The following is a 72,089-nucleotide window of genomic DNA, read 5'->3' on the forward strand; positions in this document are numbered from 1 at the left end:
TGGCAGTTGAATAGAACAAGAGGGCTCACCCACAGCCGCTTTAGGTATGCATTTTTATGTATTTTTTTATTTAAATTATCTGAGGCTGGCCAGACATTAAATCTGCCTGTAGACCAGGCCTAAAAAACTAGACTACAGGAGCTAAAGAAACATGGGCCTTTGTCACTTGACAGCCCTGGGTTTAGTTGGTTCTCTTAACACGTGTTAAGAGAGCCAACTAATGAGAGTGACCACAGAGCCTGCCAATGGTAAGCAATGGGTGAGCTGTAGGTCCACTTTAAGCTAACAATTATTCTTTTCACCAACAGCTTTCACTGTCTGATGGGTGGAAACTAAAAATGGTTAGGCCACCAACAATGGGCTATGTGAAGTGTGTGTATGTGCAATACTCTCTGCCAGGGTCGGATTGGGATCACAATTTGGCCCAGGCACTGACGAAAAAAGTGGCCCATATTCGCGGGCGTGCCCTTTCATGAAACACACAAGGAATGTAAGTTGGAGGATATTGTTCTTGGGAAGGACACAGGGCCAAGGTGAAAATGTCCTACAAGCTGAGCACCTGAAAAACAGCCAGGCCTCTTTCTATTACCAAATTATTCCCAGCCCTCCAGTGCAGGAGCATCTGAAAACAACGAGGCCCCTTTCTATTACAAAATTATTCCCCAGCGCTCTAGTGCAGGAGCACCTGAACACAACGAGGCCCCTTTCCCCTAAAAAAATTATTCCCCACCCCTCCAGCGCAGGAGCACCTGAAAAACAGCGAGGCCCCTTTCTATTTAAAAATGATTCCCCAGCCCTCCCGCGCAGAAGCACCTGAAAAACAGCGAGGCCCCTTTCTATTAAAAAATTATTCCCCAGTCCTCCCGCGCTGGAGCATCTGAAAACAGCTAGGCCCCTTTCTATTAAAAAATTATTCCCCAACCTTCCTGCACAGAAGCACCTGAAAAACAGCTAGGCCCCAGCTATTTGTAAATTACTCAGCCCTTCAGTGCCTCAGGGCAATGGCGTGGCAGGAGAGGGGCTAAAGCAAAAACACAGCTTCTGGGCCATCCATGGGGGTGGGGGGGAGGCTAAGGTGAAGATAGTGCGAGTTCCCCACATCACCTGGCCCCCATAGAGACCCATTCTTCCTCGCCCATTATGCCCTGAATGAAAAGGGCTGTGGGCGAGGACCAATGCAAGCACTGTTTCTGGGCTGCGTGGGGCCGAGGTGAAAATGGCTCATAGGCCTGAGCAACACCTGGCCCCCTGGGAGGCCGTTTCTGGCACACTTATTTATTTTATACAACTAACAACCATTGACAAAGCCAATAGTCTTGGCTTGTTGTAGGTATAATGTTACTTGTTGTATCATGTATCTGGATTCTGTGACAGAAACAGCAAAATACCAGTTGAGCGGCACACTATGCTAAGCCCAGATTTTTAGCTTACGTGTTTTTAAGCCACGCTCATAATTTTCTTCGGCCGGCAGCCCTTTGAAGGACCCCTCAGTTTTTTCATCCCACTTAAAGCTCTGTTCTGTGGTAATTGAGGTTGGCCTCCCACGCACAGACCTATGCAATGTGTCTGAGAGGGCTACAGTTGCAGGGCAATCGATTGGTAGCTTGGGCCAGGATATTGCTACTCTTAAGAATCAGGTTGGGCACCTCACAGCCTCTGCTAAGTTATTGGAGGATAGGGCAGAGGATGCTGAGGGCAGGTCTCCCCGTAATAACTTCCACCTGGTGGGTTCCCTGAACATGCGGAAGGGGGATCGACCAAGAACTTCTTGGAGGACTGGATTCTCAACACCCTTAAGTCAAAGGGTCTGTCCCATATGTTTGCAGTAGAGAGTGCGCATCAAGCTCTGCTGATGCATCCCCCACTGGGAGCCCCAATGCATGCTCTCACTGCAGGGATTTTTAATGACAGAAACTGAATACTCAGGACTGCCTGTGAGACAGGGACTTTGAAATATGAGAACCACAGTATTGTCATTTTCCCAGATTATGCCCGCACGGTGCTATCCATGTGAAACTCTTTTGTAAGAGTGAAACAAAAGCTTGAGAATATAGGACTGTCCAACATGCTGATGTTTTCTGCTAGACTGCGAGTGATAGCACTGGGCAAGACTAACTTCTTTGAGCGTCCTGAGGATGTTTGGGCCTGGCTTTAGCAATGGGACAAGGTACCACACAGAGAATGGGGCACGTTGAGAACTAACCGTTGGAGATGGACAGGAAGACCGGGGAATGCATGGTGTGTTGAACGCCATGAACTGTCATCCATTGGGAGCCGCACTGTCTCACAAATTGTTGTACAGGAGGATGGTACGCTAGCGGGTGCACAGAAGGACTATGCTGGCCTTCCCTGCCATCTGAGTGGACAGTAGGAGGTAACTGTTCCAACTCCATTGGGGACTGCTGGAACTCATTCAGAGTGAAACTGCAAGTTGATGTTTGTGCAGTGTGTTTGGCCATGGACCTGGTGCGTAAGTATGTCATGCGATTTGACAGAAGGTACCGTTGCGGTAATATATGTGCCCCAGAGGCCTATAGTAACAGGGTACTAGTAATGGAGAACACACTGTAGGGACTCCGTATTGCATTGCCATCTTTGTACTCTATGGGGGGAACTTCAGGGCTTTTTAGAACAGCTGGAGTGAGACCTGGTGTGGGTCTCTGCCCTGAGTTGGGTGGAGGTAGCACCTTGACTCGCTCCTGCGAATTGGGGGGATTAGTATAATTTGTTTGTGTGAAGGGTGGGGCTGTAGTTTTCTAGGCACAGCACCAGATAGTTTGATCACTGAGGTGGGGATAGGGTGTCTGTGTAGTTTTAGCACAGGATGGTGAGCAACCACAAGTTGAATGTATTTTACTGTCAAGTGATCGCCCGGGGTTGGTGGTGTTAGGGTCTTTTTTCCAGAGGTCTTTCGTTCTTGTTTTGGTTCAAGTTCTGTTATGGAAATTTCAGATGGTACACACATTGTCACACAGAAAGAGAGGTTCAGTATGAGCCCTGTAAGCAGGTCAGGCTCGAGGGGTAGATGACAGCCGGGTGCTTCTAGACTGTGTGATGCGGATCTATAAGATAGTCACATGGAACATCAGAAGCCTGGGTAGTTATGTGAAAAGGCAAAGGGCGCTCTCCTACTTGTGGCGCACTGAAGTGAGTATAGCCTGCCTACAGGACACGCACCTTAAGGAGGAGGAGGTGGGTACATTTTAAAAAAATGGAGGGGTCAATTGATATCCTCCACATATTCCTCCTATGCTTGAGGAGTGATAGTCTGGAAGCCCCCTGGGGTCAAATTTAGGTTTTAGATTTACTCTGAGGCAAACCCGACTGGGCGGTATGTCCTGGTGCAGGGGGCATTGGATGGTGTGGATATGACTATTTTGGATGTTTATGCCCCCAATGTGGATGATAGGGAGCTCTTTTCACGCCAGCACACGCTAATGCCGAATAATATGGCCGGGCAAGTGGGTTGGGGACTTCAATTGAGTTCTTGATGCAGATATGGACGGACAGCCCCCACCCCGCACCCTCACCAAACCTGGTATGACTAAAATGATGGCGACGGTCATGCTTAACCTAGATTGTGAGGACATTTGAAGGGAATTGCCTAGCCAAAATGGAGTATTCCTGTTATTTCGCCATCCATGGCACATATAGTCAGTTGGAGCTGGCCCTTGGCACAGGTGACATACAGGTTGACATACTGGTGGCCACCTACTTGGTCTAATATTTACCAGATCACTTCCCTCTTCTGTTGGATTAAAAAGGTTTACTGTTCCGGGAGGGGCGGAGATACTGGCGACTGCAGACAGATGCCCTATTAGATGCACCTTTCAGGCAGATGCTAGGAGAGAAGATCACAAAGTATCTAGTGGGTAACTGGGGTTCCATCGGTAGTAGAGGTACCGAATTGGAGACGCTGAAAGCATTTATTAGGGTGTAGTGTCTTGGAAGAGTGTGTGGAATCAGGCGGCAATTGCAGAGTGATACTCGGATCATAGAGAGCAGGTTGGAGGCCCAGCAAGGGAAGATGGAGGTCCCGGTTCCGGGGGAGTCAGTTGTGGCCCTTCCGAGACATTTGGGGTACACGTGGTATAGGCTTGACAGGTTTACGTTTCTGGAATATAGACAGCAGTAGTATCGAGAGGAGGATAAACCTAGTAAGTTGCTGGCTTGGTTGCACAAGCATGAACTGGATAGATCCCCTATTGTGGCTCACTGGGGATGGGATGGGTCATTGGCCACTTCCCAATGAGTCATTAATGACAATCTGCGGGGCAATTGTTCGAATTGTATGATGGTGGCATGAAGGCTGACCCTGCAACGGTGAACAGATATGTAGACAGTGTGGAGTTGCCCGTGTTGACTTCTTTGCAGAGGGAGGTATTGGAGGCTGATATTACCTTGGAAGAGTTGAAGGAAGCGATGGGCAAAATGAATAGGGGGAAAGTACCAGGTGGTGATGGCTTCCAGATGGAATTTTATCAGGCGTATGCGGCACAGTTGTCGCAACTGCTGTTTGAGGTGTTTCAAGAGGCTCGGGATGAGGGGATTTTGCTGCCCTCCCTCCGAGAGGGTGTGATTTGTATGGTCCCAACGACTGGATGTGATGAGCTGCATCTGTTCTCCTAAAGACCTTTTATCATTCTCAGTGTGGATACCAAGGTGCTGTGCAAGGTCCTGGCGGAACGGTTGAGTGGTGTGGTGCGTTTCCTGGTTCATGAGGATCAGTGTGGCTGTGTGCCTGGTCATAGCACAGACCTCAGTATGCCACAGCTTGCACATGTGATGCATTCGGTGTGCATGAGTGTAAGTGGGTGCGACTCCTAAACACAGCTCCTTGGGCCAGGGTGCAGTGTGGTGGAATGGATTCTGACAAGTGGAATGTGAGGAGGAGTACGCAACAGGGTTCTCACCTATCTCCGCTCCTTTTCGCATTCGCACTGGGGACTTTGGCGTTTCAATTTAGACGCAAAATGGGGGGCTTCGGTATAGCGGTGGGGGGCTCCACACACCTTATATCTCTGTATGACAATGATGTTTTCTTTTACTTCCAACATCCCTCTATGGTGGAGTCGCTTTTGCTGGCACACTTGGAGGATTTCGGAGTGGTGGCAGGCCTGCATATTAACAGGCATAAGTTGTTGCATTTCCCTTTGGAAGGGGGATCTAGGCCATATGGTTCTGCGGTGAGAGACTAAAATTTTCCAATATATCTGCATATGGTGGGACCCGCGCTGGATAGTTAGTGTCAATATAGTATTGACCCACTCGTGAGAGGATTGACCACATCTGTTCACTTCTGGAACATGCTGCCGCTTTCTATGGCGGGGAGAATCGCAGTAACAAAAATGGTCTCCCTCCCTCAGTGTCTATATTATTCAAAACGCAATCCATACCTTGCTGTGTAGTCTGTTTAAGACCCTTGACCGCCTCATGAAATCCTTGGTGTGGGCTGGGAAGAGGAGTCAGGTGGCGCTTAAGCAGGACCTGCTATAGGGCGGCATGGGCCTCACGCATCTGTAACTTTATTAATATGCTTCTATATTGCAGCATGAGTTATACTGGGCTGCTGAGGAGGCCAATTGGGAGAGTAGACTATTGCGAGGCACATGTGTCAAGCATTCGTTATTAACACTACTTATGCGTGGCTCACATATGCCGCACGACGTGCCCTATCTGATCAGGCAGGTGATAGAGGTGTGGTAGCAAATGGTAACCAGGGTTCTGAAGTGGCCGCCCTTTGCTAGGGATCTTGTTATAGGGACCCTGTTGCCCTTTATACGTTTCGGTGAGGATATGTGAATAATGAGATGGAGGGAAGGGGGTAGGTGAGACACTAGGTGATTTCTACCCGAGTGTGAAATCCCTCACTTTCATGTAGGCATGGGGGAAGGCCAGTTCTTGCAATATGGAAATCTGGACGGATTTTTCGAACAAGCTCCAACAGACGGAAACTCTACACTTGATAATGATAGCAGGGGCGGCGAGACACATGGTAACGCATCTTTAAACATCCTTCATGGTGGATAGGATCAGGACTACACCCGCAGCCCGCCGAGCATGAAGGGAGGGAGTTGGCATTACCCCAGACTGATTCAGAATGGAGTGGGACCTGTGAATTGGTGAAGCAGCCTTCATATAATGTTCAATTTAAGGTGTCGAACTTCAATTATGTGCATTGCATGAACTTTGCACCAGTTGAGCTTAGTCGAATGTACAGTGACAGGAGTGTGGATTGTCCCAGATGTGGGGGAGAGAGGGCTTCCGTCCTGCAAATGGCATGGACATGCCCAAGGATGCATGCCTATTGGGAAACAGTGATTACACAGTTATGGGTCGGATGCCTGCTCGGTATTGTTAAACAAACTAAAGGGAATAAAATGCACTGGAAGTTCCTACAGTTGGTGTTGGTACTGGCTAAGAGAAGAGTGGCCATAGAGTGGGTGAGCATGAGGGCCCCTTCCCTTCCTTTATGGCATAAAGACATAGTTGAGTGAGCGTTGGCGAAGGAGTCACACATTAAACGTAATCAACGGGATGAAAAATTGCAGGAGGATTTGGACATCTGTGCCAAGCTGTTGGAGGGCATGCACACAGGGTTGGATGGAAGTAGTGAACAGGGCAACCAATCACAAGGGACAGAACATATCACACAGGAGCGCTGGTCGGAGGATGCTAGAGGAGACTTAGTTGCATCGGGGTGAGCTGTGGGCAGTCGGGGAAATGCACACTCTGTCATGTGTATGTAGGGTCTGATGGATTATTGGGAGCAATCACTGTGGAGGGAATTGAGGTCCAGACTGAGGGGTGGGGAATGACGTTTGGTTGCTTCAATACTTGTACTTAGAGCGAGTGTGTACACTCAACAAATGTACCTTTGGTTGTAATTTTCCTGTTATACCCTTAATTGGTTGTTCTGTAAGTGTGTCGTACAGATTTTACATTATATGGAGACCTGCCAATGGGCTTGTTCTCAACAATTAACCAGTAAAAAGAGTTTTCAAAAAATAAAATATCATGTTTGGTCACAAATTCATAAAAATTAAGAATTTAAGTGGCAGGTAGTTGTAATAGTGTCTGGTCTTAGGGTTACCATATTTTCCAAATCAAAACCGGGAAAGGACACATAGAGAGAAATGTGACAGCCAATTTGAGATCCACAACTGGCATAGAAAGGGGACTTCTCTCGACATTTAAAAGGGACTAAAAATAGCAAAGTTCGCACAAAATGGCAGCTATGTGAGGAACGATAAGCAGATGTTTGCATTTCATGTAAAACTGTGGGCTATGTATACATTATTTACAAATACGTACCATATTTATTCCATGGTATTCTGCTCTTTTTTGTGCTTTTCATGGATTTTCAACATATATCTGTAGAGTACAATGGATTTGGGGGCAGTAATGCAAAGTCTTCAGACTTACATTCTGGTATTTGTGGTTCATTGTCATTACAAATGCATGATTGCGAGTAGTGGAATACAGAGTAAAAAATATGCCTGGATAAACGACTCACACCTGACATGGGGTAACTTGAGAACACTGGCCATGAGAAAATCAATGATGGCCGACTGGTAGGTGGTGCTGTAGCCACCTGGGCTACAGGACTAGGCGCTGGGGTCTTCCACTTTCCAATTATACCTTATATTCCTTTTATTTGTGGCCTCTTTTCTCTCTTACACTAGTTTCCATCATTCATTGTACCCTCTCATTCATGTTCTTTCCATCGCAGTTATTCGCACTTGTCTCATACATCTGATTTCATTCCACGGCTTCCTTTAATCTCCGTTCCCTTCACGTTCCCTTCTAGTCTTTCTCTCTTATCATATTTACTTTAATTCTACTCTTTAATATGAGTACCTTGTCTGGCTCGTTCCCCATAGTCCACTGATGTGCTCTTCCACACTCTATCCTGTGTCTCGATGTGATGGAGCCCCTCAGTGACTGGCAGTCCAACGTCTGGGCCCATCCTACACTGGGCTCTCTATATCTCAGTATGGGGCCCTCCTGTACCTCTGTGTCCTGTGGCCCTAACTTACAACTAAAAGAGAAACTCACAAACTCTGACTATCTCAGAATACTTCCCATTGAGATGAGACTTCACCCCTCCTAAGACGTGCTTTATTTACCATGCTTTCAAATAATAAGGGGGTATGTATTAGGAGTCTGGCTGCAACTCCTGTCTCAAGCGCAATCAAGGAGTCGCTGTTTGCACTTGTATAGATCTCAATCTTAAGATTAGGGCCCAGATTTATCAAAGAATTGTATTGCAGTTGATGGAGCAGATTTCATCTGCATTCAGGTATTGTTTCATTTTTTGTGCTTCAGACAGACTGCATTTAAATTGCCACGCACATTTTGGTGCAAGTTAAAAACATGGCACATGAAAAACATGAAAGTGAGGCCTATTCAGTCTGAAATGCTTGTGCTGAATTAACATGTGTTTTTACAGTGTAGAGAAAAGTGGCCTTTTTAGCTTTGAAGATTAATAGAATGTGTTTTTCTCTTCCCAGCCCATCCCATGTATACTAAATTCACTATTTCTGTCTTAAAGGACTTTGACTTGTTGCATATTTTGATAAATATTTTCAGTTAAATAACACCTCTTTTTATAATGTGTGTGAATTAACAAATGCACCAAACACTACACAGGGGACTAAATGCCTTTTTGCATGAAAAGCTATCTAAAACACTAATGCATGTTGCTGTGTGCACTATATTAATTGTGTGTGCTTTTAAATTTTACACTAAATGCATGAAAATGCTATGTTGCACATTTCACATTTATTTTGCATGTTGTCATAAATAATAGAAAAGCAGCTTTTCACTAATAGCTTGGCTAGGTAAACATTTATAAGGGGTATTAGTATGAGGGAGGGAAACATAATGGGCTGCTTTACATGAAATTAATATTATCTTTGTGTTGTTTTATTTTTGGGGCCTACACAAAACATGGCTGCCTGTGAATCCATCAAGGCTATGGCTTGCAATTTAATGAGAAGGGAGCATGTGCAGACTGTGGCAGCTTTCCTCATGACAAGAAGTGAAGGACATCTTCAACTGTACATTCTTGTGATTCTGCCAATGTACCAGTGGTAGTTAAAAGTGTCCATCTGACTACGCTGTGGAAGGAAGGAAGGAGAATTAGAATGAAACATTTTTCCTAGTAAATGTTGCAAATGTTTATAAATGTAGTTATTCATGTATGCTTCTTTTGTTAAAGCTGGTAAAGTCCGGATTTTAGAATGAGTCAGGGTATTGAGAACTCATGCCATCATGACTGACCAATCACGTACAAGTTTTCCTTAAGATGCTACATCTTTGTGTAGACTGCCAAGGTTTATAGTATAAATACTGTCCTCTCTGGATGGGGGCTGGCTTTTTTCAGCTCAGCTGGCTTCTATGGGTTAGGTACGAGAAACGTCCCGGGAGATTTCTGAAGGGGAGGTGCGTCCGAGGAGATTCAGGGGGAGGTTTCTTGCTTCCACGTCATATATTGGCACATCAGGCCACATTTCTTTGAGGTCTGGTGAAGGGCGGGCTGTCTCCCTCCTTTTTGCTCTTTAGACACAGAGATGTACAGAGCAGCAACAGATAGAAAGGCTCTTTAGATTTAGATGCTAAACTTTAAGTTTATGTTTTGACTAATTAATTAGGTCTAAAAAGATTTATTTGTTTTATGCATTCATTTCTCTTAATGGGAGATTTTTGCCAACTATTTAATTATTGATTAGCTTTGCAAGACTATTTTTCTTAGAAACTCTTTAAGAATTTTGACTGATATTTTGCGCCACATTTTCATAACTACATGTAATGCTTATATGCAGACTGTAATGTGTTCTGTATATTGCTATTTTTCCTGTTTTCCAAATTATGTAACCTGATTGATATTTTACTAATGAATAAAGGGTCAGAGAAATATTAACTTTTGACTAGAAAATAAAACCCTTTAAAATACTCAACAACTCTCTTTATTGGCTTGAATAATAAATTGCATTTTTGACTGTTCAGGTTTATTTAAGTCTCCTGAAGGTAATACATGGTGTGAAGGGCCCAACACCTTTTGAGCGGTAAATTAGAGGTGGCATGAGGGTTTTGCATTGAGAAACTACCAGAAGAAATTACCGCCCCATCAGTTTTTGGTAATCAGAGGATGGTTATTATTGATTAGTTTGGTGATTAATGATTATTGATTTCACCATCAACTACTCAACTAATGGATCATTGACCTTAGAAGGGAAATAAAATAATTGCCCAAGTTAGATAAATGCCCAAGTCCTGATTCCTGACTCCAATGCTCAGAACCTGAAGACTGGCAAAGCAGTACTGGCAGGTGATGCAAGAAGTGGTGTGAGTATCAATAGGGTTGTGAAATGTTGTTAATGTGCTAGCATGTATTTTTGAAGTGTTGAAAATATTAAGGTTTTTTGTTTACTGTTGGTGACATTTTGCTCATTTTGAATTGATGGTGTTATTGATTATATTGGTAATTTCATAGGACATAATTTTTGGTTATTGATTCCATGTTTTAACTCTTCATGTTAAGTTAGTGTCTTGTTCTATGTTGTCTGGAACACGCAGGTATGCACGCCTGTGGAATCCCGGGAAGGAATAGCGGGTGGTAAATGGAAGCCACACTGCACTGAGGTTACTCGTCTGTTGGAATAACACTGAGAAGCTAGGTAGGGCTGGCAGTGTTAAATTAGGGACTATTTTCTGTGTGAGTGATTAATAGCAAAGAGTTCGCTGGTGAAACTTTGGTCTGATATCACCTAGAAAGGGTCACACCCAAGGAGTAGCAGGTTCTTCTGAGCTTGATTGACAGCAAAAAGGTTCGCTGGTGAAACTTTGGACTAAGGTATATCCTGAAGGATAAGTCCAAAGGAGTAGCAGGTTCTTCTGAGCTTGATTGACAGCAAAAGGGTTCACTGGTGAAATTTTGGACTAAGATATATCCTGAAGGATAAGTCCAAAGGAGTAGCAGGTTCTTCTGAGCTTGAGTGAAAGGTAAGCGGAAGGGATTTACCTGTAGTGTTTGAAGAGTAAACGGAAAGTCTTACTTTGTGAAGGGTAAGCGAAATGTGTTACTCGCAGTGAATATAAATCTATCCTTTATTTAGCACAACAGACAGAGTAGCGAATGTATTTATGTTGTAACTAACAGAGTTATTGATTAAGAGAAATATTGAAGTAAGATTTTGTGGAGGGTCAGTGGTAGGAGTAAAACTGACTAAAATTGAGACTGACAGCTTTGGAGAAAAGAAATTGCATTGAACTATTGCAAAAATGAAAATGTTTGAAGGTTTAAAGAAGCTGTTAGGAGGTAAAGTGAAACATTTGTTTTTTATTGGTGATTCTCCTGAAGGAACACCTGTGCATTTTATGTCTACCAATTTGGGACAAAACACATGTATGTGGGTTCACCAATGGTGCAAGATTACTGAAAAAGAGGGTGCTTTGAGGTTTCCAAAAGATGGTACTTTTGAATTGCAAATTATTGACAAATTAAGGGAAGTGTTATGTGAAATAAAGACACAATCTAAAGCTGCACAATTCGAGGCCTTAAGCCTGTGGGAAAAGACAGCAAGAGAGAAAGCAAGTGAGGATAAAAAGGTAAGGCACCAAATTCAGGAGAAGGGAATTAGTGATGATAAAGAGCTTCAAATAAATAATGATTCAGGTGATGAAATAATGGATGCATTGATAACTGAGTGTCCACCACTTTATGTGGTTCCCATGAAAAATACTGAAAATAGTGCACCAGTAAATACTACAGGGGCTACTGCTTCTGTTGAACAGAGAGAAATACAGATTGAGAAAACTGTGCAGACATTGTATATTGACCGATTACCTGTTGATTCAGTACTGACTGTGATACCTCCAGGTGTTACTGCTTCAAATATGACTGATTCAGTCCAAGAATTGTTAACTGCAGATGCACAGATAATGCCTAGAAACATTATGACTGTCCCAATGAATATGGTCCCTACTGAAAAGGTTCAAAGAGCTGCAAAATCAGTGATTTTGCCAGGGTTTATTTCAGAAACTCAGAATACACAGATTATTGAACAGAAATTACCCCAAGCACTAAAAGGTGAGGGACAAATGGCCTTTACAACTTCTGCAGCCCAGGATAAAATGAATGTAAATGAAAATGGGATTTTTCAAACCTGCTTAGAGGGAGCAGCAGTGATTAAAAAGATAGAGGACATGGGGGAACATATTAACACAGACCATGAAATAGAGAAACAGCTTAGTATTTTAAATTCAACATTTGAACATGAAGAAATTAACAGTCCTTGCTGTTTAAATAATGAAAATGTGAACCAGTGTCAGAAAAAATAATTAATTTCCCTGAGTATGGAAACAGCTGTATGTGCATTAACTACACATAATGGACTGACAGATTTGGCTCAAAAATATGAAACTGATGGTTCAGGAAGATTTCCATTTCAGAAAAGTTTTAGGGTACACATGGATGATGAAGCAAATGAGAAAATGTGTTCTTCAGGAATGCATTTGCACATTGCAGAAATAAAATAAATTTTCAAGTGCAATGGGTTTGAGCAATTAGGAGACAAGTGGGCAAGAAAACATGAGAAGAAAAAGAAACCACCAGACCTTGCAAGGAAACTGGCTAAGGAAAAGAAGCCACCAAATCTAGTTGAGAAAAATAATAAGCAGAATGAGGGAGAAGCTTTTGCTTACTCATTAAGAGAAAAGGTGGGAGAAATGTATGTGCATATGCCACAGAATAAAAATGAACTTGCAGCATTTCTGAACACATTCCCACAATTCAGAGACAAACCTATGCTGTGGTACCCACAAGTTGATGGATTTGATGACATTTTAAAAGAGTTGTGCATTAATTTGGAAATGTTCTTTTACATTGCCATGCAGACTAAATTATGGTTTGAATCTAAAGTTGTTGTTCAAGGGCCAGGTGAGGAGACAGTGAAAAGGGTTTGCATTAATGCACCATCATTTTCTGTTGTTATGGAGGAAAATATAGCAGTGATTTATTTCCTAAAGGGCAGAGTGCCAACAAAGGATGTTGATTGGGTACAGATTAAAAGAACACAGGATGGAAGTAAAGGTGTTTTGGTTTGTGCAAATTTATTTATGGATGTTGTACTGCTGGAAAATGTGTCCTTTTGCCATCTTTATAACAGATTTGAGCATTGGAAGAAGAAATATAAATTTAAACATGATGCACAAAAACATGGAGAATTGCAGATGCAAAATATGCCAGTTAAGCAAATGCAAATGTCAGTTCAGAAACAGGTACCTATGGCAGAAATGTTTCAACACAGATGGTCCCACAAAATATGGAAATTGCTAAAGTTAATTTAAATAAGGTGTCCAGAGCAAATGTGAATTATTTCCAGAGACAAAATGAGAACCCAGTCCAACAGGTTACTATGTTTGCAAATGAGTTTTAACACTCACAATTCTGAATCTACCAGGTCCATTGTGAAGGCAGTGGAAAGTCCAGATTTAGTTGCAGGAGTTTTAAAGAAAGAAATTACAAACCCAGTGTTAGAAGAATTTGAAGCAAAAATAGGCCCAATTGAGGAATATTGCAAAACTGTTGTCTGTGACTCTGGCCTAGCAAGAAAACAATTATTTTGCAAATTAAGCAGCACAGATTACTGCACACCAGATAATGTTATTTTTCAGATTCCTGATGAGGATGTACATTTTAAAATGGTCCAACAAGAGACAGCTGTAGCATTATTTTCAGAAAAGACAGTTGAAAAATTACCTTCTGCTTTGGAAAAAATAATAAACACAGAAATAAGAGAGTTCACAGAGAAGGATGCCAGATTAATAAAATGTGCAGAACATGTCTTATTAAAATTTGAACCAGATGACATGTATTCAGGAACACAATCAGTTGCATACATTTTACCAATAAAAGGATTTTTGATGGGGGCGTGGCCACGACGCTGCCGAGCATGGACGCCTGAGCCCTGAGCTCCGGGTCGGTCTCGGAGATTATCCTGTTGAGAGACCCCCCGCGGCGGCGCCGCCACCCGGGCTTGATTCCTGAGGGTCGCGGGACGCCCTAGAGCCGGTCGGGAGTACGCTGGGTCCCGTGGCTGCAGGGGACTGAACTCCTCGGCAGGGACTGCGGAGGCGGCTGCCGGCCATTTTGCCTGGGCCTGAGACTTGCGGCCGATCCCCGGCCTAGATTTTTGAGGAGCTACCGGAGATTGACCAGCTGCGGGAGGCTGGAGGACTGCGCTGGCGGGCGCCCTGACCTCGAGTGCGGGTGGTCGTCTCCTGGGAGCCCGACACCTAGGATCCGACGGGCCAGGCACCGGAGCGAGGAGTGCCGGGACGCTGGTGCTGTGAGGAGGTTTGGAGAAGGCACCGGGAGCGGAGGCGCCCGGCAACGGGGGGCGGCGCTGAGGACGACTGGCGCTCTGAACCTGTGGCGGCATCGGCGAGGCGCGGCCGGCCTGGTGCCCGGGGGTGCCGGTTCAGTGGTGGAGCTGTTGGGCAATGGCGGCATTGAGACTGCACTGGTAGCCGCGTGAACTGTGGGGGCCTGGGTTTGCCTGGAGGGGCCCCTCGTGACCCGCGCCGGTCCTTAGCGGCAACGACCCTGACATTGAGGATTCCTTGGGGCGGCCCTCTGGCCCTGGAGGAGGCTGGGACCACTCTGCTCCCATCCTGGACATTTGCATTGGGAACTGCCGGCAGGGACGGCCCGGGAGCGGCGTGGGGCTACGGGTGGCTTTGGCTGTTGGCTGCGGGGACCTGGAGCGGAGGGAGTCTCATTGGGGGTAGCGGGAGCCGAGATCTGGCTGTGCCGGCTGGCTGCAACCCCCTTCTTTCTATTCCCTTCGCCGTACTAGACCCTGCTCTCCTGTCAGGCTTGCCAGCGGGCTAACGACTTTGGCCCTCATTGAAGAGCAAGTTGGAGTGACCCTGCAGTATTTTGCATCGACGCGATCCCCGGCTGGCCTCCATGGGGAAGCCGCGGAAAGGGGCGGGCGCAGCGCCACCGGACCAAGTTGAGGACTCCCTTGACGCCCTTGACCAGCAGCAGACGGGCGATCGAGCGGCTGGGTTGCAGCAGCAGCAGATGGACCAAATTCTTAAGGCCATAGGGGACACGAGGGAGGCGCTGCGCCAGGACATCGCCCAGGTCTCCACGAGCCTTGGCCTTTTGAAGGCGGACCATGGCAAGCTCGCGGACCGTGTCAAGGCCACTGAACTGGCGATAGAGATGCTGGAACTGGCCCAGAAGGCGTCGGATGTCGCACTGGCGGACTTAACTCGTAGGGTGCAGCAGTTGGAGCGGAGAGCGGCTGACGCAGAAGGGCGCAACAGACGAAACAACATCCGCGTAGTGGGCCTGCCTGAAAATATTGAGGGGGACGACATGGTTGCGTACCTGGAGAACTGGCTGCGGAACGTGGTGGTCCCTGAGGGATTGACGCACTTCTACACCTTGGAAAGGGCTCACAGGGTCCCGGCTCGTCCCCTGGCCCCGGGTCGTCCTCCCCGGCCGGTGATAGCTCGGCTGCTCCACTTCAGGGACCGGGACCTTATACTGCGGCAGGCCAGACTGGCTGGTCCTTACAAGGTGGACAACGCATCTGTGTCGATCTTTCCAGTCTACTCCCAGGAGGTCCAGCGCAGCCGTTTTTCCTTTGTCGCCGTCAAGAGGGCTCTCCGAGATGAGGGGGTGCAATACTCCCTGCTGTTTCCAGCCCGCCTGAAGGTGCTGGTGGACGGAGTGGCGACGTTCTGTGATTCCCCGGACGACGCTTGGCAATGATTGGAGCGGTACCGAGCGGGCAGGGATGGTTCGGGTGCCTGGACGGAGAACGCTGAGGCCCGGCCGAGGCCGCGCAGGAGCAGGCGTAATCGGAGGAGAGAACAAGGCAGGAGATCCCCTTCGGCCTCACAGACTGCGCAGGAGAGGAGAGATGCCCTAAAGGCGGTGTTGGACATCTCCGGAGTGGTGCCTGAGACTCAGGTGGTGGACACGGGCTCCAGGTTGGGCTCGGATGAGGCGGAACCGGGAGGCTCGGATGAGGCTTCGGACAAGGAATCTGGGGGGTTGCCTCAGATCACACCGCAGACAGCTGATGGCCTACTAGATGAGTGACTACGGGACGCTGAGTAATGGACAGTAAGGGGGTCTGCTGGCCCGGTGGGGTGGACACATTATAGGCGGATGGGGTCCTGCTCTCTGGGTGGATAGGACTGTGGCTGTGCTCTGCCCCCTGTGGGGGGTGTTGGGTCCTGGGCCTTGTTGATGGGTGGTGGCGCTGCCGGGGAGGGGGTGGGGGAGGTCTACTCTTAGTCGGGATCGACCTCTTCTGGTGGGACGGGTTTTGGCTGTCCGGCCGGCTGGTGGGTGGTCACCTCCTCGATCTCACGTACTCTGTGAGTCTCCGGTATTTACCGGAGTTTCCCTCGTACTCGGGGGTTGGGTTTGGATGGGTGACAATTGTTTGATGCCTGTTCTGGGGGTGGGTGGGATGGGAGTTGGTTGGGGATGTTTTGGGATTGTTGAGTTTCTGGGTATTGTCAGTGTGCCGCTGAGAATGTGGGGGATTGGACTCTGCTATGTGCCCATTGATGGCGGCTAGACTGGAACTGAAGTGCATTACCTGGAATGTGCGGGGGCTCAACTCCATGAGGAAGAGGTATAAAGTACATGCATATTTAGTCCGGAGGGGGGTCCAGGTGGCTTTCCTACAGGAGACACATTTAACTTCGGCGGAAGGACAGGCGCTGCAGCGGCGTTGGAGAGGGCAACTCTTCTACACTACTTACTCTGCGCATGCTAGGGGGGTGCTAATTTGGGTGCGAGCGGGTGTCCCCTTTCAGCCATTGACCACTAGAGTGGATCTGGAAGGGAGATTTGTGGCAGTGTTGGGGAGGCTAGATGGCCGGGATGTGGCGTTTTGCTGTGTGTACGCCCCTAACTTTGATCAGGCTGCGTTTTTCTCTGTGTTGTCCAGCCGGCTGCCGGATGTGCTTGTGAGCACGGTGTATATGGGTGGGGATTTTAACTCGGTGGCAGATGTTGAGATGGACCGTTCCCATCCGCCGCTTGCTCTGTCGGTGGTGTGTAGAGTGGCCAAGGCTCGGAGGGACTGGCAGGACCGCTGGGGACTCCGGGACGCATGGCGGACGTGTCACCCCACGGATAGGGATTATTCGTTCTACTCGGTACCGCATGATTTGCATGTGCGTCTCGACACTTTCCTCTGCTCGAATGGGGCTCAGGAGCTTACGCATGATTGCGAGTATCTGGCGCGGACCATATCGGACCATAACCCTTGCCTGCTCACGGTCCTTTGGACTGGACAGCGGCAGCCGGTTCCCACATGGCGGCTGAACCCGCTGACGCTGGAGGACCCAGTCTTTCACGCTGAGATGCAGGACTGCATTGAGCGTTACTTCCTTGAGAACTCGGGAACTGCGTCTACTCGAGCAATTGAGTGGGACGCCTTCAAGGTGGTGGTGCGGGGCGCGTGCCTCTCGTCCTCGTCGGGGGTTCGCCGGACGTTGTTGGCTGATGTCACGCGAGAGGAAACCGCTCTGCGGCAGGCGGAGAGGAACAGCCGTGAGGCGGGCAGCAATAGAGAGGAAGTGCTGGAGGCTCGTGAGCGGGTGGCCGTCCAGGTGGAGAGGCTCCGCTGCCATGACTACCGGGAATATATGGTCAGAGCGCATGCGGAACGGGATCGGGTCGGCTCACTGCTGGCATGGTTGGCCAAACCTGACACTAGGGGCACGCCGATTTTGTCGCTAGCTACGTCGGCTGGGGGCATGGTCCATTCGCAGCTGGAGATTAACACTCAGTTCCGGGATTATTATGCGGAACTTTATCGGAGCCGGATGGCGGAGTGCCCTGCGGCACTGCATGCCTTCCTTGACGAGGCCCAGCTGCCGCGGCTGGATCCAGAGCAGGGAGCCTCGCTTGGGGCGGCTATTACACAGGGGGAGATTAGGGCGGCTATTAAGCATATGGCCAGGAAGAAAACGCCAGGGGGGGACGGCCTCCCCGTGGAGTTTTATGCGGCATATGTGGATCTCCTGGCGCCTCGCCTCCACCAGGTCTATGGGGAGGCCTGGGAGCAGGGTAAACTGCCGGCGTCGGCGCGTGAGGCGATTGTAATCCCGCTGTTGAAAAAGGGTGGCCTCCCCACAGCTAGAACGGCGTATCGTCCGCTATCGATGCTCACGGTGGACTACAAGGTGTTGAGCAGGATCTTAGCGACGAGGCTGACTGCCCATATGTGCTCGCTGGTACACCCGGACCAGTCGGGCTTTATCCCCACTAGGAACACCTCGACGTGCATACGGCGCCTGATCAGGGTCATGGATGTTGAAGGGGAGGGCCCCACGGGGGCGGCCGTGCTGTCGGTGGACATTGAAAAGGCATTCGACAGTGTAGAATGGCCTTATTTGTTCTGCGTTCTCCTTCGGTTCGGGTTGGGGGATGGCTTTGGCCGTTGGACGAGGTTGCTATATGAGTCGGCTACTGCTAGGGTCCGAACGGGCCGCTCCATATCCGCGGCATGCTTGGTCGGTCGGAGCACCAGACAGGGTTGCTCCTTATCCCCGCTCCTTTTCGCTTTGGCGATTGAGCCGCTGGCCGCGCGGCCCCGGCAGGGTAGGTCTTTTGACGGGGTACTGTCCCGCGGCGACTTGCATTATATCTCCTTGTATGCCGACGACCTCTTGTTATTCCTGGCAGACGTAGATGCGTCCGTGACGGGAGCGCGGGCATTGCTTCAGGCATTCGGGACCCTATCGGGCCTTCGGGTCAATTGGTCTAAGACCTGCCTCTTCCCCTTGACTTCCCGCTGCGCTCAGCCCGAGGTGCTGGATGGCCTGCACTGGGAACCGGATTGTCTGCAGTACCTCGGAGTCCATATATATCACACCCATTCGCTCCTTTACGAGGGGAATGTGGGAAGGGCCATGAGGGGCATTAGAGGTAGCATGAGGTTTTGGCGCGTCCTTCCGTTGTCTGTGGCAGGGCGGATAGCTTTGTTGAAAATGGTGGTCCTACCGCGATTACTTTATTTTTTCCGCACACTACCGGTGTGGGTCCCACCCTCTTTCTTCCGCACGTTGCGGTCTGTGGTGATAGGCTTTATTTGGGGTACTGGCAGGCGACGCATAGCCCTGAATTCTTTGCTTAGGTCTCGAGAGGAGGGCGGCCTAGCCGTGCCGGACTTCGAATGGTATTACTTGGCTGCTCAGCTTCAGTGGCTCACGCAAGCGGTGGCGCGGGAATTTAGAGGACCGGACGGCCCGCAGGGTCGGATTGTGCAGCGCCATGTCCTGTCCTTTATTGTGCTCCAACAGGAGCTTCGGTTAGAGCGGCTGACTCTTGAAGAGCGTACCCTTTGCAGGTGTTGGCTGCGTAGCCACAGACGGGTGGGGTGTCGTGCACCATATGCACCGGAGATACCCTTGGGTATGTGCACTGCCATCCCGCATGGCGGGGATTGGTCGGCGCTTGCCCGCTGGGAGGACCTCGGGGTTCACGTGCTAGGGGATTTATACCGGGACGGTGCCTTGATACCGTTTGGTGCCCTGCAGGAGGCCTTCGGTCTGCCGAGGGGTGACTTCCTGTTGCATGCGGCTTTGGTTGCTGGGATTCAGAGGCGCTGGAAGATGGGGCTGGTGGAACCTCCCACGTCACTGGGCTGCCAGTATGTTGTGATGGCGGCTGGCACCTATAAGGCCATCACATGCCTGTACAGGAAGCTGGCGCTGGCTGATCCTCCCCCCCTTGACGGACTGCGGGAGCGCTGGGAAGCTGACCTTGGTCGACAAATACCGGAGACGACCTGGCCTCAACTGGTGCGCAGGGCCTGGAAGGGCACCCGTAATGTTCGCTTTCAATTGGTCCAGTATTACACACTCCATAGGGCGTACTGGACTCCTGCCAGAATCCGACGGATCTTCGGAGGTACACAATCGTTGTGTCCGCGATGCGCCACGGAGGATACTGACTTTCGTCATATGTTTTGGTCGTGCATTGGGCTCGGCACATATTGGATTGATGTTTGCGCTTGCCTGAACGCGGTTACGGGCCGTCGGGTGGATGCAGACGCGGGAGCGTGCCTGCTACTCTGGTTTCCCCACACCCCTGCCACCAAAATTATTAGCAAATTCTATGATTTGGGGTTCATAATGGCTAAGAGGGAACTTACTTTACATTGGAAGTCTAGAGGGGGGCCTAACTTTCTGAGGTGGCGGAGGTGCTTCCTGCAATGGGCTGCGTGCGAAGGCTCTCTTAGGCTGCAATTAGCTAGGCGTACGGCCGCCGACAAGGCACTAGATGCTGCCAGGGCATGGAGCGCGCTTGTAACGGATTTGCAGTCACTTTTGGAGGCTGAGGAGGGCGGAGAGGCTGGCGAACCGGCGACTCCGGAAGGGGGCGCGGGGCGCGGGGAGGTGGAGGTAGGTGAGGTGGAGACAGGGAGTTAGACAGTGCGCCCGGAGGTGCAGAACGAACGGATTAAGTGGGTTCCATGAGCCCGGAGATGGAGTGGAGGTCTTAGGCAACAATAGCTCCTACCTGGCCATATCTGTGGACAAACGACCTGAGGGGAGCTCCTGCTACCGATTATTAGACGGTTTGACAACTGTGATGAGGGGAGGGAGGCACATTGACATGGGAGGGGTGGGGGTAGAGGGGGAGGCGGGATATCTTGGATAGGGACTGTTGCGGGGGATAGTAGGGAAGTGATATGATTATATGTGTTCCGTACGAACTGTTATGCGAACCAAGATTGTCTGTTGTGTGCACAAAATCAATAAAAAGTTTATACAAAAAAAAAAGGATTTTTGATGGAATTGATTGGAAGTTTATGTAACTTTCTGGTCACAGGTTCACAGAAAATAAATGAAAAGAACAGAATAGTGCAGGAGATTAAAAGCATATTTTTTTCATGTTGTCCTGTGGTACCGAATCCAGCCAATACATTTTGTCACATTCCATGTGCTGAAGAATGGCTTACTTTTATTGATTTTTGCCAAGTTCATGTTACAGTGCCATTGCATGAGAATAGGCAGGAGTACTGTCAAAAAGAAGATGAATATCTGGGACACAAAATTGGAAAGGGAGGTAGAAAGGTGTCACCAGAGAAGGTGGAAATAATTTCCAAGATGAATCCACCTCAAATTCAGAAAGAAGTCAGGACATTTTTGGGAATGGTTAGCTGCTGTAGAGAGTGGTTACTACACCTTTCCGTAGTGGCTAAGCCTTTACTGAGGCTGACACACTCAGGTGTGTCTGATCCGCTTCCATTGGACAACAACTGCACAAAAGCATTCCTAGAGTTGAAAGAGAAAAAATGTCACGCCCCAGCACTAGGAATGAAGGTTTATTTGAAAGAAAATACACTAATTTGCAGTGAGAGGGAGGGCTGCGCTCTCTCATTGCCTATTGAAAAAGATGACTGTGTTCAAAGGTCTGTGATGTATTGCCCAATGACCTTTGACCCTAACTTCACAGAAATGTCAGCAAATGAATTGGATTGTGATGAAACTGAATATGAGTGTCTAAATATCATGAAAATATGCATAAAGCGAAATTCAGACTTTAAGGATGAATGTCTGAGTCAGCCCAACAACGTCCATTTTGTAGATGGCCCATGTTTGAAAGGTGACACATTAAAAGCAGCACATGCTGTGCTCCTTATACATTATGTTGTCAAAGCTTCATGGCTTTCAGTAGTTACCCCAGCCCAAAATTCGAAATTGATTGCCCTTACCATAACATGCAGTATATCTGCTCAATTAGGAGTCACTGTTGTCATGGGAGAGAGAAATGCTAATTCAGTTGCACAAATTTGTGTTCTGTTAGCATATACATTCAATGGAATCTTCACAGTTGAATTAAGAGGCTAAAGAAAATGTTTTTGAAGCAGCACAACAGGGTTGTATCAGAACTGTTTTTGAGAAAAAGGACAACTGCAAAGTGGCAAAAGTGTTATTGCAAAAACTGATGCCCAGGTATAGATTGCCAGTTTCTCTGAAATCAGATCATAATGGGGTCTCAAAGATAATGAGTGCAGAACAACAGATTGGACAAGGAATGGATTGTAGCTATCTGCCTGAAGTGTCAAGCATAATAAAGCAACACAATGGCAGCACAGAGTTACCTTTTGCAAAAGACTGTGTTTCAGCATCACCAGAGTGGCTTGAAAATGCATATGCAAATGCACTTGTGGAAAACACTGATGAGAACACTAGCCATTGCTGTGTAGGCCTGGTTGATGTACAGTGTGCAGTTTCTCACCAGATTGCAGCTGCTACACAAGATCTGCATAATGGATGGTGCAACGGCTTTGATCTGAGAGATGCTGTGGTGAAACATCTGAATCTGATCAAAGCGAAAATAAGAGTGAAAGGCCTTGGTTGAAAAAGTGCAAAAGGATTGATGTGCTCTGTCAGAGTTTCTCAGCACCTAAGTAGTCCAATTTGCATGGAAAGTATGAGCCATACTGATGACAAGCTGATGACAAAGAGCAAAGAAATGCTGAAACTGTCCTGTTGAATTCTTTTTTATTATTTTAGTTACTTGTTTTAAAGAAGACTAACTGTTCCAAGAAGCTACTTACAGATCTCTGCACTAAAACATTTGAGCTTGGCTATATATGATCTGATTACAGACCAAACTTGTGTTTGCCTTAGAAATAGAAGTAACATTGTTGTATGCTCAGCTTTTGCAATAAGAAATGTCACTTGTGAAATGAAATATTTGTGATGAATTATAAATCATTTTATTATGATTTGAATCATCAGAAGGGTGGATTGATGGAGCAGATTTCATCTGCAGTCAGGCATTGTTTTATTTTTTGTGCTTCAGACAGACTGCATTTAAATTGCCACGCACATTTTGGTGCAAGTTAAAAACATGGCACATGAAAAACATGAAAGTGAGGCCTATTCAGTCTGAAATGCTTGTGCTGAATTAACATGTGTTTTTACAGTGTAGAGAAAAGTGGCCTTTTTAGCTTTGAAGATTAATAGAATGTGTTGTTCTCTTCCCAGCCCATCCCATGTATACTAAATTCACTATTTCTGTCTTAAAGGACTTTGACTTGTTGCATATTTTGATAAATATTTTCAGTTAAATAACACCTCTTTTTATAATGTGTGTGAATTAACAAATGCACCAAACACTACACAGGGGACTAAATGCTTTTTTGCATGAAAAGCTATCTAAAACACTAATGCATGTTGCTGTGTGCACTATATTAATTGTGTGTGCTTTTAAATTTTACACTAAATGCATGAAAATGCTATGTTGCACATTTCACATTTATTTTGCATGTTGTCATAAATAATAGAAAAGCTGCTTTTCACTAATAGCTTGGCTAGGTAAACATTTATAAGGGGTATTAGTATGAGGGAGGGAAACATAATGGGCTGCTTTACATGAAATTAATATTATCTTTGTGTTGTTTTATTTTTGGGACTACACAAAACATGGCTGCCTGTGAATCCATCAAGGCTATGGCTTGCAATTTAATGAGAAGGGAGCATGCGCAGACTGTGGCAGCTTTCCTCATGACAAGAAGTGAAGGACATCTTCAACTGTACATTCTTGTGATTCTGCCAATGTACCAGTGTTAGTTAAAAGTGTCCATCTGACTACGCTGTGGAAGGAAGGAAGGAGAATTAGAATGAAACATTTTTCCTAGTAAATGTTGCAAATGTTTATAAATGTAGTTATTCATGTATGCTTCTTTTGTTAAAACTTGTAAAGTCAGGATTTTAGAATGAGTCAGGGTATTGAGAACTCATGCCATCATGACTGACCAATCACGTACAAGTTTTCCTTAAGATGCTACATCTTTGTGTAGACTGCCAAGGTTTAGAGTATAAATACTGTCCTCTCTGGATGGGGGCTGGCTTTTTTCAGCTCAGCTGGCTTCTATGGGTTAGGTACGAGAAACGTCCCGGGAGATTTCTGAAGGGGAGGTGCGTCCGAGGAGATTCAGGGGGAGGTTTCTTGCTTCCACGTCATATATTGGCACATCAGGCCACATTTCTTTGAGGTCTGGTGAAGGGCGGGCTGTCTCCCTCCTTTTTGCTCTTTAGACACAGAGATGTACAGAGCAGCAACAGATAGAAAGGCTCTTTAGATTTAGATGCTAAACTTTAAGTTTATGTTTTGACTAATTAGGTCTAAAAAGATTTATTTGTTTTATGCATTTATTTCTCTTAATGGGAGATTTTTGCCAACTATTTAATTATTGATTAGCTTTGCAAGACTATTTTTCTTAGAAACTCTTTAAGAATTTTGACTGATATTTTGCGCCACATTTTCATAACTACATGTAATGCTTATATGCAGACTGTAATGTGTTCTGTATTATTGATATTTTTCCTGTTTTCCAAATTATGTAACCTGATTGATATTTTACTAATGAATAAAGGGTCAGAGAAAAATTAACTTTTGACTAGAAAATAAAACCCTTTAAAATACTCAACAACTTTCTTTATTGGCTTGAATAATAAATTGCATGTTTGACTGTTCAGGTTTATTTAAGTCTCCTGAAGGTAATACATGGTGTGAAGGGCCCAACACCTTTTGAGCGGTAAATTAGAGGTTGCATGAGGGTTTTGCATTGAGAAACTACCAGAAGAAATTACCGCCCCATCACAGTTGCGTCACGCAGGGTGTCGCAAGGGCAACACAATCCTAAAGTCAGGTTTAGGAAATCATGCATGGCCACCTTGTATTGACGTGCATTGCTTGGTAAATCTGGAGGGGAAACAACATTTACAACGCAACTTTTACAACGCACTACCATTACAACAAAACCTTTACAACGCAACATCCATTACTTAGCATGCCATTACAACGCAACCATTACAACGCATGACACTACAACGCATACCATTACAACGCATGTCATTACAACGCATACCATTACAACGCATACCATTACCATCCAACACTTACCCTACTGTTGCACCCCCTGGAGTTAGAATAGTAATGTTTACCCCTACACTATCCAATACTTACCATAAATGCAATGTAATGTTATGCGTTGTAATGGTATGCGTTGTAAAGGTGGTATGCGTTATAATGGAATGCGTTGTAAAGGTAGTTTTTAAAAATTCGTTGTAATGACATGCGTTGTAATGGAATGCGTTGTAATGGTTGTTGCATTGTAAAAAAATGCGTTGTAAAGGTGTGCGTGGTAAAAGTATGCGTTGTAACGTCATACAACCATCTGGAGTAATGCAAAGCAGCGTTAGTCGGGGTTACTCGCTGGGAGAAGGCATTACATGGGTGAAGCGTAGGTGTTCCCATGCATTCACCCATGTATTGTGATGCATTTCCAGATTTACCTAGACTGAGGATAAATATGTTTATTTGTCATCATTGTGTCCTCTTTCTAAGTGTGCCGCATTCTGCAACACACTTAGAAAGACAAAAACATCTCTAAGGATTGTTTTTGTGCAGGAAGGTGTCCCTTTCTGCACAAAAAACAATCCTGCCTGCAACACAGGCATTCTTGCACCATGGTGTGAAAGTGCCTGGGTTGGCTTTAGTGAGCCACAAGTGCGCCAGCGCAGGAGAGAGCAGGAATGTGCCATACCTTGAAAGATATGGTGCATTTCTGCCCTCTACTTTTGATGAAGCGCAGCAAGTTGTCTTGCTGTGTTGTGCTGCGTCAAATTTAAATAAATCTGAGCCTAAGTCTCTCCTACACCTGTGTACCATTGAGCCAAGGATGAGACTTCTTAGGATCCCTAATTCAATGCATGGTCACACTTGTGCCCATTCAGATCACATTTGTTCCCCTGCCATTTCTATGACAACCCAGTCCTACACCTCAAAATATTTTAAAGGGTGTGTCATGTGTTGTTACCTCCACCAACCCAGTCCCATTACGAGCACCCTCATGTCAGGAGTCACCAGAATAGATTTTCTAGGGTGGTGCCCTGCAGGAGAAGCAGGATTGGCAATCATAAACTCTCTGTTGCCAAAAACTCCCCCCCGGTTCTCATAGTCAGTGATTCTTCCTTGGGTAATCAGTTTTGAAAACTAAACACTGGGATGTGCTCAGGGTTCGACTTGGACAGAAAATATCCCCAGGTACCAAAATTAGGTGGCCCGCATTAAGGAATTAGATAGATAAAATAAGTGTGCCATGTTTGCAAATTCTGACAGTTTTGAATTTGTAAAGACATTCTGTATACTTTGTTTGCTAGACATGGAAGACTGCATGGATTTGAGCTTGGTGCAGACAATGTTTGTTTTAATATCAGGGAAATCAACAGAAAAGAACGGCCCACAACACCATAAAACATGCCTACAAACAGCCAAAGAAATGACCCAGATACTGACCTGTCGGACCAGCCCATAATTCGGTTAGACGATATGTATCAAAAAGAAACATTTGCATTTACATTACTCAATGTGCCCACATAGGAAAGGGGGGAAGGTGTGCAGGATAAAGTTAGAGATACTTGTGATTCACTATTCAATAATTCATAACATAGAAAAATACATTTAAATTCATGTATATATTCAGTTAGTACTAGATGGTCCCCATAAGAAAGGCCACACATGCTGTGCACAAATCAAAACATTATATTTGGCAATCAAACTCCTAAACGGCTATATATATCGTGCTGATGTTAGGAGTTGATAAAGTAGATAGCAGTCTACGTTTCGACCCTTGGGATTGTAGGATAATTGATCCTTACAGCGCGGGTCTTCATCAGGACGTGCGGGGGGAAAGGGGGGGGGGTGATTTCCTAGGTTTGAGAAAAGAAAAAAAGAGCTAATTAGTCATGGCGGTCTCAGAAGAGTCCCGATGATCCGTAGCGGAGAAACCGCTCGTTAAATAACATTAAAAACACTAAAAGACGCAATTTCACGACTTTTTCTGATTCATCATACAGTTCCGGGGAGGATTCTGATCAAGCCGGCCCCAGTGGGGCTTACGGATATCAAGAAGCCTACGGTCCGACGTATCAACCTATTCCTTTTTTAGGACAGGGTGGATGGAGACCTCCCCGTGGCAGAGGCAACAATTGGAACAGAGGCACCGGCAGGGGCCAACAGAATGTGAGAGAAGAGTGGGACTCCGGGAGAGGAAGAGGCACGAAACAGGTGAACTTCCCCCAGGAGGAGCACGGGAGAGATCAACCCGCAGAAAGAATTACAGATGGTAAGACCAATGACCTCCCCTGTGATAAATATCTCTAAGTATACTCTGAAGGAAGATGAAATCGAAGTACTTAGCCGTGGCTTATCTTTTGTACCTACAGCTATACCCAATGCCTTCACCACTGTAGCTGAACTACATAATTTCTTCAGAAAAATAAGACTCAGGTATTTTTTCAAGGATAAACCTTTCCAACAGCACTCATCAACTACAGGTCTAAGAATACCATCGACCTTTGTCCCCCCCCACTTATGCCATGACCCAGCGCATCCTGGCATATGAAAGCCTAGTCCTACGTGACGTCAAAAAAATCTTGGATGAAAGGAAATTTGTCAAGTATAACATTAGCAGAGCGGAGAAACTCGCCCTAACATCCCTGAGAGACAACAAGGAGGTGGTAGTGAAACCTGCCGATAAAGGTGGCGCCATTGCCCTCCAGGACGTGGACAACTACAAAAAAGAGATTATGAGGCAGTTAGGCGATGGAATCAGCTACAAAAAGTTGATGAATTATCCTACAATCCCAAGGGTCGAAACGTAGACTGCTATCTACTTTATCAACTCCTAACATCAGCACGATATATATAGCCGTTTAGGAGTTTGATTGTCAAATATAATGTTTTGATTTGTGCATAGCATGTGTGGCCTTTCTTATGGGGACCATCTAGTACTAACTGAACATATACATGAATTTAAATGTATGTTTTCTATGTTATGAATTATTGAATAGTGAATCACAACTATCTCTAACTTTATCCTGCACACCTTCCCCCCTTTCCTATGTGGGCAGATTGAGTAATGTAAATGCAAATGTTTCTTTTTGATACATATCGCCTAACCATATAATGGTAATACAAGTGCGGTGAAAATAAAAACACTGTACTTATTTGAATTTTTGTCTCTATCTATTCTCTTAAATACTCGTATATTCTATATCAATTTCTTTCCTCAAGTCTGGGACCCCTATGTCCATAACGATTACTCACCCAGGTCCCTTTGACTTTATGGGTATAACCCAGTTATCTATAACGGACCAGCCCATAAGGCACTGCCTGAATGGCATAGGCCAGTTCGACCCTGGACGTGCCGCAAACATGGAAGTGGGGCAACAAGTTTTAAGTGACTGCAGGAAGAGGCTGACACACCTTCCAACAATGCAAGCACACAATGATGAGACACTAGGATAATGAATTACAAAGTACCTTAGAATATAAGACTACTAAGTAATTCCACACTGCTACACATGAACGCTTGCCTTCCTCTGTGCTTAGGTAAACCTCTTTAACAACCACTGGCCAAGCCGGTAGGTCTTGTCATTTGGCATTGGTAGTCCTTTTGAAGATTCTGTTCAGCACTGGCAAAAACAAAATAATAGTTTTTTTTCCAATGCTGAACACCATCATCAAAAACAAAAATCTAATGCATTTGAGCTACATACACCCACAAGTGTCACCACGCATGTGTGCCTAAGTGTCAGGACAATAAAATCCCGCCAGTGTGATGATGTGCTGGTGCGCGCATATGTCATGATGTGGCCACTTTTGAGCATGATATTAAAACTAAATAGGTGTGTGAAACTATATTTTAGGGAAGGAGCAGCCTGGAATCAAATTGCAGCTGCTGGAGCATCCTAAAAACAAAAAACTATGATAACAAGCATTTACAATGCAATGGTTTCGCCTTTGGAAAAGTTAGAGCTATTGGCATTGTAAATGACAAATGTTGTATTTATGTGTTGGTTTTAAAAACAGATAAATAAATGGCATTGTCATTTACATTGCCATTAGCTTAATCTCTCGCAAATGTGAGACCTATTGTACCCTACGGACGAGCTCAGCAGACAGCAATTACTACCACACACACACACACACCCAGAGCCACACACACACACCCCGAGCCACACACACACACACCCACCCAGAGCCACACACACATACACACCCAGAGCCACACACACACACACACACAGAGCCACACACACACCCAACCCAGAGCCACACACACACACTTTGCTCTTCTGAAATGTTGGCATGTATGGTAGTGAGCTGTGTGTGGTGTGGTGTGTGTGGCGAGCGCCAGGCGAAACCTAAAAACCACAATCCTTCAGTACAGGAAGTGATGACAGTGAAGGCCCAGCCAATGGAAGCCCCGAGAAAGAACAGCGATCATACAGAGTGTAATTCAGGGTAGTAGTGAACCTGCTACGTTAAACGATGTTTTAGTGAGAGGCAGGCTATTCAAAGAGCACCTTAAGGACGACCAACACCCACACATTGGAAACGCAGAAAGGTGAGGCAGCTAAATAGTGCCAACCTAACACTGCTAATACATCAAGACACAAACATTGCATTCTAGACGTAAGCTTTTAATAGCGATAAAAATTAGAAATGTATTACATTTTCAGAAAACAATACCCCAGATAGATAATTCAAGCGCTTCAACTTGATCTCACGTTGTGACAACCCGGCAGTATGGACCCAATAGCGGTACACATCAAGTGTGGCAACCACCGATTATGTGCCAGCCTTTGTTACTGTAGGGGAAAGACACTTAAAGACAAGGGGAAAGACGGATGGGCAAAAACTTAACAACTTACCAACTAAGCATCAGTGCAGAGAATGGAACCACGAGTGGCATCAAGCAATAGCTCTACAAAATAAAGTGATTATCTACATATGCTCGTAACCCTTACGTTACGTTAAAACCGTGATGTCAATTAATAAAATGAAGCTCTAAAAATGTAACCTAAACAACTTGTACCTTCATGGTTGCATGTACAGCCATCAACGTACCACCTCAAATAACAATAGAATAAAGATCCCAGCCCAGGAGAAGATAATACACACATCAGATTCACTCTTCAATACAGAACACTGTAGTGTTTTCTCCAACCAGAACTGTCACTAACGAAAGCGACAGACAGAAGATGCAATCACTGGGGAAAAGGTGAAGAGATGTCAAAAGGAGGGGGGCGTCGAGTATGGATGGACCTATATGCACCTGCAGGCATTCAGCCCGACAACAGGAGTGGGCAGCGGTGCTGAGAAGCCATTCACACGAAATGTCGCTGACCACAGTTTTGAAAGCGTAGCTCCAAGTTTCTCGCCCATACAGTGCTGCATGAGATCATAATTCAAATCCTAATGCTACATAGCCCATACTGCTACAGATTGACCTTTTTCTGTGCCTTTTCCCCTGGCGCATGCACTGTATGACGCTACTTAACCTATACAAGTCCAAAAGTTCATGTAAGCGAGAAGAGACAACATAAGAGCAGAGAAATCTCTCTACAGCATAACAATGGAGGGCAGGTACCCCCCACCTTTGGGTTATCAAGCACTTAGAAAGCATGTAAGCCAAAATCGAGGTAGCATGCTCTTACCCTCTCCATGGCCTTACAACACACCAAGTGAGCAAGCTCCCAGTAGTGCATGGCGTCCATACCAGTAGCCTGGGTCAGCTGTGTAGTAACGGTCAACCAGTACAGTGACAGGGATGGGCAGACCCCAGCATGTGTAGGAAGTTAGCACTGTGTCTGACAACGAGGGTACAGGGCAACTGCTCTTTGAATGTGGCTTGGGAGAGATATGCAAGAAGGACAACAAACTGGATTTACTTAAATCATGCATTTCTAGACACCTTAGCTGAGTAGGACACTATCCGTTCCCAGTCCCCTTCTGCAACTGGTACAGCTAGTCCGTCCTCCCACCTAGATCGCACTGCAGTAAGGGTTGGGTTGGGGTGGGAAGGCAGAGAGTTTTCACCTGTGGCCTTAGTGAGCCCGCTAATGAGTGCGTGGCCATTTCCCATTGTGTGGCGGTATTGCCTCATTGCTTGTGGCAGATTCTGCTGCAGCGAAGTTCCAGCTTGTGCGCAGCACATGGGTCAATGCCTGATATGACAAAAACGGCCTGCTTCTGTTAATCATCAAATCTAAATGCTCCTTGGGAGCCAGTGTATTCTTTTAACTGATGGAGTCATTTGAGGCTTCATGGTGACAAAGATGTATTCTTTTTATGAGGCAACACAAGGATGTTACCAGCTGAGTTCTGGAGTGCGTTCTTCTAATGGAAACCTAAAAGGTTTGCATTAAGTACTGTGTAATTGCGTATTGCAAAACAATATATTTTGAAAGCACTTCTCCTGCTCCCATTGCACTCACAATCACAGTTACTATAACTTTTGTACGTACAACTGCTGAGTCAGACGTAACACATAAATTGCAGCACCTTTTTGCATCAGAGTCATCTGATGTCCCAAGATCAGTCTGCTGTTTCAGGTGTCTACAGAACAGCGCACTGATCAAGAGAGCCTGAGGGATAACATCGAGGCCCACTTAGGAGCCCTGCTGTATTTGAGAAGAAGACGAACACGGAAGAGGCGGGAACTGGAGGGAAACAAGACGATGGAGGCAGATCCTTACACAGACAACGTTGTTACGTAATTGTCATTTCCTACCACTCTGAGCGAACACCTCGATCCCTGTGGTCTCTTACACCTAAAAATACGCCCACTTCAACAGAAAGCTGGTGCTCCTAGGAGCAACCTATACTTCCTAAAATTTCCCATACATCTTAAGTATTCTCATTCAGCAAAAGAGTGGGGGGCTCTACAAGGCATACGCACGGTTATACAACTCTGCTGTCCTCCATCCGCAAGCAAAAAATAGTTATGTAAACTATCATTACCAAAGCCGATAGTCAGCATCGCACTCTGGCCCTAAAGTATAGCACGGCTGTGTTATTTTTATTCTTCTATGGTTTGATGTACAGACACACTTCAAACAGAGACCATAAGAGAGTTAGCATTATGGGAAACAAATGTTCTACTTTTTAGCAAGCTACCGTGCTATTTATTCTCTGTTCGTGCCCCAATTGAGACCAATTAAAGGCAGAAAATGGGAATCCGAGCAGACGGTCGTCTGGGCTTAAATACCCCATGGCAATTCTAGCCTGTCTCCTTCACGGCAGTGGTTAAGCAGTCATTTGCCCGGTGGTTTCGCATCAGCCCTCTAATGCTGATTGGTAAGACAGATGGTTCATGTCAACACAGGAAAGCAGGGATCCCTACTCCCTGCCACACTGCTCTCCGCCGTTCTCTTCAGGCCACACCACCACTGCCAATGTAAATGTTAATACCTAACAAAATGAAGAACGCGGGAAAGCATACAATGTGCAAATCGGCATATGCTAACATTTCCCCATGAGATTCTACCCACCGAAGAGCCCCCTTCTTGTGTGTGAACTCCATTGATGTTGGTACTGGTGAGCTGATCAGGCATTTCCCAGTCCAAGCCGCTCCACTGTGCTAACCAGGAGCTGTGAATCGTCGCACACCAAATGCCAGCACAGCCTCTTTTTCGTACTGTTTACACATTGAGCTGCTCAGAGAGACAACCAGTGAAAAAGCAAACAAGCATTTACGATGCATTTACACACGGGCTCACGGACAGCGGGAGGGGGGACGGGCTCACGGACAGCGGGAGGGGGATGGGTTAACGGACAGCGGGAGGGGGGACGGGCACACAGACAGCGGGAGGGGGGGTACGGGCACACAGACAGCGGGAGGGGGGGCGGGCTCACGGACAGCGGGGGGGGGGGCGGGAACACGAGTAAAATATGCCGCTTACCTGCTAGCCGATGCCAGGCAGACGTCCCTCGTTGCGGTGCCTTCCAGGAGAAATGACCAAAACAAACCTCCCCCCCCCAAAAAAAAGCACCGCCCACAGCCGCATGACGTAGGCAAAAGCCTAAAAGTCTCGGGAACGTCCACGAATCTGCTCCGGCTTTGACGGACAGATCTCTGTTCCAATGGCTAGCCTCCATTTATGGAGCTAGCCAATGGAACAGAGGGGCGGTGACCAAGCCACATACTGTCAACATAAGATTTCGCCTGCGCCGAAAAGCTGCGCGGTGCGCAGCTTTCGACAGGCGAAACCTAAAAAGGGATATGAGGGGCGGGTTAGTGCGGGTGTGATCAGCGGAAACGGCTGGCAAGCGGCAGTAAGCAAGGAGGGGTGGGGGGGTTACTTGGTTGTAAGTATAAAGTCAGTATTTGAGGGACACTCTCCTGTTACGCTATATTCGTTTTATATAGCACCGTGGTGACCCTCCAACAGCTCCTTCTTGGAGGGCATGAGGACGCTGAGTCATGCAAGGGAAAAGACTTAGGGGCAGATTTACAAGCCCCTTGCGCCACTTTTGCGTCACATTTAACATGGGAAAAGTGACGCAAAAGTGGCGCAAGGGGCTTGTAAATAAGCCCCTTAAAGAGGGAACACTCTAGAGCCAATTATCTTTAAAACACATTTTCAGATGTAATTCCCCAAAGTATCCTTTGGGTGAAAACCACAAGTCTCTCCCCCTGCTTTTAAAGTTGGTATAAAATTATGTTTGTCAATTTCTGCCCATTTCTACTGGACCAGTGTCTGTGTTTAAATACACGATTTCAAGACAATCCGATATATAGATGTATTTTTAAACTCTGTCCAGCCGTGGACAATGTTACTAGCACTGTTTCTTGAGGTAGGTGACCCAAAACTTCCTCTATAAAGCAGCATTTTTAGACATATCAGTAATCACCGGTGTTACTGCCCAATGTGGTTAATAATACACATTTGCCCTCAATTTATAAAACAAAAAACACACGCTGACAAGGTTCCCTTCTCTGCTCCTGCCCACCTCTTAGCTCATTCGCTCTGAAGGTGTTCGCAGGACAGCTAACATCCTTCATTTTGGTTTTGAAAAGTTATTTGTGTCCAAAATATTCTTGCTACAGGAAAAAAAGATCTCTGTGCGACATTCCACTGTTCTTTGAAACTTGCCCTGCTCTTTATCAAGTGCCTTCCATATCTTTAAATAGAGTGAAGGCGCTTGCTAGCCTCGGGAAATGCATCTTCTTCATCAGATTTACGTTGTTTCATTAAATCTCTCTAATTTGCTTAGCATCCCGCTCCATCCTGTATTGCCAGCGGTGTGGACCAGTATGAGTAGCACTGCCAGCTTGTCGGTGTTGGGCTGATTGCAAGTAAGCGTCGACTTTCCTGAGTGGAAAGTGACATCGTCAAAAAATAAAATATTTGCTGTCAACATATCAATGTACAATTTGAACCGGAAATGTGGATTGACTGTCTCGACGCCAGGCTGAACATTACCTCAGAGCTGTAAAGCCAGAGGCCTATTTTCTGTAACTCGCCGCGGCCATATTCATAAGGCTGCCATGTCCCCTTATTTATAGTTAATTTCCTATATCACAGACACGGCTCTAGTTTACGGGCAGATGCAAATGTGTCCTGCTGCCCTAGCAACCGCTCCGAGCCATCTATGCTGCTTGCGCAGTTTGTGTCAAAGTGGCCTCGGTGAAAGTGATGGATATAAACAAAAGGCTGTTTTTTCAATGCCGCTTTCCTATATATATATTTTTAATAGAGCGCCTTCACCAGCAGCTCGCCGCATCGGCGGCCGCAATTAAACAACCAGTCCTGTCATTGCAGGAGGCAGTGAATACAGTGGGGCTATAGGCCTTTCATGGTTGCTCCATGTACCCCATCCATCTCTGAAAGCAGGCCAAAGGAAAATGGCAACATGGGAGAGTAGCCAGTCTGGCCTTGTTTGCTCTATAGCATAGGTACTCACAAACTTTCTGTCGGCCGGGGGGCCAAAATTACAGTGTGGTTTGTGACCGAGGGCTGAACCAGTAGCGGTGGGGTCAGTGGGGGGCGGGGTCAGTGAGGGGGTGGGGCTAGAGTAAAAAAATCAAACCCGTTTCAAAACATTAGACAATGCTGTATTTCAAAAACAGATGTAATTACAAAGACCGCATTTTGATAATACATTTTTATTAGCAGACAATAGCAATCTTCAGAGGCATTGCATAGCTCCATACACACTTTCACTCCAATTCCATCAGTCTCTCTCTCTCTGTCAGTCAGTCTCTCTTGCTCAGTCAGTCTCTCTCTCTGTCAGCCAGTCAGTCTCTCTCTCTATCTGTCAGTCTCTCGCTCAGTCAGCCAGTCAGTCTCTCTCTCTATCTGTCAGTCTCTCGCTCAGTCAGTCTCAGTCAGTCTCTTAGTCAGTCCGTCTCTCTCTCTCTCTCTCTCTCTTAGTCAGTCAGTCTCTCTATTTTAGTCAGTCAGTCAGTCTCTCTCTCTCGTCAGCCGCTCTGAGTCAGTCAGTCTCTGTCAGTCTGTCTCTCACTCTCAGACCGTCTCTAAGTCAGTCTCTCTCTCTCTCCTCAGTCAGTCAATCAGTCTCTCTGTCAGTCTCACTCTCTCGCTGTCAGTTAGTATCTCTCTCTCTGTCAGTCAGTCTCTCTGTAAGTCAGTATCTCACTCTCTCAGTCAGTCTCTCTCTCAGTCAGTCAGTCTCTCTCTGTCAGTCTCAGTCAGTATCTTAGTCAGTCCGTCTCTCTCCCCCCTGTCAGTTTCTCTCTCTCTTAGTCAGTCTCTCTCTCTCTCTCTCTAAGTCAGTCAGCCTCTCTCTCAGTCAGTCAGTCAGTCTGTCTCTCACTCTCAGTCCGTCTCTAAGTCAGTCTCTCTCTCCTCAGTGAGTCAATCAGTCTCTCTGCCAGTCAGTCAGTCTCGCTCTTTCACTTTCACTTAGTATCTCTCTCTCAGTCAGTCAGTCAGTCTCACTGTCAGTCTCTCTTTCTCAGTCAGTCTTTCTGTCAGTCAGTCAGTCTCTCAGTCAGTAAGTCTCTTAGTCAGTCAGTCTCTCTCTCAGTCAGTCAATCTCTCTCTCTATTAGTCTCTCTCTGTCAGTCTCTGAGTCAGTCTCTCTCTGAGTCAGTCTCTCTGAGTAAGTCTCTCTCTGAGTCAGTCTCTCTCTGTCAGTCTGTCTCTCAGTCAGTCTCTTTCTCTCTCTTGGTCAATCTCTCTTTCTGTTAGTCAGTTTCTCTCTCTCTGTCAGTCAGTCTTTCTCTCTGTCAGCCAGTCAGTCTCTCTCTGTCAGTCTTTCTCTGTCAGTCAGTCAGTCTCCATGTCAGTCTCTCTCTCTAAGTCATCCTCGCTCCCTCAGTCAGCCAGTCTCTCTCTCTCTTTTAGTCAGTCTCTCTGTCAGTAAGTCAGTCTCTCTGTCAGTCAGTCTCTTTCTTTCTGTCAGTCAGTCTCTCTCTCTCAGTCAGTCTCTCTCTCAGCCCGTCAGTCTCTCTCTCTCTGTCATTCTCTATCATAGTCGCTACTCTCTCCACTCTCTCTCCACTGTCTTTCTCTCTCCACTATCTTTCTCTCTCCACTCTCTCTCCACTCTCCCTCTCCCTCTCTCTCTCTCTCTCTCTCTCTCTCTCTCTCTCTCTCTCTCTCTCTCTCCACTATCCTCTCTCCACTTTCTGTCTCTCCTCTCTTTCTCTCCCTCTCTTTCTCTCTCTCTGGGGGGCCATGGGTACATTACCTGCAAGGTCCACGGGCTGCTGGTGGCCCGCAGGCCGTACTATGAGTACCATAGCTCTATAGTGAGTAGGAAGGGATCCTGTCCACTGAAAACAGACAAATTCCAATATCCGTTCTCCTCCTCCTAACACTATCTAGGACAGGATTATCCAAAGTCAGTCCTGGATGGCCGGATCTATGCCAGATTTTTAGCATAACTCCATTTAGATAAAGGTAGTTATCTTAAAAATCTGGCATGGATCTGGCCCTCCAGAACCGATTTTGGAGAACCCTGATCTAGGACCAGAAGTTAGTCAGTGGTTGTCAGTGATTGGTTATTAGTTGTTGCCATTGTTGTCTTGCACAAATGGTTGGCTCCTGCTGGTTGATCATTCATGGTCGTCGACAAGTGTCAACCTCAACTGTGTGACAAACCTGCCTATGAGCTTGACACAATCTGCTGGGCTTGGTGTTGCTCCCCTGCTTGTTAGTTCTTCTCTCCTCTCCATGTGGAGTCCACTTAGAGCCCTGCTACTCATAGTATGGCCCGCGGTCCACCAGCGGCCCGGTAGGCCTTTCTTGGTGGGCCGTGGGCCTTGCAGGTAATGTACCAGTGGCCCCCCAGAGAGAGAGAGAGAGAAAGTGGAGAGAGAGAGAGGAGAGAGAGAGAGAGAGTGGAGAGAGAAATACAGTGGAGAGAGAGAGGAGAGAGAGTGGAAAGAGAGAGAGAGGAGAGCAAGAGAGTGGAGAGAGAGAGTGGAGAGAAAAAGACAGTGGAGAGAGAGATAATGGAGAGAGTAGAGAGAGACTGACTGACTGAGAGACTGATTGAGAGAGACTGACTGACTGAGAGAAACTGACTGACAGAAAGACTGACTGGCAGAGAGAGAGAGACTAACAGAGAGAGAGACTGACTGACCGACTGAGAGAGAGCGAAACTGACTGAGAGAGAGACTGAATGACTGACAGAGAGAGAGACTGAGAGAGAAAGAGACTGACAGAGAGAGACTGGCTGAAGGACTGTCAGAGAGAGACTGACTGACAGAGAGACTGACAGAGAGTCTGGCTGACTGACAGAGAGAGAGAGACTGACTCAGAGAGACTGACTGAGCAAGAAACTGACTGCCAGAGAGACTGGCTGACTGAGGAAGAGAGAGACTGACTGATAGAGAGAGACAGACAGAGAGAGACTGACTGAGAGAGAGAGAGAGATTTGATGGAATTGGAGTCAAAGTGTGTATGAAGCTATGCAATGCCTCTTAAGATTGCTATTGTCTGCTAATAAAAATTTATTATCAAAATGTGCTCTTTGTAGTTACATCTGATTTTGAAATACAGCATTGTCGCATTGTCTAATGTTTTGAAACAGGTTTGATTTTTTTACTCTAGCCCCCTCCCCCCACTGACCCAACCTCTACCGGTGCGGCCCTCAGCCACAAACCACACTGTAATTTTGGCCCCCGACAGAACGTTTCTGAGTACCCATGATATAGAGGGTTAGAGCTTAATTCCTCATTCTCAGATGCTTGTTGAGCAGTGCCCCATCTTAACACAAATGTGAGTTCATGGCAAACAGGCAGGTGCTCCACAAGTGGCGTCTATGACTGTCTTCAGCTTCCACTGAGTCACAGAGCAGGGCTGCTCTGGGTACCAGGGCTTGAAATCCTATTACTATTGGTCTACAAGACCTAAAAGAATCAACGTTTATTTGGTAGACATGAGCGGCCTACTATTCCAACCACCTTGCACATCATTTAGGACGGAATATAGGACTATAATAGTCTTTCAGGTTAGCAGTATGAATCAGATATTGAATAATGTACCCTCAACTTTACATTATAAGACGTTTACAGGTTTTTGTGAGCTTAATGGCATACTAGGATCGAAATCACATACTGTTCTGTAGAGCATCAAAACACCAGTTTGACTTGTAATATCCTTGAAATGTACTTTCATATTTATTTACTTTGTACCACACCGAAATTTGCAGGGCTTGATGTCTATGGGTCACATGTATGGCACAAGAGAGCCGGTGCCAGTTGTAGGTTCTGTTGTTAGAAGGCATTTCTTAGTTACTATCAAATAAGGTTCCCAATGAAACGAGCATTACAAAGCTAATAGGTCATACCTTTCTAAGGTTACCTGACCTTTTGGTTGTACCAATGCTTTTGTTGATGCAGCACAGTAACATGAAAAAGCAAATCAACGCCAATTTTTGAGCAGTAAATATAGAAAAAGTACACAGAAGCACATAACAGAACAAGCATTGGCAAAAGCAACAGATCTTGCCTATGATTGACTTTGGGGGGGGGGGTGAACCAGAACATAGCAAGGGAACAACTCTCCACAAAACAATATGATCATTAATATTAAATTATGTACATACATTCAAAAGAAAACAGCAGAAAAAATATATACCATTATTAATATATTTATTATTTTTTGATTTGGTTTTAATTAGTGTATGCAAATATTTTTTTTATTTTCTTTAAGAAATAGTAAAACACATACATATAGTAACAATATAATCATATATCTAAAAGTCACAAAGCAAATAAATTACACTTCATTACTCAGTTTGGTTTCAGTTGAAATGACCGATGTCACTGTAGATCGTAGGAAGGCTAGCGGTAGTTGAGAAGTTATCTGGTTACAGACACAGACCTCTGCAATGCATTAACTAATAGAGGTTTCATAAAGTATGATAGTGCATTTTCCTCTGATTTTTCTTGCCACACCTTTGACCCCACTCCATTTTGCACAGCATTACTGTTCCCTTACTTTTTTAATGCACTTAGACCGCTGGGAGGAACGGGGATTCCGCCCCCCTCCGGCCTCTAGCATTAAAATATATTAGGTAGTCGTTGTAGCTGGTGGGTGTTACCAGGGTTCACACACAATTAGTCAGGACCCAATTTGGGTTATGGCACAAACCAAAAACGGTGGTTTCCCTTGTTTTCTACACATGTCTTTAAATAAAAAGACCACTGCAAACAAGTACTCAACCCTTTTTTTTGTTCATATGACATCCAGTTCAAAATTGGGGGATTCATTCACCCTATAAATTACAGGAACGAAAAACAAAGCACAGAACCAATCACACACACACCATTAAAATATTTTCGTTTTTAATGGCGATGGACCCGCACAATCCCCCATGCCGTTCCGATTTCGGCCCCGGCTACCCCATCCCTCAAGGCCTGGCCTTAAAATATATTCATTTTTAAATGAGATGGGGGGGGCGGCATGCAGCCCCCCTCCCTGGGACGATTTCAGCCCCATGGACCTCATTCCCCGACCCCCATAAAAAGGGGTAGAAGGCCGTGCAGCGCTTCTCCCGGGCAAATTTTGGCCCCGGAGACACCATCCCACAGGGCCCGGCCATGTCATCTGGGTGCTCTGGGCACCCATTGTGGACAACGGGTACCACGGGTTGAGCTTCAAGGCTCCCGCGGTCCCAGCCAGCTTCCCGTCTCCTGCAGGAGCCTGCATTACTGCTGTACGGAGGGAGCTGCTGAAAAGGTAGCTTCCTCCATGCAGGAGCAGTTTTGTTATCTCTTTCCCTGCCCGCATGTCTGCAGGCAGGAAAAAAGATGAAACCTCCACTTCCAGTGGGCGAGAGCTTTTTGACAACTCCCGCCCACTGGAACTGGAGTGTTTGCCTTTGCTTGGCAGGAGCTGTCACAGGGTGGGTACTCTGGGAAATAGCATCAGCCCTAACTGGTGGTGGTTCTCAGGGCCATTTATGGCTCCAAGAGGAGCATGGGCCCCCTCGGTAATGAGGTGGTCCCAAGGGCCAAGAACAGACCCCTCTCCCAGTTTTGCAAAAATCTTTAGACCTGGGGAGGTGGTGGTCCCCGGAGTCCACGGGACCCCCATTTTGTGTTTTTTAGGCCTGGGGAGGTGGTGGTCCACGGGACTCGAGGAATCTGCATGGCCCCCCAACAATGTTTCATTGCCACAGGGTGGTGGTGGTGGTTCCTGGAGCTTATAGAGACTGCTGAGGGGGGCCCAGTGCGCCCCTCTCTTTAAATTTGAATAAAGCCCTGGGGTGGTGGTGGTCCCCGCGGCTCAATGAGCCTTAGGAGGGGGCCCATGCATCCCGCTCCTTAAAAAAAAAAAAATTGCCCCGAGACCTGACCAATCCGGGGGCTCGATTCAAAACAAGGGGCGGAGCCCGTGCTTTTTTTTAATTACGTTTTTGCCGCAGATTCATTGCTCCATCACGTTTCCACAGCAAACATTTAAAAAAAATGCTTTTTTGCCCTGGTGGTGGAGTCCCTCTGGGACCCCATGACCAGAGCTAAGGGTTCAGGTTATTGCTACCCTGCTCCCTTTTCTTTTAAAAAACATTTTTTGTTGAACTCGACTGAAGCTGAGTCGCAAGATGGCTGCCAACACTTCCTGGTTGAAGTGTTGGCAGCCAATCAGATTTGAGCATGGGAATCCTTGGAGGATTTACGTCCCTATATATATACATTTGGTTTTCTTTCAATAACTCTAAAAATACCACAGGTGTACACCAAATAACAAAAAAGCACACGTTGTGGACCAAGAGCTACCTTTCTGTCAAATTTGGAGTAATTTCTTCCAGTGGTTCGGGCTGTAGTCGTTTTCAAATTCCATATGGGAATAAACTTTTTTATTTAGACCCCCTTTTTCCCAGTCCCTGCTTGACAGATCACCCCGAAACTTTCTAAGCACAACTAGAATCACCGGGGCACTTTTTTTTTTGTTGAATTTTTTTTTGTGAAGAATCGTCAAACGGTGCCAAAGATATAGGCAAGTCAAAAAACGCTTTTCCTATGGAAACATGGTCCGAACTATAACTACCTACTGGCAACTGCCAGTAGGTTATATATATATATATATATATATATATATCTTGATATATCTGTGATGTTGCACGGAAATGAACTCAATCCACCAGCATGCACTTGCTGACACGCCCAGAGGGCGGAACCTTCAAAGCTGATGAAATTGAGTGGCGGTACTCTGCTTGTGTTCATACTGCCAGCACCTGTGAACAAGGGCGCATGGACGCCCGAAACGCGTCAGGACTTCATGGCATTATTTGTGTATGCTTTAGTGTTTGTTGTCAGAGCTACCCGGCCGAATAAAGGATTCACACAGCAGTAAGTGGCTCTCCATGTTGGGAACTCTTTTTTTGTGATGCAAAGTGTAATGCGGCCTTCCCAGGTCGCGGAGAGCCCTACCGCGGATGTGCGGGTCCGCTGAAGCAATTTACACTTCGTATGTCGGAACTCTGTGTGTTCGGTTGTGGCATACCAGCTCTGTGTCATTCATTCAAGACACACAGCCCCACTGTGGTGATTTACTTGTTATGAACATTGGCAGCCGCATTTACCTGTGATATTGCACAGAAATGAACTCAATCCACCAGCATGCACTTGCTGACACGCCCAGAGGGCGGAACCTTCAAAGCTGATGAAATTGAGTGGCGGTACTCTGCTTGTGTTCATACTGCCAGCACCTGTGAACAAGGGCGCATGGACGCCTGAAACGCGTCAGGACTTCATGGCATTATTTGTGTATGCTTTAGTGTTTGTTGTCAGAGCTACCCGGCCGAATAAAGGATTCACTCAGCAGTAAGTGGCTCTCCATGTTGGGAACTCTTTTTTGTGTTGCAAAGTGAAATGCGGCCTTCCCAGGTCGCGGAGAGCCCTACCGCGGATGTGCGGGTCCGCTGAAGCCATTTACACTTCGGATGTCGGAACTCTGTGTGTTCGGTTGTGGCATACCAGCTCTGTGTCATTCATTCAAGACACACAGCCCCACTGTGGTGATTTACTTGTTATGGACATTTGGCAGCCGCATTTACCTGTGATGTTGCACGGAAATGAACTCAATCCACCAGCATGCACTTGCTGACACGCCCAGAGGGCGGAACCTTCAAAGCTGATGAAATTGAGTGGCGGTACTCTGCTTGTGTTCATACTGCCAGCACCTGTGAACAAGGGCGCATGGACGCCCGAAACACGTCAGGACTTCATGGCATTATTTGTGTATGCTTTAGTGTTTGTTGTCAGAGCTACCCGCCCGAATAAAGCATTCACACAGCAGTAAGTGGCTCTCCATGTTGGGAACTCTTTTTTGTGATGCATATATATACATACATACATATATATATATATATATATATATATATATATATATATATATACACATTTATGTGTGTGTGTGTGTGTGTGTATATATATGTATATATATTCATTCACTAAAAAAAATAAAGGTTACAGGGACGTTATTGTTAGGTTCAGATTTTGCACACAAAACCATAGAAATTCAGCAGTTATAGTTATCTCAAGTAACTCTAACTCCTGCTATGGTAAGTTGAAGTAAGAATGTGGAAAACAAAGGTTTTTAATGGTAACTAGAGATGCAAGGGACAGCAGCAAGAGTCGGATCTGCACTGGGATGCCCATTGCTCTCTTTCAAAATAAGATTGTGCTGGATTTTAACCCACTCAAGCAATTCTGTTGATGTTCCTAAAATAATGGTTTCCCTTTGATGAATGCCTGTATTGTTGCCCCTCAACACGTATGTGTAATGCTTTAAATATTTGCTGTTGGTATCATTCCTATCCCTCTTTCTATTTTGACTAAGATGACCCTTCAATATTTGCTGCTTTCCTTCTTTGTTATTTCTGTTACATTTGATTCGCACCGTAGCCTTGTTTCACGCAGTCCTTCGCGTTTAATATTGTTGGAACTGGCCATTCTTTTCCCAGCTGAAACAGAAGTTGTGCCTGCCACCATTACACCTACTGTAACAGAGATAACAGCACCATCTCCGACGTTGCCAACTTCACCCACCATTGAAGAGTCATTTGTGCTAGACAGCAAAGATCTGAACCATCCTCATGCAATTCCTCGAAGGCATGCCCCTGCTGAACAGCTGGCAAGACAAGGTTCCTTCCGAGGCTTCCCAGTGCTTAGCCAGAGAATGTCACCATTCAAGTGCCAGCTGTCTCTCCGAATGAATGAACTGCCTTCAACCATGCAGAGGAAGACAGATTTCCAAATTACAATTCCAGGTAACACTGGGCAAATACTAAAGGGATTGAGTAAGTCCGGGCTTTGTGAACAAGAATGATTTTGGAATGAGCTCATAAACTCTGAAACACTTAAATAAACAATCAAGAGGATTTATGTAGGGCAGCTAATCGCCCGAGAGGCTATCCAGACGCTTGAGGGTCATGATGGTTAGGTGAATCAGTCAAACAGTGCATTTGAGGGGTGTGGGCGAGTGAGAGGGAGCCAGAGATTTTAGTTGCCTGGTAGGGTGGTGGATATTCAGGCGATGGGCTGCGGGGGTGTTTGTTTCGCCCCTGGAGAGGGTCTTTGGTGTGAGAGGTCGGCTTTAGTTTGGCAATTAGACTAATGTCCTGATTTGTTACCTTTGCCTCAAGTTGTAAAGCGCTCCGATATCCTTCGGGATCAAGTTTGCGATATATAAAACTTTATAAATAAAAAAATCAAATAAATAAGGTAGCTATAACTCGCGCCCACGCCATGCACAGTTTTCTCATCAATAATTTTACAGCAAATGTTGCACTTCTATTATCAATGATGTCATAGGAGATGTCATGAGTTATGTAATAAATGGGTTAATCCAGTCCATGGTGAGGGCTTGAGTAATAGTTACCTAAGGTTGCGAGTTATAGTTGCTGGGCCCTGAGGATTCCATCCACCGGTGCCCAGAACCTTTGCAAATGGCTAGATGGGCATTCAGCTCTTCTCCCGGACCAATTTTGGCCCTGGGGACCCCATCCCTTGGGGCTGAGCAACAAAGGGTGGGTGCCCACTCAAGTCACCCACCATATTCTCCTTGGAAGCCCCAGCCTCCTCACCACATCCAGCTGGAGCCGCCATTACTCCCGCCTGCGGGGAGCAGCAAAAAATGTGCTCCCTGCTTTCGGGAGCAATATTCAGATCTGGTTTCCTGCTCACATCATTGCGAGTCAGGTAAACAGATGTGAAGTTCGCTTCCCAGCTGGCTGGAGCATTTTTAAAGCTCCCGCCAGCTGGGACCAAACTTCATGTTTGCTCTGGCTTGACGGGAGCTTTGAAATTGCTCCTGCTAACTGAGAGCAATCACAGGTTTCCCTGCCAGCGCCAGTGCAGGGAAACTGATATGTCCTGGGGTTGGGTATCCTGGGACATAGCAGAAGCCAACCCTGGGGAATGGGATCCTCAGGCACATGAATAACTCCAGGAGGGGGGCTGTGTGACCTCCTTTCCGTTTGCAGCCGGGCATGGCATGAAAGAGGTTCAAGTGATGCAGGATGCTCCTAGCACATGGCAAGTCCTGAGACTCGGGCTGATGAGTGGGTGAGACACAACAGCAGAGCTGAGGAACACCATAGACAGCACTTGCTGCTGACATGAGTGAGAAGCGCAGTATCCGTAACGAGTGGTGCCATCATTTTCTCAAGCAGTGCAAGTATAAGTGACGTCCCTCTCAGAACAGGTTCTTGAATTTTAATACAGTTAACACAATGCCTAATCCCTCTAAGAGATACCAGAAAGAGAGGACAAAGAGACACTTTTCCTTTCTCCCAGGAGGCTGCATGGCACACAAAATTAGGACTGTGGTAGATAGACAGGTGTCTATCTACATTCAAGACTTTTGGCCCAATGCCCCTGGCATGATGAAGATTCTCCATAGAATAATTAAGAACACTCCTGACCTGAACTCCAAGTCAGACACATTGAAGGGGATTGCAATGGCATTAGAGAGAAGGGTATCATAACTGGGAAAGCAATTCAAGCATTCCCGGACAACAAATTAAAAATGATATAAATGATCTTTAGGGTGGCATAGGGACAGTGCATAAACACTCAAGTGTCATGGACAATTGACTGCAACTCTGAAAAATGCAGCCAGGGACAAGAATCTGCACATCTTGGGAGTCTCGGAAGAAGATGGTTTTATTTGTACACATATATAAAATCCTGGATGGTGGAGACGTTTGAGAGAAATCTGACTGGATGTGTGAAAAGGTGTTTTAAGCTTAAATGGCAAACTCCACTGGAGAAGAGTAGAATACTGTTCTGGAAGATGACGACACCAAATATTGTGTACTGGAGATGGTCTCTTACAGGAGCAAAATAAAACTGGCAGGCAACCTGTTTCCCTTTTTTAGAAACAAAAAAAAGAGAACGCAGACAATGAGCCAGCAAGAGTTTTAATCACGAAAAGCACAGGCAAAATTCCTATACGTGATTAAGTTTAATGCTGCAAGAGGTACTTCTTCTAAAATACAACATAAGTCCACAAAATCCTTGCGTCACTTTGGAAGATATACCTCCTTCAATGTCAGATGCCTTTTAGGCGATTCTAACCACTCAGTGCCCCAAGGGAAATATATGTCAATTTTGGTGGTACAGAATTCATTATGTCCATGTCTTATAAGAACTATAAGTACACATTTGATGTACCTGCTGAGCGATGGCTAGTGCAAGACTGCAATAATCAAAGCAAGGTTCTAGAGACTGGCCACACCCATGACCACCCCCAAACCTGCATAAGCCAGAGTTTCTCGAGTGCGCCCATCCCCTACATTCATCAGTCCACTCTTTACATGCCACATCTCCATTTCTAACTGTCTGACCATCTGAACTAGCTCCTTCCTTCCATCTCCCCTTTATCTACTTGCCTCCAGCCCCGGCTTACCACTTTATCTGTTTCCTAAGTCCTAAAGCACCATTGACTCTCTAGAGAAGGCATGTTTGATGTCTCTGACTCTCAGGTGCCAATTGTATGGGAGAACTACTGACTGTGTCCAAGAAAGGGCTAGGTGATTAAATATGGTGGACTACCAAATGAGAGAAAAGTAGAGGATCAACGCACTCATTTGAAGGTCTAATGTTGGACTGAGATGGCAATCCCACCAGCAAAATTATCAAAAGTTGTGTTATCTTCTTAGCAGCTTTTCCTATGAGAGATCTTGTTGTTTTCTTAGGTTATCTCTGAAACCAATCAAATATGTTAAAAAAATGTGTGAACTGATATACACAACGTGGATGAACGATTACAACCAGTGAGGCTTTACGATGCCCCATTAGTACTCTTTATTATAGATTTCAGCTTTTGAAGCAGTATTCCTGCTGTACATACTACTATACATACATACAGTCAATCCATTTAGTTACAGCATCTCTATTCAGAAGGCAATCTACACACATGGGAGAAAATTGAGGGCACCTAGGCAACATACTAAACAAAGTGAATTAGGGATGAAAAACTGCATCTCCCTGAAGCATTAGACCCAACCAAATGAGAGAAAAGTAGAGGATCAACGCACTCATTTGAAGGTCTAATGTTGGACTGAGATGGCAATCCCACCAGCAAAATTATCAAAAGTTGTGTTATCTTCTTAGCAGCTTTTCCTATGAGAGATCTTGTTGTTTTCTTAGGTTATCTCTGAAACCAATCAAATATGTTAAAAAAATGTGTGAACTGATATACACAACGTGGATGAACGATTACAACCAGTGAGGCTTTACGATGCCCCATTAGTACTCTTTATTATAGATTTCAGCTTTTGAAGCAGTATTCCTGCTGTACATACTACTATACATACATACAGTCAATCCATTTAGTTACAGCATCTCTATTCAGAAGGCAATCTACACACATGGGAGAAAATTGAGGGCACCTAGGCAACATACTAAACAAAGTGAATTAGGGATGAAAAACTGCATCTCCCTGAAGCATTAGACCCAAAACAGTATTTAATGTGCAGATCTACATTAAGTGACTCACCTCATTATGTTTCCTGTTTTTATTGATACTGCCTCCCTCCAAAGTCATCTTCTCCAGGACCACGAGAAGATGCAAGGTTTTCTCAGTTTGATGAGTTAGCAGATACAGAATGTTGAGAGCTCCATTGAAGACAATGGCGTAACTCCTGGCTTATAATGGCGGGTACAAGCCTTCTGCTTCAACATTTCAATGTTTGTCTTTATTTTTCTCCCTTTTTAATTTAGAACATTCTACCCTTAGTGGGTCAAATGTTCTAAAAGCCTTGTAGCCCTTCACCTTGAGCTATACCGGTTGTTAAAGGCCCTCTCCCTCGTAATAGGCCCGAGCCTGCAGCTCAGGCCTATAACTTGGGTTCAGGGACTTTAACAACGAGTATAGCCTTCGGCAGTGGGCTGAATGGTTATATTGTAGACAATGCAGTGCATTTTTTAAAATTAATTATAAAATGTAATGCATTTTTAAAAATTTCCATATGCCTTTCCATATAGAGACCTCCACCCTAACTGTGGATTCTGCCTATGGTATGTATGGGAAATGCAAAAAGGTTTATTTAACTCAATAAAAATAGTAACAATATTTTTCTGTCAAATATGAATCTTATATATTAATTTAAAATATAGAACATAATAAAAAAACACCACCATTAAATACATTTTGAATTAATGTAATTCATTTAAATATATTAAAATAAATAATTATTTTTCCAAAGTTTTAATAAAAAAAGTAATGTTTTTATTAAGCATTTATAATTTTTAAAAGTGATCTATAGAATTAATTAAAAGTATTTAATTCTGTTAATAAAATGCCTGTATATTTTCCCATAGGGAGATCTCCACCCTGACTGTGGATTCTCCCTAAGGTAAAGTATAGTAGAAAGTAAAAAAGTTTATTTAACGCAATCAAATTAGAAAAAATGTTTTGATGTTAAATGTTAATCTTACATATTTATTTTAAATGTAGAACAAAATAAAAAAGTGACAACTCCATCAAATTAAATTTTTTATTAAATTGTTCATTCATTTAAGTACATTAAAATAATTATTTTTCTAAAGATTAAATTAAAATATAAATGTTTCTATTGCGCAGTGATAATGATTAAAAAGCAATTTATAGAATTAATTTAAAGTAATTAATTCCGTAATAAAAATGAGTTATATTATTTTGTACATTTTAAAAAAAGGAAACATATTTTAGAAATACATAATAAATGTTTTATTTTTAGATGTTTTTCAATGTTAAATTATATATATTTATGTTTTTAACTATTTTAAATATTTTAATGTAACAATTTTTCATATAGGGTTTTATTGTAAGCCTCTTGCCTCTAATATTTTTTATGGGAGTGTGTTGCAGTACTAGTCGCTAGACGTGTGTGGAACAGAACTTACTCCAGCACTGAGATGGAGTGATTTGCTTCTTTTTTGGGTCCCTTTTTGAATGTAGTAAGTTTAAAAGTGCAGTTTGTGAGTGACAGGGGGCTTACTCCTTTGTGAGTGGATGTATTTCCCTCCCTAAACCCTTGTTACTCCTCCCTAACCCCCTCTCATTTAGTAGCAAGTCTACCACTATTCCCAGCCACTTCCCCTTGGCACTCCCACATTTACTTGTAAGTAGTAAACTTAAATGTGTGAAGATCTCCACATAGAAATGTAGGAGTGGTGGAGGTGGAGATATACACTCACAGGTTTGTGAATGGCATTTTGAAGTACTTTATCAGTACTACTGAATGTACTACAAAATGTGGTTTGTGAATGGGAACCTTAATGTAAATGCCGGTGGTTTCCTTTGTGGTGATGGTTTGTGGAGGATTGCTTTAGAGTTTTAGTGGGTGACAACAATCAGCATCAACTGGGGTCCTGTAATTTATGTGGGTCATGGAGAAGTGGTGAGTGATTGACTGTAAACTGCACTGGGGAACTGCGGTGTTATTGAATCATATCGGACTAGGGCCCATCCGGCACCCATTGGAATATAACTTCTGCGGACCATATATGGACAGTCAAATTCAAATTCAAATTCAACTAAGCTTTAATCGATAATCACAAGGATATCATAAAAGCACACATTACAATAATCGAATTGCAATTAAAACCACATATGGGACTATAAAATGCCAGAAGAACGTAGCTTCACAAGAAACAAAGGAGTTGACATTAACAGTATAGGAGATATTAAAAAGAATATATTGACAATAAATAATTATAAAAATTCATGTATCATATCGACTTCCTGAACCTTAGCAGCAATTTTAAAAACTTTTCCACAATAAGTATCACTTCCCTGTTCTCCAATTGTTGTAAATGAACAAAAGCATCCTTACAAGACCGCAGACCCCAGGTCTTCAGTAGAGGTTTCAGTAAAGATTTTCTAGGTACTTGATAGTATTTACAGAAAAGTATGCAATGTATATTTGTTTGGGGTGCAATATCATCACAAGGGCAAGGGGGCAGGTTTCGGGACCAATCATTGCAAGAGGGGAAAGTAATTAACCGAAAAAAGAAGCCCAATCTAAATCTGGAGAGGAGCCTTCTTGAGAAGCAATTAATGTCAGTTGCCAGGTATAATTGAAGACGCTGAACCTTAGTGATCCTTTGGAAAGCCAAAACAGTTTTCTTGTCCTTTTGGGTAGACCATCTTTTTGCTTCTAAGTGGTCCATTAAGAGCCTTCTCAAGGCTTTCATCGATATTTGCTCCAGACTCGATGGGTCAATAAAAAACTCCGGGCGGCCAATTTCAAGACACATCCTTTCAACGAAAGACATCCATTTTATGTGTTTTGCCCCCTCCAATTTTTGGCAGTCAGCTATTACTTCACGATTAAAGGTCATTTCTGGGGTAGTCCAAAGCTTATGCCACAAGAGAATGGGCTCAGTCTTAATGGTATCAGAGATAAACGGTAGTCCCAACTCTATGTGCGTCAAATAAGTAGACGTTGACTTCGGCAATCCCAAGAGGTATCTGAGGAACTTATTTTCATCCTTCTGGATTGATGTTATTGTATCGATCCCCCAGAGCCCTGCCCCATAGATTGCCGTTGATACGCACTTTGCTTTGTAAATGGTAATGAGCTGCTTGACTGGTCTCCCCCCAATTTTACCAGCAAAATCTCTGAGTGCGCCAATCGCTCTTGAAAAAGCAAGCTGCCGAGCTTTTACAGCGGGTTGCCAGGACACCTTTCTATGAAAGCAAATACCCAAATATGGAAATTGTTCCACAGTGTCTATCTTTTTTCCCTCGATGAATATCGGGCATGGGGTTTTCTTTATTCCCTTGCTACAAGCCAGGGAAAAGGTCTTAGCAATGTTTACCTTCAAACCCTTTTCTTTCATAAAGAAAGTAAATTTAGTGACCGCCCTCTGCAGCCCCAACCTTGTTTGAGACGAAATAGCCGCATCGTCTGCGTATAACAAGATTGGGACGGCATGGCCCTCTACCTTAGGGTAATCACATTCAAAACTCCTCATGAAATCACCAACGGCATTTATGTAGAGCGAGAAAAGCAGGGGGGCTAAAATGCACCCCTGCCTCACACCTCTGCCAATGGTGAATCTTAAGGAGCACTCCCCTCTCTGTCCGTACCGCACACTGGCCCCTGCATCCCTATACAAAGCAATGATAAAATTAAGGATAGATAAGTTCAGTCCAAGTCCTCCAAAACACCCCATAATTGCTTGTGGTCAACACAGTCGAACGCTGAGCTCAAATCTATAAATGTAACAAAAAGGTTACCATGTTTGGCCTCGACATATTTGGAAATTAAAAAATATAGGTTTAAATTCTGTTCGACCGTACCCCTACCTGTTCGGAAACCATATATGGACAGTCACACACCTGCAACACACTTGAGTAGCCCTAAGTCAATGCAGAGCTCTGAAATAACGCATTTAAGAAAGAGAACGTTTGTAATGTGACTGTTGGGTTCTGAGATAAATATTTTAGGTGTGTGTCTCCAATTAAAACCTGTGCTTAGTTTGTGTTGGGGGTTGCAGGTGGTGCGCACCAGCACTTACTTCTGAAAACTGAGGTTTATGTTTTCTTCCTTAGGCTTTGAACCAGAATAAAAGGCAGAAAGCAACAGAGAAAGATAGGAAAACAGTGACAAGGGGAGTAAGGGGGAATGAAGAAGCACCTAAAAGATAAAGAGGCAGGCAGTGTGAAGTGTGGAAGAAGGAAGCATGAAGTGGAATTAATAATAGGCAGCTCTGGTGCTTGGCAACCCAGGTCGTCAGTAGCCCTGACGTTCGGCAGCCTTGGCATTCTGGAGCGATGGGGGCGTGCTCCTAAGAACACTTTGTACTTCTGCACATCTTTCTTTTTGTTACGCAAATTAAGCCCTGCTGGGCCACCCTCAGATAACCGTGTTGCCAGGATGTATGACATTACAACGCATGCTTTTACATCGCATGCCTTTACAACGCGGTATTTACAACGAATACCTTTACAACGCATAGTGCTTTTAGGCGCTGGATAGTGAATTGTTTAATTTACTATTCCAACTCCAGTCCCCGTGGATAGTAGGGAAGGTGTTGGATAGTACATTAAACCTATTCCCTATCCTAGAGCGCCCCCCAGCGCAATGCGTTGTAATGGTTTGCGTTGTAAAAGTTGCGTTGTAAAGGCACTGCGTGGTAAAAGTTGCATTGTAAAGGTTGTTTACCGTGTTGCCATCTCCACGCTCGAATTCCTTTGCCTCTTTGACCTTGCATCCTGCCTCAGGGACTTGTAAACCCCCTGCACTCGTCTTGATCTCAATGGTCAAAGTGACAGATTAATTTCAACCCATCTCACAAACATTAGTTGCCAGGTAACAAGCTTGTGTCACCCATTTCAAGGTACCCTCCTCATATGAGCATCCTTCGCCCTTTAAAAGGCTCAGGGTGCAAGCAGAGGGCTTGAAAGGCATCCTTGCAGTTTCTAGTTCTATGCAAATGCTTTCTGTTGCACACCCTGGTAACATGCCTGATATCAAGTTACTGCTTTTGTCCCTTGATGTTTCCTTCTTTTCTCTAGTCCTTTAGAACCACTGAATTTTCCTGCACTCTGTATCCCCCTTCCTTCTACTGCCCTCGACAAATGTTTATTCTTTACTATTTGTTCCTCCGCATTTTGTTCTTATCGGTATGGCACCAATAAGCAACTACATATATATATATATATATATATATTGTGCGCTACTTTATTTTGTGTCATCTAAATTATCTTCTTCCATTTCCCTTATACGCGTTTTTTTACTTTTTGCAAGATGTATTTCCCTTGTGTGATTCTTGACTTTGTGGAAGCTGTATTCCCTTCTCTCCATTACCTTTGTGTGATTCTTTACTTTGTGTGACCTGCATTAGCTTCTTTTTTACTTTGTGCAAGATGCATTACCTTCTCTCCATTTCCCTTGTGTGATTCTTTACTTTGTATAAGCTGCGTTAGCTTCTCTCCATTTCACTTCTGCACTGCTTTACTCTGCACAAGTTGCATTGGTTTCTCTCCATTTCCCTTCCATGCTTTTTACATTTATGAAAGCTGTGTTAACTGCTACTTTACGTTGTGCAGGCTGTATTAGTGTCTCTCCATTTTGCTTCCATGTAAAATTTCGCTGTGCGTTACTTTCCTTTGTTCAAGCTGAATTCTCTCCATTTCGCTTGCAAGCTACTTAACTTTGGGCAAGCTGTGTTAGTGTCACTCCATTTCGCTTGCATGCTTTTTTTTGTGTATGCAAGCCGTGTTAGCTTCTCGCCATTTCCCTTGCACTCTACGTTACCTTCTGCAAGTTGTATTCACTTCTCTCCATTTCACTTGTGGTCTACTCTACTTTGAACAAGCTGTATTAGTGTCTCCCCATTTTGCTTGCATGCTTTTTCAGTTTGTGCAAGCTGAGTTAGCTTTTCTCCTTTTCGCTTGCACGCTGCTTTACTTTCTGCAGGCTGTATTAGCTTCTCTCAGTTTCACTAGTGCACTACTTTACTTTTAGCATGCTGTATTAGTGTCTCTCCATTTCGCTTGCATGTTTTTAAAAACTTTTTTGGAAGCTGTATTAGCTTCTTTCCATTTTGCTGTGCACAACTTTACTTTGTTGAAGCTGTATTAGCTTCTTCTATTTCGCTTGTAAGCTACTTTATTTTGAGCAAGGTGTATTAGTGTCTCCCCATTTCGCTTGCAATCTTTTTCAGTTTGTGCAAGCTGTGTAAACTTCTTTTCAATTTGCTTGCACAAACATATACTTTGAGCAAGATGTGTAAGCTTCTTTCAATTGCCCTTGCATGCTTTTGTAGTCCGTGCAAGCTGTGTAAGCTTCTATCCATTTCGCTTGCATGCTTTTGTAGTCCGTGCAAGCTGTGTAAGCGTCTATTCATTTTGCTTGTACACTACTTTACTTTGAGTAAGCGTGGTAAGCATCTTTCCATTTTGCTTGCACACTACTTTAATTTGAGGAAGCTGTGTAAGCTTATTTCCATTTCACTTGCACACTACTTTAATTTGGGTAAGCTGTGTAAGCTTATTTCCATTTCGCTTGCATGCTTTTTTAGACAGTGCAAGCTGTGTAAGCTTCTTTCCATTTCACTTGCACACTACTTTACTTTGAGCAAGCTGTGTAAGCTTCTTTCCATTTCGCTTGCATGCTTTTAGTCTGTGCAAGCTGTTTAAACTGCTTTCTATTTCGCTTGCATGCTTTTTTAATCAGTGCAAGCTTCTTTCCATTTCACTTGCATGTTTTGTTTAATCAGTGCAAGCTGGGTACGCGTCATTTCATTTCACTTCCACATTACTTTACTTTGAGCAAGCTGTGTAAGTTTCTTTCCATTTCGCTTGCACACTACTTTACTTTGAGCAAGCTGTGCAAGCTTCTTTCCATTTCGCTTGAACGCTACTTAAATGTGTCAGCTGTATTAGTTTCTCTCTACTTCGCTTTTGTTTGGTTTGCAAACACAAGAAACTAGATTTACTTTGTATACTAGTTCACATGGTGCAAACTGTGAACTAACCCTTCCACCTCACTTATTGGGGCAAAATTGTAAATTGGCCAAAAACATGGACCTATGCAAGTGCGAAGGCCTGTGGCTACAAGTGAATGCTATTTGCACTTGTCTGTGTGGTCCAGCCCAGGCTGGTGCCTCGTAGTAGACAACACACACAGGAGTTTTTAAATGGCAGATGTTGTTTGCAATTCACATTACGAAGAAGATCCAGAATGTGACGCCCAGTGGAGGCTGGTGAGATTTGAAAGTGGTGAGCGTAACATTTTCGCCGGTGTGTACCACGGCGAGCGAACGTAGCAAGCAAGCTCTAACAACCTAAGGTGGGTTCGGGCGGGTTCTCCCTCTGAGAAATCTTTGAAAAAGAGCGGGCATAAAGTGCATTTTCAAGAAACTTTTAGAAAGCAAAGTTGTACTATGCGCCCTTCCTGCCAGTATGAATGTCTATGCAGTCTGGGCAAACATTGAAGTGAACACAAATCGAGTTCCCCTACTCCCATTTTTATTGTTAATTTACTGCTCTTTCAGACTATTTTCACCACTCCTTATTACATGACCCTCTGGGTGAGTAGTGTGCTATATAAATTCCTGAACTTGAACTTGAACATGACATTTTTCCAATTAAAATGTGCCTCAATCTGCTTTGTTCCACCAGTTGAAATTAATCTATTTATTTTCACATGTACTAATGCTGAGCTATCACCCAGCCACTGCTGCCTTCGTTCTTCAGCCCCTGCCGCCTAAACTCACAACCACACTTTGTCTCATCCCCACTTCCTTCCCATCACACTAAGCCCACTGCATTCTTTATTTATTATATTTTGACAAATGTATCTGTCATAATGGCTCCCTAAATCATCTATGGACTAGATAGTAGCATATGTACATTTACTTCAGTCATATCACCTTAACAGCTTATATGTTGTAAAACCATTGTTATAGCCTTATGTCAGGATTCCCAGTGGGGACCATTTTAATTTGAATCCAATAACACAATCTCAAAATAAATCCTGCCTCTTTAATACCGGAGTGCAAAACTCAACCTGTGAAACTGACTGTATATGTTTTTCAAAATATCAGAGCTAAATGGTACATTTCAGATGCAGTTTTTAGCTGGTTTGAGCTGGAAACAGTTTTGTTTGTTCTTGCAGTCCTCAAGTTGTACATCAGATTTTGGATTATGGAGAATTTGTGGAAAATCAATATTTACATAGAAAAACTATGTCTACAAAATCCGGTGACTGTCATAAACGCATCATGACCACCTATCTCTCTCTTTGCCCCATTCTACCCCCACTCTCTCTCTCTCACACACACGCTTGCACGCATGCACACACACACACGTCAGACTGTCACAGGGCATGTTGTATAATAGGGCAAAAACGGGTGGACTTACTGTACCATTTGAAAACGTGTCCAACTAATCAAGTTGCATCTTTATTTGAAATGCCTCTATCATTGGTCGTGGTGGGAGTGTCCCCCGTCCCCTGTGACCTCCCCAGCCCCCACTTGTCCCCACAACAATGTACAAAGAAGTTGCTGTCACGGCTAATGGCCTGTTAACTGTAGCCAAGGAGGCTCGTTGGCATGCTTTAAATCCAGTCTGCATTGGATGATACTGCTCAGCACAGAGCGGTGTGCCAGGCTGCCGTGAACCTGCCATTTTCCCTTTTTTTTCTTAGGCATGCTAATCAGGCGTGGGAAGCCTGATAGATATCTGCAGGGCTTAAAGTCATGCGTGATTCAACCCTTTGTACATGGCATAAACAACAAGCACCGAGGGGGCTCTATTAATTACGAATTACACTCTTGGCACTGCGGCGCTGAAAGGAATCGGGAGGATCTTTAACCCCTTGACCGCGGCGCAAATTCCACCGCGTGCTGGGGAAATAGAGAGTGGGCGGGGTTGGGACGGTAGTGTGGTGGGTAGTGTCCCCCGTCCCCTGTGACCTCCCCAGCCCCCACTTGTCCCCACAACACAGTCCAGCACAATTTACCGTTCACTCTCCAGCTCGCTGTCGTAATAATGGCCAATCCAATCCAATCTAATCCAATGAAATAACAAACAGTAGCGGCTCGCGGGGGAGATCGCGTGGGGGTGGGTGCGAGGGAATTAATTATGAAAAGGATGGAAAACTTACCTTACAGCCGGTCCGCGCCACCTCTGCTCCCCTGGCTTGGCGCCTTCACAAACGGCCCTCTAAAGTGGACTGGAAGTATCTCTCAGCACAGGTTTCTCTTTGCCCGCAGCATGCCCATTAGGAGACCGAGGGGCTCTTAATGGGCATGTGCAATTAAGTGAAAACACAAGTGCGCATGAGTGGACACGGGTAAAAAATGTGCCCTCTGTCCCCACTCATGCGCACTTGTGCTGCTGCCTGCTGGCCCTGGTGACAATCATGTCAGTCAACATGACGCCAGACCGCCCACCCCTTCAGACTCTGAAGGGGTGGGCGGTCCGACGTCATGCTGACTGACATGATTGTCAGTTCTCCCTCGGCGTTTTTGAACTTGAGTAACCTGCTCAGTTTACTCAAGTTCAAAGACGCCGAGGGAGCTGCGGGCAAGGGGGCTACTCCCCCACGCCCCAATGGACGCACCGCACCTGGTGACACCTTCAGTGGCCTGGGAAGGGGATACGGGGGACAGCTGCTCACATTACAAGAGTTTGCTAAGTATGCGGGGGCATGACGAGCTCTGGGGTGGTGCATCAGTGTATGGTTTCTATAAGTTGGCAGGTGTAAAGGGTCAGGGGTGCAGTGGTTAACTTGATGTCAGTGGCAGCTGGCATTTACTGAGGGGAGGGGGTGCGCAAACAAAAGAAAAAGAAAACCACTTACTGGATCGTGTCCAGCAACGTCCTCCTCACTCCGACCTCCTTTGCTGGGATTACAGTGCAGTCCCCAGCAAACTCCCTTGGCCAGCTCATGTGCTGTTAACCAGCATGTGAGCAGTGCCCTGAATGGTGGGAGGGGCCTCTGTCGCCGCTTCCGTGGGTACTGGTTGCCTGCACTTGCTCTCAACCCAGCTGTCTTAATAAAACTCGGTTGAGAGGTTTAAAGTGCGCATGTGTGGCTGGCCGTCTCAAGACAGCCAGCCAAAGAGACATGCGCACTTTAAACAGTTCCAAGACAGCCCTCTGCCCACCACTCCTCCATGCTGTCACTCTGCAGGTCCTGCTCCGTCCTGACACTCGGTTCAGGACGGGGCAATGAAAAATAAAATGGTAATGAATGACCATTTTTTTTCATCTCTTGGGCTTTGGAGGGCACTAAAGTGGAGCGACGCTCCTCTGCTCCAATGGAGGAGCTGCCCTTGCTTGATATCTGGCATAAGCTCCATCCAGCTTCCACTGCGGAGAATGCCAAGTGCGCATGTGTTGCTGGCCGTCTCAAGACAGCCAGCCAAAGAGGCATGCGCACTTTAAACAGTTCCAAGACAGCCCTCTGCCCACCACTCCTCCCTGCTGTCACTCAGCAGGTCCTGCTCCGTCCTGCCACTCGGTTCAGGACGGGGAAATGAAAAACAAAATGGTAATGAATGACCATAAAGTGGAGCGACGCTCCTCTGCTCCAATGGAGGAGCCGCCCCTGCTTGATATCTGGCATAAGCTCCATCCAGCTTCCACTGCGGGGAATGCCGGGGGGCAAGTATCCGAATTGGGCTTGTGATGCCTCCACCACTCACCATTAGTATGGTACAGACGTCTTCCTCAGGAGGAAGGATCTGTAGCCAGTGGCTCAAGATTGCCATATTAATTAAGGCTGTTTATTGTGCATCTTTATCAAAAATCGAATTTTGATTAGTGGAGCTGGACACTGAATCACAGAGACAAAATTAGCAGCAAGTACCTTTCGTCAGACACCACAGATCGTTACTAAGCAGGATGAACCATTAAGGATGGTCATTGATTTTTAATTGCCTCCTGTACCGCATACTTAATTGCTTTTCAGTGCTGCTTTTTCTACCTCCGAAAGTTCTTGTCAGTATTAGTACATTGGCAGCCTTAGCTCTGATGCTCAAGCATTAGCTTCAAGGTCATAGCATGGATTGTTATTTAACTATAGATCAATGACTTTATTTTATTCAAAACAATTGTCTGCATTTGTCAGTTTTAATCAATGAAGATAGGACCATATTTTGCCAGTTTTTAAAGCATTACACTGGCCTCAAGTTCTTTAAAGAATTGTGTATTACCTTACATCCTCACTCATCACATCCTCAACATTGTGGACAAACTCTCACCTAGAGACCAGACTGGAAACTGCTAGAAAAGGTTTAAAATAGAGCTTTTCATGCTGGGACCATACTCATCATGCCTGCATCATTTGCGGCCCAACGCCATTTCCCGTGCTAATTCTCTTTTTTCCATATCGGAGTGTGCATTAGAAACCGTTTCACTCATACTTATCAGTTTGCTCCACTGGACCCCAATACTATTTTTTGGATATTCATTATTTTTGTGGCTGTTCTTTCCCTCCACCCTCTTCCCTCAACTCAGGTAGCTGAAGGGACTAGGCTCTGGCTTTAAGTCACACACTTCATATTATTGACCAATCAGAGCAACTGATCCATAAGACCTCTGTCCCTGTGTTTTTGGAGAACCTCTAGAACCGCCTGGCTTGCCAACAGAGTAAGGCTGCCCCGATCCTTCAGAAGACATTGCCCAGAATTGTTCCAAGCGGTTTCTAACTTGCGACGTACTTGTCTCATGCTGAGGTCGCCTTCACCAGCCCAACACAAGTGGTGCGAGTAAACCCTGGCAGTGTGGAAGCAGTGAGGTATGCGATCATCTTTCGTCCAGTACTAGGCAGCCTGTTTCAGCTACATCAAGGTGCTAAGGTCCATGGAAAGCATGGAAAGTGCTAAGGAGTTGCAGGCCTCATGGTGACCGAACTTCTTCCCTGGAAGCTATTTTGGAAATTTGCCAAATCTAGCCCAAGGGGCAGAGGGTTAAAGCCGCCGTTGCACAATAAGAATAAGCCAGTCTCTCTTCTTAGGTGCTGTATTCAAGCAAGTCCATTCTCAAACAAGTCTCCTTTGTAGGCATACATCAGTGGATTAAGCCCCAGATTTACAAACATTTTGGGCTTGATTTGTGTTCACGCAAAATATTTTTTTTCATTTACTTTCCAGCGCAAAATTAGTTTTGAGGTGAAAAGTTGCCTGAAAGTAACACAAAGCGCTGCTGTGCACTACTTTGCATCAGGGAGCTTTCCATACGTGGTACACGGGCCTTCTCGTGCAACCATCCATGTTTTATTTTACCCAAAACCCTATCTATTAACAGTAGTAGACAGGGTTTTGTGCCACAAATTAATACCACTTAGAAGCAGGCGTTAAAAGAAGAAATGTTCTTATTTCTCCTAACTTTTCCCACTGTGCATCTGTGCTGCACTGTATAACGCACATCCGACGTGGGAAAATTTTTAAAGTTTATCTTAGCACCCTTCCAGTACAAAAGCTATGCTAGTCATCACGCACTCACCCTTGGACTACAGTGAAAAGGAATGTGTGTGGCACTAGACAGCATGATTCTGCACCAGCACCAGGCGAGAGCTGGATAGTGCCGTATGTCTGTATATATGGTGCTTTCCTACTCTCTCTCTGTCACACAATGCAGTGCAGCAACTTTGGGTGCTGCACTGCGTGCTGTGCTGCGTGCCATGACATCTTTCAAACTCAGGGCCTAAGTTTCTGCAGTGACTCCGACTTCCAATGGGTACTAAAGCTGATTTCCTCCTGTGGGCAGTCTTTGTCACAGTCCTAGCTTGGCCAGAGAGGCTCATCTGATGACACCTCCTCTATAATTTGATCCTTAAACGCAGAAAAACTGAAATACAGCAGGAAGCGTGGGACAACCTTACACAAGCAGCAGATATGAAGAACTGTACTCTGTTTTGGTCTACGGTAAACAGCCCATTCCTAAAAGATGAAAGGGTACCAGAACTCACATCAAATGTGAGTATGGAATCTTGGATCCAACATTTTTCCATTATTTTTTACTCGAGTAATAGACCGGTTTCCAATGGAGAAGGGTGGCCGATCATAGCCTTGAATATCTCTATAGATGAGGTTATGGTTAGCATAAGAGCCAGTAAGGGAGGGAAGGCCCAGGGACCTGATGGCGTGCCCATAGACGTGTATAAGACCGCTCCGAAGATTTGGGGCCCATTGTTGGCTAAAACCTTCAATGCAGCTATTTGCTGTAAAATACCGTCTACCTGGGAAGAATCAATAATCGTCCCTATTTATAAGAAAGGTGACCGAGGTGACGCCAAAAATTATCGACCAATATCCTTACTGGACTCATCTGTCAAAATTATGAGTCGGGTCCTTTTAGTAAGACTAGAGGAATGGGCAGAAACTAATGAGATTTTAACTAACTGCCAGTATGGATTCAGAAAAGGACGTGGCACCATTGAGCAGTGTCTGAATCTAGAGCTCCTGGTAGGGAAATATACACAGGCCAAAAAATGGTCGCTTTATTTATGTTTTGCTGATCTAAGCAGCGCTTTTGATTTGGTAGACCATGCTATATTATGGACCAAACTGTTAGAAATGGGGGCTCCTGAAGGTATAATATATTTCCTGGCCCGCCTGTACGAAAAGCTCAGCACCAGTGTTCGATATGGATCTAATGGGGAGTGTACGACCAAGTTCAGGATCGGGAGGGGAATTAGACAGGGGTGCGTTTTAGCACCCCTGCTTTTTACCCTCTTCATAAACGAGGTAGATTCTGTCCTGCAGACAGTCACGGCGGATGCCCCTAGAGTTAACAATTTAAATATCCCTGTGTTACTCTATGCGGATGACGCCGTGCTACTGTCTAGGACTCCCCTGGGTCTTCAACGTTTGATGGACTGCTTTGTGCAGTTCATCAAAAATAGGAAACTGGTGATTAATAAATCAAAAACATATGTGATGGAGTGTGGGCCCGGACGAGCTAAAACGAAAAGCAAATCCCATTATTTTATTGATGGTGAATCGGTCCAAACAGTTGAAAATTTCTGTTATTTGGGAATTACTTTTTCAAAAAACGGTAGCTGGGATACTGAACACAAAGTTGTTAAAACAAAGATGATTAGGAGTGCTAATGGGGTCTTTGTTTTTGCCAAGAAGTTGGGGAGTAGACGAATTAAAGACATGCTAAAAATCTATCAAGCCAGATGTCTTTCTGCAGCCCTTTATGGAGCTGGTTTTTGGGGTGTGTCATCAGCGGGGAGCCTTCAGGTGGAGGAGAACAATTTCCTGAAAAGGCTCCTATGTTTACCCAAATCTACCTCCAACACCCTGGTCCATAAGGAACTGGGGATTCAAACACTAGGTGATATGATCATGTTAAGACCCCTATTATTATGGCGCTCTATCTGGCTGAGCGACGGCACCTCATTGAACAGAGTTATTATTGAGGATTGCCTCTCCTTAGATCAGCATTTAAAGATCCCTTGGATTAAATACATTATTGAATGTTCCCAAAAGGTTTTTAGGCTTAATGTGATCAAGGATCCATACAGTATCTTGGATATCTCCAAATTAAATATGAAAATAACTTTTCTGAACTATTGCAATGAAAGGCAATTTTTGAACGATTCTAAATTATCTACATGTATACTGTACAATAGCATGAATGATTTTACCGGATTTCATCCATATTTGTCACATGTAACTAGAATTTCGCATCAGTTTGTACTAACCAGAATGAGGATGGGAACAGTACATTATCTTGTTGCGTGTCCTAATATTAGATTGCGCCCTAATGGACCCTGTGCATGTGATAATAAAACGGAACAGAGCACGAAGCACTTTCTTTTATCATGCGAACTGTATAGTGAATTACGGAAACTCTTCCTAAAGCCAATGTTGAAAAGATTTGGAGTGAGAACAATTGTGGACTCTATGAAACTGCTTTTTAATTTACACCACCCGGACATTTGCTTTTTTACTGCTACATTTTTGCTTAAAGCAATTAGCGCCAGGAAAAGTATGTGTTTTTAACCTTTTTAAATATTTATTCCACCCCCCTCAGGATAATATATGTATTATGTGTTTTCTTTTAATGAAATGTTTGTTTTTGCAACTGTATGTGCTTTTATGGACATGTTTTTTAATGTTCCGAATAAAGCTTTATGAAATGAAATGACACCTCCTCTCCTGGTGCTGCAGTTGAAATCAGCTCTTGTGCAGGGCCAGTGACACTTGAGATAGAGGTAACCTGGTCAACACAAGGAGTACTGAAGGCCAACTCTACCCAGCATTCTTTTTCAATTGTGTCCTTTGAAGCACTAGAAGTTAAGAAACAATTGAGGCGTTGAAAGATACTAGCCTCATCATAACCCACCTCTCAGGCAAGTCAGCAGCCTCAACCTTGTTGGGAGGTTGCCACATTAAAATCATACGTGACCAAAGATATGTGATGCTGCCACCTTCGCCGCTGATCCAGAATTTGGAGGAATAGGACTTGACACTGGTCTATCAAGTGTAAACACAGGCTTAGTGTTCTCCAGCGTCTCTGTTGGTCCTGGCCTGCAGTTAATCTTCTCCTGGTTCTCCAATTGCTGCCCATCTCCCAGGGAACGTGAATTTTATGGTAGACAGGATAGACTTAGATTCTATCAGCCAAGGAGTCTACAGATCAGGAGTTACCAAATTTCTGCCCACTCCTCTCAAAACATATTCTTGGATGTTCTGATTGAGAAGTTAAAGGACAGAGAAGCAGAAGTCTTTCTTCTCAGGTTTTGGTGCTAAATCAACCAGTCAATCAATCAGTGAAACAGTCATTCTTCTTCTTTGGTATAGGTGCTAGTGCAGCTCCCATGAACCCTAGTGCTGCTCTCATGAATCTCAATGTAGATCTCATGGATCCCAATGCAGCTCCCATGGACCCCAGTGCTGCGCCGATCATCTCCAGTGCAACTCAAATGAACCTTGGTGCTGCTCAAATGAATCCCAGTGCAGCTCCAATGAATCCCAGAACAGTTCCTACAAACGACATTGTCGCTCTCATTAATCATAATGCAGCTCCAATTAACCCCAGTGCAGCTCCCAGAATCTCAGTGCAGTTCCTTTGAACCCAAGTACAGCTCCCATGAACTCTAGTGCTGCTCTCAAGAATCCCAGTGCAGTTCCTATGAACCCCAGCACAGCTCCCATGAACCCTAGTGCTGCTCTCATGAATCCCAGTGCAGTTCCTATGATCCCTAGTACAGCTCCTGTGAACCCAAGTGCTGCTGCTCTCATGAATCCCAGTGCAGTTCCTTTGAACCCCAGCACAGCTCCCATGAACTCTAGTGCTGCTCTCAAGAATCCCAGTGCAGTTCCTATGAACTCCAGCACAGCTCCCATGAACCCCAGCGTAGCTCCCATGAACCCTAGTGCTGCTCTCATGAATCCCAGTGCAGTTCCTATGATCCCTAGTACAGCTCCTGTGAACCCAAGTGCTGCTGCTCTCATGAATCCCAGTGCAGTTCCCGTGAACCTCAGTGCATCTCCCACGAACCCTAGTGCCGCACTCATGAATCCCAATGTAGCTCTCATGAGCCCCAGTGCAGTTCCCATGAATCCCAGTACAGCTCCCATGAGCCCCTGCGCCGCTCTTATGAACCCTAGTGCTGCTCTCACGAATCCCAATGTAGCTCTCATGAGTCCCAGTGCAGCTCTCATGAGTCCCAGTGCAGTTCCCATGAACCCTAGTGCTGCTCTCATGAGTCCCAGCGCAGTTCCCATGAACCCCAGTACAGCTTATCTTAGATACTCATTTATATGTGTCTAGCGTGCAACTTTCCTTTGATGTAACTTCTGAAAAGCACTCTGATACCCTCATCGGGTCAAGTCCGTGCTATATAAAACCTTATAAATAAATAAAATAAATAAATAGCTCCCATGAACCCCAGCGCACCTCCCATGAACCCTAGTGCTGCTCTCATGAAGCCCAGTGCAGTTCCCATGAACCTCAGTGGAGCTGTCATGAATCCTAGTACAGTTCCCATGAACCTCAGTGCAAGTCCCACGAACCCTAGTGCTGCTCTCATGGATCCCAATGCAGCTCTCATGAATCCCAGTGCAGTGCCTATGAACCCCAGCACAGCTCCCATGATCCCCAGCATAGCTCCCATGATCCCTAGTGCTGCTCTCATGAATCTCAGTGCAGTTCCTATGATCCCTAGTACAGCTTCTGTGAACCCAAGTGCTGCTCTTATGAATCCCAATGCAGTTCCTGTGAACCTCAGTGCATCTCCCACGAACCCTAGTGCCACACTCATGAATCCCAATGTAGCGCTCATGAGCCCGAGCGCAGTTGCAATGAACCCTTGTGCAGCTCTTATGAACCCTAGTGCTGCTCTCATGAATCCCATTGCAGTTTCCATGAACCTCAGTGGAGCTCCCATGAACCCCAGTGCAGTTCATATGAACCCCAGCACAGCTCCCATGAACCCCCGCAGAGCTCTTATGAACCCTAGTGCTGCTCTCATGAATCCCAATGTAGCTCTCATGAGTCCCAGCGCAGTTCCCATGAACCCCAGTACAGCTTATCTTAGATACTCATTTATATGTGTCTAGCGCACAACTTTCTTTTGATGCAACTTCTATAAAGCACTCTGATACCCTCATTGGGTCAAGTCCGTACAATATAAAACCTTATAAATAAATAACATAAATAAATAGCTCCCATGAACCCCAGTGCTGCTCCCATGAACCCTAGTGCTGCTCTCAAGAACCCCAGTGCAGTTCCCACGAACCTCAGTGCAACTCCCATGAACCTCAGTGCAACTCCCATGAACCTCAGTGCAACTCCCACGAACCTCAGTGCAACTCCCATGAATCCCAGTGCTGGTCTCATGAATCCCAGTGCAGTGCCTATGAACCCTAGTGCAGCTCCCATGAACCCCAGTGCAGTTCCTTTGAACCCCAGTAAAGCTCCCATGAGTCCCAGTGCAGCTCCCATGAACCCCAGCGCAGCTCCCATGAACCCTAGAGCTGTTCTCATGACACCCAGTGCAGTGCCTATGAACCCTAGTGCAGCTCCCATGAACCCCAGTGCAGTTCCTTTGAACCCCGGTAAAGCTCCCATGAGTCCCAGTGCAGCTCCCATGAGTCCCAGTGCAGCTCGCATGAACCCCAGCGCAGCTCCCATGAACCCTAGTGCTGGTCTCATGAAGCCCAGTGCAGTTTCCATGAACCTCAGTGGAGCTGTCATGAATCCTATTGCAGTTCCCATGAACCTCAGTGCAAGTCCCACGAACCCTAGTGCTACTCTCATAAACCCCAGTACAGCTCCCATGAACCCCTGCGCAGCTCTTATGAACCCTAGTGCTGCTCTCATGAATCCCAGAGCAGTTCCTATGAACCCCAGTGCAGCTCCCATGAACCCCAGTGCAGTTCCTTTGAACCCCGGTAAAGCTCCCATGAGTCCCAGTGCAGCTCCCATGAGTCCCAGTGCAGCTCCCTTGAACCCCAGCACAGCTCCCATGAACCCTAGTGCTGGTCTCATGAATCCCAGTGCAGTGCCTATGAACCCCAGTGGAGCTGTCATGAATCCTAGTGCAGTTCCCACGAACCTCAGTTCAACTCCCACGAACCCTAGTGCTGGTCTCATGAATCCCAGTGCAGTGCCTATGAACCCTAGTGCAGCTCCCATGAACCCCAGTGCAGTTCCTTTGAACCCCAGTAAAGCTCCCATGAGTCCCAGTGCAGCTCCCATGAACCCTAGATCTGCTCTCATGAACCCCAGTGCAGTTCCCATGAACCTCAGTGCAACTCCCACGAACCCTAGTGCTGCTCCCATGAATCCCAATGCAGCTCTCATGAATCCCAGTTCAGTTCCTATGAACCCCAGTGCAGCTCCCATTAACCCCAGCACAGCTCCCATGAACCCCATCCCAGCTCCCATGAACCCCATCCCAGCTCCCATGAATGCCACTGCTGCTCTCATGAATCCCATTGCAGCTCCCATGAGTCCCACTGTAGCTCCCCTGAATCCCAGTACAGCTGCCATTCTTAACCGCTCCAAAAGGACCTCTGGGTTGGCTGATGCTACTTTGGATCCACCCCCCCCCCCCCTCCCCCAATCCTCCTCGTTGCAAGAGGATGTGAATGGGTGGCTGTAGACACGAACATCAGCTGGTACGGGAGCCCACTAACAACTGCACCCAACCAGGCACTACTATTCTGTCATGGTCATGGTCAAAGCTTTTCAGGGACAATCCACTGAATCCCTTGCACCACTCCTCTGGTGGAAGTAAACCTTACATCACTAAAGTCAGGCCATTGAGCCTCAGGTCCACAAACCGGCCTAGCCTCGATGTGGCTGGACAAGTAGGCAGCTCCCAAAGAAAACGTTATCCTGGTCTCCAGAAATCAGTAAGATGTTACTTACTGGTGACAGCATCCACCTGTAAAGACGAGGCACTACCTTCCACACAGGGAGGCCAAACTTCTTCTACATTTAGGGAGAATGTGTACCATTCAGGCAATCTCTCTGCAGACTAGCCAATGCATGGTCACTGTGGCTAGCTACGAACTGTACCTGTGGCATAAATGTGACCACTATATCTCCTTGCTTCTGGATTCTGCCCAGGAGGAGTATATGGTTATTTTTAATTTGGGTAAGGAGGCAGCTGTACGGAAACTGTCAATGTTGCATTACCTCGTAAGTTAATATGCAGAATGCCTAACTATAGTAACTCACAGCAGCCACATTTGCATGCTCATGCTAACATTGTCCAGCAGATATGCCAATCTTCGAGATGAGATGCATCTTGTTACCAGACGCGTGAATTCTTCAACTCTAGCTTCCTCACCTAAACTGTTTACGCTGTTGTTACCTATGAAGGCCCTCTACGAGCGAACTCACGAGCTCATCTACGCACCTGCCTGTGTTCTTGGTGAGAATACAGTAATATGATAGATACCAGAAACTTGCATGTTGGGACATATAGCTGTACTATGTCCTTTCTACGGGAGTTTGTCTTTGTTTCCAGTTCTGGGAGAGCCCCTTGTTGGTTTGCTCTGTGACTCAGACTATACATTTTTATAATACTTTTCAGACACAACCTAAACATGAGATAGAATTTTCTTTCAAACCCTCATTTGTAATGCTGTTAGAAGCATGAACTCTGGTTTGTCCACGCACGGATACTTTCAGACTTCATGCTAAAAGCCCAGGAAAAATCCATCACCTCACTTTCTAAATGGTAGGATTTTGTTCACTCCCAGAAGTAATGAGCCAGGCAGCAGTATAAGGGTGTAGTCACAGCCTAAGTGGTACACAGTGCCCACTACCCCCCTTACAGTCACAAAGGCTTTCTACTCTTTCAAGGCTAAAGTGTCCTTTCGCTCAAAGCCTCCAGCATCCTCCATAGGTTCCAGCCAGCTGTCGAAGAGCAGATGCTTCAGTAGGAAGAACAATCCTGTTCCTTTATCCTCAACAGTGACCAATAAGTCCCAATGACTTCCCCAAGGATCCCCGTTCACCCACTGCACCACCTCAGGTGGTCCATAAACTGCGGGGCCGGATGCCGTTCTCTCCCCTACTATCACTGGACCATTGAGTAGGCCACTCTGTGGACAGGATGACTATAGTCTGCATCTCCCTCAACTATCACTATGCAAGATATTTCTGCTTCAGAAGACATCCTGAGATATTATGTTCTGAGTTATTAAGAGGTTCCTCCTTTTAGAGTGTGCCCGCTTACTTATAAGACATAAGGAAATGAAATTCCACTGCCTTCAGTACTTCTACTACCTGAACAGGTTATTCCTCCTACAGGTACTAGCAGTCTTCCAGAACAACAATGGACTGTGGATCTAAATGGCCCTTACTTTCATATACGAGTTCTACTCGAATGCAGGAATAGCCTGGTTCACAGTGGGAAATCAATATTACCTGTATAGGATGCTGTCTAGCCGCCAACCCAATTCTTTACCAAGGTCCTAGCCATGGTGGATGCCTTTTATCAGCTGCAAAAGTTACATCCTTACATGGCATGCATACTGTCTCATCAGAGTGGCATCAAGGGTGGGTGTAGAGTCAGCTCTTGCCCTGTCCCTCAAGGCTCACTTCACTCTTGGATCCTCCTTTAAAATGCCCTAAATGGTTCCCTCCATGTAGGCCAGCGTGGCAAAGGTGCTTCATCTTCCAGAAAGCACAGTGGCCATCTGCCTTTTACAGTGTCAGACTGCTAGTTTCATGGGTGTGCACAACTCTTCAGAGTACACGTGTGTGTGTGTGTGTGTGTGTGTGTGGGGGGGGGGGTGATCTGTCACACAGGGCTGTGCTATGGAGTGCATATAATCCCGTTGGTTCCACTGGCTTCAGGCAGTCCCTGCCTCTACAATTGAGGGCACACTGGGACCAGTCACCTCATGACTTGTTCAAGTGTGTCCCACTCCTTCCATTCTTGGCCCTAATCTTAGTATGGTGGATTCTCAGTCTCAACCTCCTAGTTTAAAAAAAAAAGAATTTAATTAGGTGACGTGTGACGTGTGAATATCTTTATTGTTTAAGTTAATTAAAACCATAACAATTTCATAATACAAATATAAGGTCAATATAAAATATTAAAAAAGAATGATATGATTTTTTTCTAAAAAGCATGAACCCACTTATAAATTAAAAATTATCTTAGTAAACAACAGCAATGTCTTTCTCATTATGCCAATTTAAAATTTGTCTCATAATACAGTAAAAATTTCATTATTTTGCGAGCCAGCTGAGGGTCAGTCGTGCCAAGTCCTTTAATTATTGCCCCTCTACATGTTCGAATACCTCTGTCATTAAATGCCTTTTTCAGTAATCGCATACGTTGCATTTTTAAATTAGGACAAACGCATATTAGATGGATGATGTCTTGCCAGGCTTCCCCACATAAACCACAAGATTTGGTGGACTATATTTCCATAATTGTTGCTCCACTCTGCTTGGCAATACTCCAAATCTAGATGCCATTAATTTGAGTTTTAAGTGCGGCGAGTATGTTGCGCCGAGGTATTCCGCCGGTCGAAGTGTAGTATATGATTGGAGAACCATCCATCCGTGCGATCTTTTTGCTAAGGTGGCTTTGTCTGCCAATAATGATTGCAGTTTTGATGACTTATTTGCTAAGCCACGGACAATTTGAAATGACGGGTTCTTAGACCACAACTCCTTCATCTTTGTAGCATCTAATGCCTTTTTTAAGTATTTACCGTAACTTGAATGTGGATCCTCCTGGGCTTGCCACAGGGCATCATTTAGCAGATTGGATCTATTTTGCCATAGTTTATACCAAGTTTTAATTATCGCATATTGTCTACCAATGTCCTGCTTGATTAGGCCAAATTAAAGTCGGACCTGTGCCGGGGCTGCTGACTGTGGTAGCCTGAAAACTTTTTTGTATGCCTTTGTCTATATTGAATCTAAGATTTTGACATCTTTCCCATTTAGCGCTATGCTCCCGTATGTGATTGACGGTAGGAGTTTTGCGGCCATCACAGAGATTAAAGGTGAGAATGACGGGCCGTGTAGCTTCTTCGCAATAGCACAAAAGGCATAAATATTTCCGTTTCCTTTTTTTCCCCAGAGATTGAATCTGTGGTTGGAAGTTCAGACATTTGTCAATATATACCCCTAAGTACTTATAGGTTTTTACTATTTCAAGGCGCTTTTCTCTTAATTTAAATTGATACTGTAGTCGTGGGCTGTTCGTGAACGACATCGTTTTTGTTTTTGTCTCATTGATCTCTAGTGCATTGGTGTTGGCAAACAGCAAAAGTTCGTTAAGTGCCCTTTGAAGCCCTACACGGGTCAGACTAAACAGAACTATATCGTCGGCATATGAAAGATGCATTATGGGTAATCTTTCCAGCCGTGGTGGGTGAGCATTTGCTTGATCCAATCGAGGTGAAAGGTCGGCCATAAAAAGATTGAATAGATGGGGGGCTAATACACAGCCTTGTTTTAATCCAATCTCCGTTGGTATTTTTTTTGATAATTTGGTACCATTCATTAGTTTTACACGGACCAACGTGTTTGTGTAGAGTTCGATAATAGGGCGTAATATTGTTTCCGTAAGCCCCAGTTTATATAGTTTGGCCCACAGTAGTCCACGTTTCACTCGATCGAACGCCGATTTGAAGTCTATAAAACATGCATGTACCGGTCTTCGCTGGCGTTTGCATTTATCGACCATAGTTACCAGAGCTAAGATGTTTGTTGTGGTGCCACAACCTTTACGAAATCCTGTTTGATTAACAGGAATCAGGCCATTTGTATTGGACCATTCCACCAGATGCTCCAGGATTAGTGTGGCGAAGTATTTTGCTTCCACGTCCATGAGTGCAATTAACCGGTAGTTTGCCGGCTCTGCTCGTTCACCACCCTTGTAGATCGGATTAATGATTGAGCCCTTCCAGCTTGTCGGGAGGGTATTTGTTAAGGTGATTTCATTGTATAGACCATGCAGCGATTTCCCCCAGTATTCTGGATCCGTCCGAAAAATGGCCTGGGGGATGCCATTTGGACCTGGAGCGCCATCGTTGCGACCCTTTTTTATTATGGTTGTAATGTCTTCTACTGAATGGCTTTGAATTTCCTGGGGTGCAGTTGTTCCATGGTCTAGTAAGCCAGCAACATTCTTTACTGTGTTTAAGGCCTTGGTACACAATGTGATTGGCTGATTCCCAGATGTTTTTGGTCATCAAATATTTTAGTTAAATGGGATGCCCACGCATTCTCTGATATAGATGCGTTATTTATCACTTTTTATGATCTTATCAATTTATTAACTTGTTCCCAGAAAAGCCTATTATTTGTTTGTTTGGCACTGAAAAGTAATTTTGTCCAGAGACTTTCCTGTTGTGCTTTAAGGTCCTTCCAAATTTGGATTTTGTACTGTTTTTTGGCAATCTTTATATCCTGCCATGTATATTTGGGGGTGTTTTGTGTATTATTTTTTCTCACCATCTTTCTTAATTCTTTCCTTAATACGTAGGCTGTTCTGGACATATTTGTTTTAGGCTTAATCCTCCTAGTCTGTAGGAAATTAATTTTTGGTGCCTTAAACAATAGCATTTCGGTGAAGATAGACCAAGATTCTACTGTGTTTTTGCCTGTTATATTTGTGGCTTTGACGATTTATTTTGCCAATGTTGATAGTTCTGGTAGGGTTTCTGTTGACCATCGAATTCTTTTAAGATTTGCCGTGGTTAGCTGACCCAGCTCCACAGGCGCTGCACTATGTTTATTATAACCTAGTTCCAGTTCCAATACTTGATATGCATGATCACTTCGGGTGGAGTATTTAATCTTATATTTCGTCACGCACGCCATTAGGGGAAGAGTTAACATAGTGTAGTCTAGAATTGACTGCCCATGAGTCCCTTGATAGGTCCAGTGTGGTGGATTGTCTTCTTTTGTTCTACCATTTATGACTCGCAGTCGTAGATGTTCCAGTGTCTGAACCAGCTGTTGCCCCTTTAGGTCCTGTCTCTTTGTTATTGCACATGCTTGTGGAGGAATGGACCATTGCTCGTTGTCTACTAACAACTGATCATCATTGTCTGGTGTATAGATTAGATTTGAATTGAAATCACCAGTTATAATTATTTCCCAGTCTGGATTATCAAATCTGATCGAGGCCACTAATGAGGTTAAAGTTTCAATTTGTTCCTTTTTTTCTTTAGCTTCGGGTGAATGTACAAGTTTATTAAAATTACTGTTGTATTATTTTTTTGACATTGTTCCATTTTTATAACTTGTACGTCGTGTGTAGTACTCTGTAATTGTTCTGTGTGAAT

The sequence above is a fragment of the Lissotriton helveticus genome, chromosome 10 (assembly GCF_964261635.1).
Source record: "Lissotriton helveticus chromosome 10, aLisHel1.1, whole genome shotgun sequence".
In the NCBI taxonomy this organism is placed as follows: Eukaryota; Metazoa; Chordata; class Amphibia; order Caudata; family Salamandridae; genus Lissotriton; species Lissotriton helveticus.